The sequence below is a fragment of the Nicotiana tabacum genome, chromosome 18 (genome assembly GCF_000715075.1).
Source record: "Nicotiana tabacum cultivar K326 chromosome 18, ASM71507v2, whole genome shotgun sequence".
In the NCBI taxonomy this organism is placed as follows: Eukaryota; Viridiplantae; Streptophyta; class Magnoliopsida; order Solanales; family Solanaceae; genus Nicotiana; species Nicotiana tabacum.
Window position 1 is genome coordinate 122,905,565 of NC_134097.1, and position 72,089 is coordinate 122,977,653.

Below are 72,089 nucleotides of genomic sequence, written 5' to 3' on the forward strand. Positions count from 1 at the left end.
TGTCTCAATTTAACAACACCAAGATGCAAAAAGTTCAAACAACAACTCCCCGAATTTGGTAGTTCAAAGTTATGAGCTTATAAGTAAAATACAATTGAGTCATAATACAGAGATACTGTTTAGAATAAGATAAAAGTATGATAATGAAATGAAGGTGACCTCAAGGGTCTGCGGTCGATCAAGCACCATTAACTTTAGTCTCCTGAGTTAGCTACTGGGCCTTCCTAAAGTCCACTAGCTCCAATATCAAAATCTACACAAAATATATAGATGTATACAAAATATATAGAAGTATAGTATGAGTACAAAAATAAAGTGTACTCCGTATTATCAAGTCTAATCTCAAAGAAGTAGCTGCAAAATTTTTAAAAAAAAAACAGGATACTCACTTCTCAACGAGGACATTTCATAATAGCATGAAATATCCAAATATGAACTAGGTGTAGACACATAAACTGAAATATCCAAAGAATCACGGGATATACCCAAATATAATGCAAAATAAGATGATACATGCGAATAATTAGAACCAGATTAAACAATGCCAAAACATCTTTATGAAAGACTGAGACAATACCTGTAATGACTACATCAGATGCCTCTGCCTCAAGGCTACCAGGGAAAGCATAACAACAAGCATGTCATCTACCGGTTTGTCCTCCTCATCTAGGATGACCTCTACCTAGCTAATCTCCACCTCTTGTTGGCTGGCTTTCATCCCTAACTGGTTGGGTGGGCAGTGTGGCAACTGAGGTTGGAATCATATCCGAAGTACCCTGAGACATACCACCTTGAAGCCTTAGGGAATTTTCTCCTAAGATGTTTCAAATTTCCACACTTAAAGCAACCACTCTACTGGTATGGGTGTTGGGGCTGAGTCTGGCCCTAACGACCAGAATGCCACCATAAGAACTATAAGCTGGAGACGTACTGTAGGATGCCTGCCTTGAACGGGCACCATGAAAATCATGAATGACTGGAGTACCATTAAAAGTCTGAAGCTCTGAGTGAACTGGCATGTGAGAGTAGCCTCTACCAAATTGACTCATGCCTCCAGACAACGCACCACTTAATCATCCTAAATGAGGAGGCCTCTTATCCTTCACTGCTTCTCTTCCCTGACCACGAATACGCTTAATCCTTTGTGCTAACTCCACTACCTGCTGGAAAGTAGTCTCGATATCAGTATCTCTATCTATGTTGAGCTTAATTTCAAAATTAATCCCCTCATTGAACCTTATTGCCTTCTTAATCTCGATGGGAATCAAGAAAACTGCATAACAAGACAACTTCACAAACCTTATCTCATAGTGAGTGACTGACATACTATCATACTGCAAGTGCTCAAATTGACTATGCAACTCATCCCTCCTAGTGAGAGGAATAAACTTATCTAGAAATAAAGTAGAAAACGGGGTCCAAGTGAGATAAAATAACCCTCTAGGCTTGCTCTGCCCATAACTCTGCCACCACCTCTTGGCGGGCTCTCTGAATTAGAAAGTAGTGAAATCAACTCCATTGGACTTCACAAGACCCAAGTTGCGCAAAATATCATGATACCTATCCAAGAAATCCTTAGTATAAACTGTGGAATCACCATCAACACGTGGAGGATCTAACTTCTAGATCTGATCCATCATCTTTTGCTCATTAACAAATATAACAGGCTTAACCTCTGCCTAATCACAATAATAAAATGAACTTCCCTAACTGGTGGAATAACTGGAACTCCTGAAATTTGAAACATAGAAGCGGCATGCACTAGAATATAAGTAGTTAGGGTGTGTTCTCCCTCTCCAATCTGAAAAGTAGTTGGAACCATAGGAATCATCCCCGCTTGTGCCAAACCGTCTAAATAACTCATAATTTGGACTATGGTATTTTGAAGCATTGGAGTAGCAATGAAAATCTCAGGAACCTGAGTGGGTCCCAGTGGAACAACTTGATCTGGAACTTGGCCCCCCTCTGGAGCTATGGTGGCTCCTCAGAAGTTGATCTAGCATGAGCATGAATAGTTGTGAGTGCTCCATTTCTAGGTGTTGTTGCACGTGCCCTTGTTTGGGCTCTAGCTCTACCTCTTTCCTAGCCTCTACCTCGAACACCGGCTGCAACCTAGGGTGCTAGCTCCTGCCACTGTTGACGCACGTATTCTCACCATTTCTTAGAGAATAGAAGAGTAAAGATTTAAACTTTAGGATAAAATAAAGTCGCAAGATAGAGAAAGAAGAAAGTGACATTTCCTAAATGTCTATATGCTACTTGATTGGGGGGTGACGTATATGCGAGGTGAAGAGTGTATATGCATACACTAAGGCTATACCATATTTGGGAATTCTAGGTTTTTTTATGCCTTGCTTGGTTATATGTTCTTTTTTACTTATGTTTTATTTGTATGACTACGTGAGCCTATTTGTTCATGTTATAAATTATTTTAGTTTATTTACATCTTATTTGGGCATGATGGGCTATTTTGAGATATTAATATACTTGTTTTAGCCTTAGTCATACTTTAGACCTTGATCACACATTCACATCTTTATTTATTATGTCATTGTGTATTTTATTGCTTACTTCTTGAGCATATGCATATATTCTTAGAGATAGAGATGTTAATATGGATTGATATCATTATGACACATTTGGACATTTGAGTGGAGTGATATTGTTATAGCTGATGGTTTATACCATGCAGTAATTGTGATATTAATATGTTATGGTACAATAGATTTTTGTACGGTACTTGGATATAGATCCGTCCATCCGTAGTTAGGTGATTACTGATAACTGTGATTTCTACATGTTTTATACTCATTCTTACCTGAGCTTTTTGCATTAATTGTCATATATTAGTCCCAAAATGCTTACAAATTACACTTGATTGCAGGTTCGAGCGACAAGATGATAAATATCAAAGATCGGCTCAAAAAGGAGTGAAATCTGCCAAGTGTCAAAATACAACTGAAGTGGGAAACAAGATGACCTGCGCGGACCGCACTGATTTGGTGCGCGGCCGCGCAGGAGAGTTCAGAGACCTTGCAAGTTTGAAGTCAAGCCACGCGGTCCGCAATCAATTATGACGCGGTCCGCACTAATGGAAGTTCAGAGACCCAGAAAATCAGTGCGGTCCGTGTGGGTAAAAGTTCAGAGAGTTGAGTTTTGGGCAAAATCTACTACGTGGCCGCATCCCATTTCTACGCGGTCCGCGCGTCTTAGCCTATGCGGCCGCGTGACATATCTGTGCGGTCCGCATCCCTCAGTTCCAGAAGCAAGACTTGAAGACTTATTGCCCTCCGCGGCCGCGTGACATTTGTACGCGGTTCGTGCCAGACCCTCAGGGGTATTTTTGTCCAGTTTTTCCTGTGTAGTATAAATAGAACATTTTACTTTTTAGCAGTGGGCAGATCTGTTTTAGAGAGCATAGAGTAGCTGAACTTGAGATTTCATGAATTTAGCCTATTTTGGGCAATCTCTTCTAGTATTAACGTGGATTTGAGTAGATTAACATTGTAGCTAATTGTTATGTCAATTTCATCTATTATTTCTTCAATTTTTGTTCCTGTTATGGCTAGATGAACCCATTAGCTAGGGTTGTGGCTCAACCCTAGTATGGGTAATTAATGGGTGTGATTGTTTAGTGCATGAATGATGTTGGGTATTTGTTATTTGAATTAATCTTATGTTTTCATTAAGATTTGGTGGTTGCAAACACTAAGTCTAGCTTAGTGAGTCTTGACTCTTCTTGAAAAAGAGAGTCTATGACCCCAAGATTAATTCTAACAAGGAATTGGGATGGACCCATGAGAATGGTAGTCCCAATTAACGGGTTAAACCTCGAGAGAGTAATTACCCAACTTGAACCATAAGTTGCTTGGGCAAATTGGCCTACCCAATTGGTCTCGAGAGAGTCAATTGGGCAAAATCACTCTCTCTACCGAGAGGTGTGAGAGTGAGTGCAAAAGTGCAATGGTTATAGCATAAGTCCCATAGTCATCATTCTTGCATTAGGAATCTCTACCCGTTAGTTGACCACCTAGGTACATGCCACGGCCCTAGTGCCTTTCTCTATATTGCATACAACTTAGAATCATAATTTTAGCATAACTTAGCTTTACAATTGTAGTTGATAAATTGTAGCTATTAATCAAAAGAAAACCAAAAATGTTAGAAGATCAATTAGGAGCTAAAACATAGTCCTAGACTATACAAACACGCAACTCCAAATTGAAGTTCCCTGTGGAAAATTGACCCCGATTCCACTATTGGGTAAAAGTATTAGCGCCCACTCTTCCTCAGGTCGAGTCCGCTGCGATCACTTTTTGGCGCCGTTGCCGGGGAACTTTACGGTGTTGACTATTTGTGCAGCTAGTATTGTGTTTTGCTTCTCTTTCCTTCTTATTTACTAACTTGGTGTGTGCCGATCAATCAGATACAATGGCTCTTAATGCAAATGACCCTCTCGGCAATGTGATAGCGCGGGAGGAGGTAGAAGATCTAGAACAAGATGAGGTCTTACCTCAACTTCCACGGAGAGGCTGACATGTCAATATAAATGCAAATGAGAACATCAACATTCCAGACCCTCCTCCGCAACCGCCGAGAGTGGCTCCCAGAGTTCTACCAAATCATTATACACCAGTGCTATTGTTCCTCCCCGAATCCGGGCGGGGAACTTTCAAATCACAAATGTTATGCTGACCTTGCTCAAGCAAAGAGGTTATTTCACGGGTGCCTCCGATCAAAACGCCTACAAGCACTTGAAGGGGTTCGTGGATACATGTTGGGGTAGCAAGCAGACAAACGTGTCCGAGGATGCATTGAGATTGAGGCTTTTCCCGTTTTCTCTTCAGGGTAAAGCATTGGATTGGTTAGAAAGGCTCCCCAATCATTCTATTACAACATGGGATGAATTGGCGGACAAATTTATTGCCAAGTTCTTCTCTCCAAGTCATATGGCAGCTCTTCGGGATGAAATTCTAGCTTTCAAGCAAGAGCCAACGGAACCTTTGCATGAGATATGGGAAAGATATAGAACAATGGTGAAAGAGTGCCCTAATAATGACATGACCGAGGCTATGATGCAACAAACCTTTTATCGGGGCATCAAAACCACAAATCAATGCATTGTGAACCAATTGGCCCGAGGGAATTTTATGAAACTTTCTTACCAAGAGGCATGTGATGTACTGGATGAAATGGCCGACACCTCTTCGGCATGGCAAAGCCGAGCAAACGTGCCCCAAAGTGACCCCACAGTCATCCATTTGCAAAAGGAATTGCACGATCATGGTCAAGTTATAGCCGAGCTTACAACAACTATGAATCAATTGGCAAAGGCGCAATTGCAACAAGTCCAAAACCCGCGCCAAGTCAATGCAATGGAAGGGGTTGCTATGTTGAAAAGGAGGCAAAGAGAACAACAACCTCAAAGTAATTGTGAACAATATGACAACAACAATGATGGTGGTGGATATTCGAACGAAGGTTTTGATGACCAAAGTGAGGAAGTCCAATATGTCAACAACTACCAAGGGAATAGAGGTAATCAAGGGAATCAACAATGGAGAGCCCAAGGAAATTGGGGCAATCAACAAGGTGGCAATTCGAATTACAACAACAATCAAGGAGGCAATTGGGGGAACAATAATTCGGGGAATCAAGGTAATTGGAACGGGAACAACAATTGGAACAACAATAGTGGACAAGGTAATAGAGGGCAACCCGCCTCCGTTTCAATCTCAAGGGTCGAGTTCGTCGGGCAATGACATGGGTCGAATAGAGAGCATGTTCGAGCAAATGATGAAAAAGAGTCAAGATTCCGAGGCCCAATTAGCTTCGCATAACACATCTATCCGGAACTTGGAAGTGTAATTAGGCCAAATCTCTCAATCGTTAAATACTCGCCCAAAGGGTGCTCTACCAAGTGATACGGTAGTAAACCCCAAGGGTGGGCACAATAATTATGTGATGGCAGTGACAACGCGAAGTGGAAGAGGCAGTAATGTGCATGCCTCAAGAGGAAACCAAGTTACGATGGATGAAGATGAGTTGCAAAATGATGAGATCCCGTTGGTAGTTGAGGATGTTGTTGAACCAAGTGCAAATGATGATGTGAGAATTGAAATTAAAGAAGGTGGGGAGGAGACTCAAGAGGCTGTGAACCCGTCTAGGGAACACGTCATTGATATACCCAAAGCCAAGGCACCCTTACCTAGACCTCCTCCGCCCTATCCTCAACGGTTGGCCAAGCAAAAGGGTGACAACCAATTTAAGAAATTCATTGAAATGATGAAGAGTTTGACTATCAACGTGCCTTTGGTGGAGGCACTTGAGCAAATGCCGGGATACGCAAAGTTCATGAAAGATTTGGTTACAAAAAAGAGATCAATGGAGTGTGAGACAATCAAGATGACCCATCAAGTGAGCGCAATTGTGCATTCTATGGCTCCAAAACTTGAGGATCCCGGCGCATTCACTATCCCATGTACCATTGGAAGTGCCAACTTTGCAAAATCCCTCTGTGACTTGGGGGCAAGTATCAATTTAATGCCATATTCGGTCTTCAAGACCTTGGGAATCGGACAACCTCGTCCAACTTCTATGAGGCTTCAAATGGCGGACTGGTCAATGAAGCGGCCTTTGGGAATTATTGATGATCTCCTTGTTCGTGTTGATAAGTTCATATTGCCGGCTGAGTTTGTAATTTTGGATTGCGAAGTGGATTTCGAGGTGCCTATTATTCTTGGGAGGCCCTTCCTAGCTATGAGGAAGGCCTTGGTTGATGTGGAAGCAGGAGAATTGACCTTCCGTGTTGGTGATGAAAAGGTGGTGTTCCATGTATGCAAATCAATGAGGCAACCAAATAGCACTAAGGTGTGCTCGTTTGTTGACATTGTCACGGCGGTGATAGTGGATGACACAAGCGCAATGGCAAATGTTGAGGACCCACTTGAGGCCGTGCTATTGAACATTGATGTTGATGATAATGCTAGAAGGGTGGAGTGTGTGAACGCATTACATGGCATGGGCTCGTATTCTTATGAACCGAGGAAGTTATCTCTTGATCTTGAAAATCGCAAAACTCCTCCCACCAAGCCATCTATTGAGGAGCCACCGGTGTTGGAGTTGAAACCACTTCCTCCTCACCTCAGGTATGAATTTCTTGGTCCTAATTTTACTTTGCCGAACGTGCAGGTTGATGCCACTTTGGCGGTTCTTCAAAAGCGCAAGCGGGCGATTGAATGGACCTTGGCGGATATTCGGGGTATTAGCCCCGCGTTTTGCATGCACAAGATAATATTGGAGGAGGATGCTCGGCCGTGTCTCTTGAACATCAAAGGAAACTCAATGAGCCCATGCAAGAGGTGGTTAAAAAGGAAGTCATCAAGTGGCTTGACGCCGGTGTGGTGTATCCAATTTCTGACAGTTCGTGGACTTCTCCGGTACAATGTGTGCCAAAGAAGGGAGGAATGACGGTGGTGACCAATGACAACAATGAACTTATTCCGACTCGTACGGTGACGGGTTGGAGGGTATGCATGGACTACCGGAAGTTGAACAAGGTGACTAGAAAGGATCATTTCCCATTGCCGTTCTTGGACCAAATGCTTGATCGTCTTGTGGGCCGGGCTTTCTATTGTTTTCTGGATGGGTATTCAGGCTATAACCAAATTCTCATTGCCCCGGAAGACCAAGAAAAGACAACCTTCACATGTCCTTATGGCACATTCGCCTTCTCTCGAATGCCATTTGGATTATGCAATGCACCGACGACCTTCCAACGATGTATGATGGCAATCTTCATCGACATGGTGGAGGACATTTTGGAGGTCTTCATGGATGATTTTAGTGTGGTTGGGGACTCATTTGGTGATTGCTTGCAAAACTTGGATTGTGTGTTGGCCCGATGCGAAGACACAAACTTGGTTCTCAATTGGGAGAAATGTCATTTTATGGTAGAAGAAGGAATTGTGTTGGGTCACAAAATTTCAAAAAGAGGGATTGAGGTTGATAGGTGAAAATTGAGGTTATCTCAAGGCTCCCTCCCCCTACTTCTGTCAAAGGGGTGAGGAGCTTTCTTGGTCACGCGGGTTTCTACCGAAGATTTATCAAAAACTTCTCTAAGGTAAGTTAACCCGTTGTGTAAATTGCTCGAGAAAGATGCTAAATTTGTGTTTGATGAGAAATGTATGGAGGCTTTCGAGCTTCTAAAGCAAAAGTTGACGACTACCGCTATCATTACTGCACCAAATTGGAGCTTGCCCTTTGAGCTCATGTGTGACGCTAGTGATGTTGCGGTGGGGGCGGTCTTTGACCAAAGGATCAACAAAATGTTCCATCCGGTGTACTACGCAAGTAAGACAATGAATGAAGCTCAAAGTAACTACACGGTCACCGAGAAGGAATTGCTTGCCATTGTTTTTGCCATGGAAAAGTTTCGCCCATACCTTATGGGGGCCAAAGTGATTATTCATACCGATCACACCGCCCTTAGGTATTTGATGACGAAGAAAGATTCTAAAGCAAGGTTAATGAGATGGGTGCTTCTTCTTCAAGAATTTGATTTGGAGATTGTTGATAGAAAGGGTAGTGAAAATCAAGTGGCGGACCACTTGTCTCGATTGGAGGAAGAAGGGAGGCCTTTGGACGGCCTTGAGATAAATGATGCTTTTCCGGATGAACAACTCCTCTCGGTTTCAATGCTAGACATGCCATGGTTTGCCGACATTACCAATTATCTTGTTACCGGTGTGGTTCCGTATGAGCTCTCTTCTAACCAAAGGAAGAAGCTCAAGCGGGATTGCTTGGACTACTATTGGGATGAGCCGTATCTTTTCAAAATTTGCACCGATGGTGTAATTCGCCAGTGTGTTTCCGAAGAAGAGCAATTGAGTATTGTGGAAGCTTGTCACTCTTCGCCCTATGGTGGCCATCATGGCGGGGCGAGGACGGCGTCTAAAGTGTTGAGCTGTGGTTTCTATTGGCCTTCGTTGTTCAAGGATGTCGGTGACTTTGTGAAAAGATGTGATGAATGCCAACGTGCCAGAGGGATTTCGAAGAGAGATGAGATGCCCCTTAACACGATTATAGAGGTTGACATTTTTGATATTTGGGGGATAGACTTTATGGGACCATTCGTAAGTTCTTGTGGCAACACTTACATCTTGGTAGCGGTTGATTATGTGTCGAAATGGGTTGAGGCCATAGCTTTGCCAAATAATGAAGCTCGAAGTGTGGTGGCGTTCTTGAAAAAGAGTATCTTCACAAGGTTTGGCACTCCACGTGCTATCATCAGTGACGGGGGTTCTCATTTTTGCAACCGGGCTTTTGACTCTTTGCTAGCCAAGTATGGGGTAAATCACAAGGTGACCACTCCTTATCATCCTCAAGCGAGTGGCCAAGTCGAAGTGTCCAACCGTGAGATCAAGAGTATTTTGTCCAAGACTGTCAATGCAAATAGGACCGACTGGTCGAAGAAATTGGATGATGCTCTTTGGGCTTATCGTAGAGCTTTCAAAACTCCGATTGGTATGTCATCGTATCGTTTGGTATTTGGGAAGGCTTGTCATCTTCCAATAGGATTGGAACATAAGGCTATGTGGGCTCTGAAAAAGTTGAACTTAGAATGGGATGTAGCTGCAAATCTCCGGGTTGAGCAATTGAATGAACTTGATATGTTTAGGTTTCATGCTTACTCTAGCTCGTCCTTGTATAAGGACAAAATGAAGTACCTTCATGACAAGTATGCCCGAGGGAAGGAATTCAAAGTTTGTGACATGGTTCTTCTTTTCAATTCCCGGTTGAGGTTATTTTCGGGCAAGCTGAAGTCTAAGTGGAGCGGCCCTTTTGAAGTGGTTGGTATAACTCCCTTTGGTGCCATTGATCCCAAAAATAAAAATGGTGAAGTTTTCCGAGTCAATGGGCATCGTGTCAAGCACTATTTGGGAAAGATTGATGACAGCCACGTGGTGGCACGCATTCATTTGAAATGATTGTGATAGTAACATGCGTCGTGCCGCTACGTTAAATCAGACGCTTCTTGGGAGGCAACCCATGTCTTTTCCTTTTCTTTGTTTTTCTGTTGTAGAATAAGATTTTGTTGAGCTGATAATTTGTGAAGTGTTGCAGGGAATAATGTTGCACCAGTGTAGGGCAAAAGTGCAAAAAAAATATCAGTCCCGGAAAATGGCCTACGCAGCCGCGCACCAAAGCAGTGCGGTCCGCATGGGCTTGAGCAGCTGAAAGTTCATTCTCAGAAGATTCAACGCGGTCTGTGTCCCTTGCTGTGCGGTCCGCGTGTGGAAACTTAAAATGGCATGCTCTCTGATAAAATTCATACGCGACCGCGGTCCAAAGCAGTGCGGTCCGCGTGGGTAAAGCTGGAATCACCACGTCTCTGATAACTTCCACGCGGTCGCGCACCAAAACAGTGCGGTCTGCATGGGCTGAGTAGTCAAATGTGAAGGAATGAAAACCAGCGCGGACCGCAGCCATTTTCGCGCGCCCGCGCTGGTAGGTAAGTTGTGAGTTCCCAGGGTTTTTCTATAAATAGAAGCCTTGGGCCTCATTTGAACCTTTTCGCAAATTTTCATCTGGAGCTTTAATTTTCACTATACATTCGCATCTCCTGCTCAGTTAGTTGATTTCTCATTACTCCCTGATAACAACTCTTGTTTATTTCATTCATAGCCTAATTTTTGTTTCTTTTAATCACTCCCTACTAGTATAACTTCTTATTTTCATCCTTTTTCTTCTTAGTTAACTGTTAGTTTAGATTTTTATTGTTTTGGTTGAATCATGGGGCATAAATGCATGTTAATTAATTGAGTAGGGACACTTAGGACTCAAATTGTGAAAAAAAATGGGACGTAATGGAAGAATATCCCGGCTCAGTTATATTTGCCCTACGCGGCCGCGTAGCATTCTTGCGCGGTCCGCCTGGCCCCTTGTGTGCAAGGACGAACCTTCTTAGCGCGATCCGCGTGCCAGTTCTATGCGGTCCGCGTTAAAGCCACGCGGCCGCGGTCCAAAACAGTGCGGACCGCGTCGTCTTATTCAGAGAAACATGTGTGGGTATCAGTATACTGCGCGGACCGCGTGCCTTTTGTTGCGGTCCGCGCCCTTCTGTCTGTGTAACTGTGTTTGCAACTGTGCATTCAACTGAAATATTTATTTCATATTATGTGCTTCTACTAACAATGTTAGACACGTATTCCTTGCAGACAATGGTTCAAAAGCAAGTGGCTAAAAAACGAGCGGGCAAACAAATACCACCAGGGAGAGGTGGTTCCTCCCGTGGGGGAAAAGGAAAAAGAATTGTAAAGTTGAATCCTCAAACCCGGGAAGCTGATAGAGCTGCAGCTCACTCCACGGGGAGTGAGTATGCACCTTCGAGGAGTGTCACTTCAGAGTCTGCCCCCATACACATGTCCATATCTTTTCAGCTACGAGATTCCCTATCTCCTGGTCGTGCTGATGTAGCCACTTCCAAAAAGCTGGTAAATGTCATCTCGGACTCGTATGAGGAGTTCGGAGCAGAAAAATCAAATGAGAACACCTATTCCACCTCTCCCACAGCTTCACTATCAGGGGAAAGTGGAGGATATGCCGAAGGAGGTGCACCACAGGTTGGGGCACATGGAAAGGCGTTGGAAAAGTTGGCTCGGGAGTACAAGAATCTAAGGAAGCAGAAAGCTTCCAAGGAGTCAGTTGCACAGTTGAGAGTGGATGTGGACAAGCTGCTAGCGGATCAGATGCCACTCGACTTACTATTTGGAGATCCAGCTGGAGAGCCAGTAGCAATGCAGCCACAGGCAGAGGAGGATAGGCCAAGGAAGAAGAGAAAGCTCCTTAGCACAGAGGGAATAGTGATCGAGGTGGCTCCAACTCAGGTGGGCCCGTCTAGTAATGCAGATGTTGAGCTCTCTTCAGTTCCACCAGTTGATGAGCCGGATCAGGAGCAGACACCTGTCCCAGCAGCACAGCAGCAGCAGGCTGGGGACCAGTTTGATGAGGCTTGAGGGGCCGCTCTATATCCTTTGCTGATTTTTGTTGTTTTATCTGGTAGTTAGCATTGGGGACAATGCTAGCTTTTATTCGTGGGGGTGTGGCCCTACTATTTTGATTAACTGCTCGATTACTGTACATATTATCTTTACATTTAGCTTGTTGACATTAGTAATTGGTAGATGGTTTGTATATAACTGTTCATTCCAGATGCTCTTTAGATTCAATGTATATATTCATTCCCCCCTGGTTGTATATTCTACTGCCCTTTTATACATATTCATTCGGTTTTCATTTTGTTTTTCTATTTCTCATTAAAACTCTTCGTCTTAGTTGCAAATTTAGGCTCGGAGCCTTTTTGTCTTGTTTTGGCGTTTGCAATAAGCCCTTGGTTTTCTCAATGCCACGGTTCTTTCCAAGGGTAGAGGTTGTGCGAACCGGGTGGCTCTTCCCAATGATAGATGGTGTGATAACCTTCTTAAGGGTTTGAGTCCGTTTTTTATTTTTCTTTTTGATTTTCAAGTTTTTGTAGTTAAGGGTACCTCAGGCAAAGCTTCACTTGGACCTAGCACATTTGCCTTTGATCCTATGGTCAAAGACATTATGTTGTGTGTAGGATGGTGAAAGTTGTGGCCTTGAGACTCTTGTGTTGACCAAACAATCATCATGTGGTCATTTTGGGCCATTATGCGCTTGAATCATATCTAAGATCGTTGTGGGCCCTCGACTCCGTCTTAGGCAATCCTTGAGTGTGTATAGTGAAAATTCGAATCGTGAGCCCAAGTACCGAGCCGATGGTCTAGAATTTGCCCTAAATGTTTGTTGAGGCGAAATCATAGGTGGAACTTGCCTTGAGACGTGATTATAGGCTCTCATTGATCCAAAATGCAAAATTTGAACAATTTCCATGACCTACCAATGAAATAATCCCTAGTTCAACCCTTTTGAGCCTTAAACCTTTTTCGTTCATGAACCAAGCTACAAGCCTATATCCGTTCTTAACGAAACCCTCTCTTGGCACCCAAATCTTCCCTTGAGTAAATGGCAAATGTCTAAGTTTGGGGGGGGGAGACAAGAAAGGCACCAATATGGTAAAAAGGCGCAAAAGCAAAAAGAAAAGGAAGGCAATGAAAAAAAAAGAGGGAGAAAAAGAAAAAAAGAAAGACAAAAATGAATAAGAACCAAAAAGGGAATCCAAGGACAACAAAAAAAGTGAAAAAGGTGTGGAAAAGTGATAAAAAGGAGAAAGGGTTTGAATTGCAAAAGAAAGAGTGACAATGTATCTCTCTAACCCCTTGAAGGAAGTGAATTACTCAATTGAGTCAAGAAAGTGTGCCAAAATAAATCAAAAGAAGTGTTTGAGGGAAGATTGAACCCATTTGAACAAAAACACGTCCTACCTTTACCCAAAGCCTTCACAATAACTCCTCAAAAGCCCTATATGATCTTGAGTTGAGGGAAGCCTATATTAGTGGATACTTACATAAGGGGCAAGCATATGGTGCTTAGAGCCGGACTTAGGGCCTTTTCTTTGTGAAAGATGAGAGAGAAGTCCATTCACCTCGATTTGTGTGCAAATACTCTAAAACGTGAGGTTCACTCAGGGAAAGTCGAGGATGTGTGAGTTTGGGTTCCACAATGACCAAAGAAATTGAGAAAGGTTCCTTGATGAAATGTGTCAACTCTTGATGCTCTTGTGTCGCACTTGATCCACAAGTTTTCAAAGTTTGAATGTGTTAATGATGCATTCGCATTGAGGGCAATTGTTAGTCCGAATTGATGCTTGTTGAGGTTACTTTAGGATAAACAGGAATTACTTGGGTGTTTTCCATTGAGGGATAGGTCTCATTTTATTTGCTTGAGGACAAGCAAAGGTTTAAGTTTGGGGGAGTTGATAACTGTGATTTCTACATGTTTTATACTCATTCTTACCTGAGCTTTTTGCATTAATTGCCATATATTAGTCCCAAAATGCTTACAAATTACACTTGATTGCAGGTTTGAGCGACAAGATGATAAATATCAAAGATCGGCTCAAAAAGGAGTGAAATCTGCCAAGTGTCAAAAGACAACTGAAGTGGGGAACAAGATGACCTGCGCGGACCGCACTGATTTGGTGCGCGGCCGCGCAGGAGAGTTCAAAGACCTTGCAAGTTTGAAGTCAAGCCACGCGGTCCGCAATCAATTCCACGCGGTCCGCACTGATGGAAGTTCAGAGACCCAGAAAATCAGTGCGGTCTGCGTGGGTAAAAGTTCAGAGAGTTGAGTTTTGGGCAAAATCTACTATGTGGTCACATCCCATTTCTATGCGGTCCGCGCGTCTTAGCCTATGCGGCCGCGTGACATATCTGTGCGGTCCGCATCCCTCAGTTCCAGAAGCAAGACTTGAAGACTTATTGCCCTCCGCGGCCGCATGACATTTGTACGCGGTCCGCGTCAGACCCTCAGGGGTATTTTCGTCCAGTTTTCCTGTGTAGTATAAATAGAACATTTTACTTTTTAGCAGTGGGCAGATCTGTTTTAGAGAGCATAGAGCAGCTGAACTTGGGATTTCATGAATTTAGCCTATTTTGGACAATCTCTTCTAGTATTAACGTGGATTTGAGTAGATTAACATTGTAGTTAATTGTTATGTCAATTTCATCTATTATTTCTTCAATTTCTGTTCCTGTTATGGCTAGCTGAACCCATTAGCTAGGGTTGTGGCTCAACCCTAGTGTGAGTAATTAATGGGTGTGATTGTTTAGTGCATGAATGATGTTGGGTATTTGTTATTTGAATTAATCTTATGTTTTCATTAAGATTTGGTGGTTGCAAACACTAAGTCTAGCTTAGTGAGTCTTGACTCTTCTTGAGAAAGAGAGTCTATGACCCTAAGATTAATTCTAACAAGGAATTGGAATGGACCCATGAGAATGGTAGTCCCAATTAACGGGTTAAACCTCGAGAGAGTAATTACCCAATTTGAACCATAAGTTGCTTGGGCAAATTGGCCTACCCAATTGGTCTCGAGAGAGTCAATTGGGCAAAATCACTCTCTCTACCGAGAGGTGTGAGAGTGAGTGCAAAAGTGCAATGGTTATAGCATAAGTCCCATAGTCATCATTCTTGCATTAGGAATCTCTACCCGTTAGTTGACCACCTAGGTACATGCCACGACCCTAGTGCCTTTCTCTATATTGCATACAACTTAGAATCATAATTTTAGCATAACTTAGCTTTACAATTGTAGTTGATAAATTGTAGCTATTAATCAAAAGAAAACCAAAAATATTAGAAGATCAATTAGGAGCTAAAATATAGTCCTAGACTATACAAACACGCAACTCCAAATTGAAGTTCCCTGTGGAAAATTGACCCCGATACCGCTATTGGATAAAAGTATTAGCGTCCACTCTTCCTCAGGTCGAGTCCGCTGCGATCAATTACCCATATTACTTTGGGCCTTATGAGCGCAGGTGATACGTGTATCGTATTGAGCACGTGGGGTGTGTTGGATCATGTTTGAGCACATGGAATGTGCTGGCTATTGGTTATGATTGAGTCTTGAACATGCATGATCATCCTAGATTTATGTAGAAGCATTTATATAGGTGCTATTTAGTGCATATCATCTTTATATGCTGACTTAGCAATTGAACTATGTTATGGTTATTTTGTTTGAGGAGCATGCTTATCTTACCTCTGATTTTTGCACCTTATTATTATCTTTGTTGTTTCTTGATTATTTTTCTGTGATTTCATGCTATTAGGACTGTCCAGATTGAGAAGTGACTATCATGTTTTTTAAATTTCGTCATTTCTTCTTCGAGATTAGACTCGATAATTACTAAGTACATGTTATTTTTATACTCATACTATTCTTCTATATACTTTGTGCAGATTCTGACATTGGCACTAGTGAACTTTATGAGGGTGCTCAGTAGCTGACCCAGGAGACTCAAAGTAGTACTGCTTGATCGACCGCAGACCCTTGAAGTCAACTTCTTTTTATTATCATATTATTATCTTATTTCAGATAATATCTCTCTATTCTGAATCAGTTGTATTTTATCTTAGAAGCCCATGACATTGTATTATCGAGTTTTGGGAATTGATGTTAAATTTTCGGTATCTTAGTATCGTTGAATTAGAACTTATTTATGTTTTATCTTAGTTATGTCAACATATTGTTCTTTATTGTCTTGCTTTGGTCGGTTATTACTGTTGGCTTACATAGTCATTTTGGGTTAGATGTCTCACAACTATTAGTGAGATTTTTGGTCCGTGACAAAGTTGGTATCAGAGCTCTATTAAATGCATATTTTAGCTTAATATGTATTTTCAGCTATTATTTTTAGAGCGATTATACAATATCATTTTTCCTCTATTTGGACAATGTGAAGTCATCAATCAATAGCTTGATTTTACCAAAATTCTATGTTATTTAAATTTTGATGAATCTATTATGCTCTTTTAATGATTATAGACATGTTACAAAGATAAAATAGTCATCAGTACCCCGTCTATTCTATTAAGGAGGATTTCGGTTTGGAAAAAAAATCAGAAATAATCAAATTTACAACTGGTAATTGAAAAATAGCCACGGTTTCAAAAGTAATCGAAATTTAGCCATTTTTCATGTAAAGATAAAATTTGAACAAAAACAACCTTAAATTCGGAAAAATTTCAGCATAATATGCTATAGTTTGAATTTTTACATGTGAGATTCCAGCATAATGTGCTGGAATTTCATAATGTGATGGAGTTCCAACATATATGCTGGAAGTTTATACGCAGAAGCTTCATAATTCAGCATATTATGCTAGAATTTTTCGTGTGCTAGAATTCCAACATAATATGCTGGAAGTTTATACGCAGTAGCTCCATAATCTAGCATAAACACGAGCGATCTACGAAGAGACACTTATACAGAGTTTATTGGGAAACAAAAATAAACCAAACAACGTATTAACTAATGCAGAGTTTCATACATGTATTATACATCTTATGCTACAAACCAAACGGGCCTTTACAGTATTATTCCTTCGGTCCAATTTATGTAGCATCGTTCAGATTTGAAAGTCAAACAAAAAATGGACTCTATTTGATTTGCTCGGGTTTGATTTGTATATTTTATAAACAAATATAGTGAGTTTGGTTTCAATTTAGATGAAAACCCAACCAAATCAAATCGTGAACATCCTAGCCGCAAGGTTGTTAGTTGTCTACCTGCAACATGAGGTATAGATAGATATCCTTTACAACCACTGCCAAAACTTATCTGAAGCAATTGATTACAACGAAATACAATGATGATCCCCAAAAAGTTACAACCTTTTTTATGATCTTGAAACTGCATATTAATTGAAACATGCAAAGGAGTAACATTCAACTGCATTATTCTATTCATATTATTTGGGAGCTCCAATTACAATGAAACAGCCCTAACAACAACATCAATCATTTGGGCATGGCGAAGAATTCAGCGAACAGAGAGCTCTGATCTAGAGATTGAAATGAAATGTTCGTGTTGACTACTTTGAAAGACAGAACAAGTCCAAGTACACTATACAGTTCATGTCCACGTGTGACTCACGTGTGTTTTCTATATTTTTTAAAAACTCACGTGTGCCTCAAATCCTAATATATGTGGGATCAGAATTCCCCAACCAAATAGTATTTTGCTCGCCAATAGAATCGAACTGACAACCCAAAAAAAAGGAAATTGAAGAAGTAGAAGTTTGTTCATATACATGAAATGCCCAAAATTCTGTAGAATCCGAGTAGGAACAACCAGCAGCTACCATATTCTTAGAAATGGTTTCACAGCTTCATAGATTTATGATCTCTACATTAGTAAATGGAGTTTATTGCTTAAAGGGTCAATCAATTGGGGAATTACATATAAATACAACTCACACACATACATTGCAAGTGGCCTATATTTAACTTTTTAAAACTGTAATCCAAAAATACTAGGCTAAGATTCAACATTCAACTCCAAATAGGTTCTCGAAATTACTATTCATTTTTTTTAAATGCTCAAGTTTTTAATCTAATTTTTGAATCTATAATTGTAACTCAAATATTAGTTCAACAAACTAAATATATTTAGGTGGTGAAAATTAGATTTTTAAGATAATCCATCATTGCTGAACACACTTAAATAAGTGGGTTTAAATTTAGGATATGATTTTTTAGAAATTTGGAGTGTATGTTGTTTAGACTTGTTAAAAATAGTATAAGGAGGTTGTATACAAAATTTAAAGTCATTTAATAAAGATTTAGATTGTCCATCATTGTTGAACAAACTTAAATAAATTTATTTAAATTTTGAATATGATTTTGTGAGAAATTTGAAGTGGGTGTCCTTTAAACTTATTAGAAATAGTATAAGGAGATCGTATACAAAATTTAAAGTAATTTAATGGAGATTTAGAATGGTTTTGAATAAAAATTACAACTGAAAATCGTGGAAGAAGTTCGTTTACAGACGTTTGTATAAAGGTGTATAAGAGGTATCTATACACACATATACAATGTTATATAATATTATACATCATTATATAAAAACTGACTTCGTCTTCTTCCTTGCATTTTTTTTGAAATTTAACTCAAATCTACTCCAAATCACTTCAAATTTTAATTTGAGCTTCTTTTGATATTTTTAATTAATTAGAACAGCACCCAATTCAAATAACTAGCAAACTCAATAAATTCTATTTTCGAAAGCGAAGCTTTGCATGGCCTTCAATGATGGACTTCTACCCTTCAATTTTCTTACATCCACACGTATGCATTGCAACTAGGTGATACAGTTATAACTTTGCAAATCTGTAGTCCAAAAGATAATAGGCCAAGGTTTTTAAAAAATTAATTTTTTCACACAATCAACTACTATTTTCACTCAAAGGTAGCAGAAAATGTAAAGCAGAAGCTCCAAACAACTAAATCGAGTAGCTTCCAATAATTTCTTTCAAATCATGTATACTTTGGGCTAAGCCGGGTAAAGATTTGTAATATGGTCAATTTGCGTTATGTAGTCCAGCAAAGTGTTTTTAAGTGTAATTATTCCTTAAATTACATAGTAAAGTCATATTTATTTTTAACAGAAAAGTCATTATTTTATACCTATACTGCACCAATCACTTGGCCGGATTTGTCCAAGTTTTGGCTACCAAAAGCTGACGTGACATTTTATAACAGTTCACATGTAAAGGCAGACCCAGAATTTGAGTGCGACAGATGCACCACTATTTTAATATGCCAATAATTAGCGATAAAGTTATATAACTCGTTAAAAATTTAATTATGGTACTTCATTAGCAAAGTACGAACTCTCATGTCGTCAAGTTGAAGTCTATAAATGACGCGACTTTGTCAAAATGATTGTTGAAAGGAGGGAGAAAAGTTTGTATTTTTTTCGTGGAGCGAGATAAGCTACAGTTTGGGGTTTTTAATTTTATAGAGGGATTTGAAAAAAAATAAAATTAATTAAGTTGACTATTATGTATAAGTGCTAAACTATAATTGAATTAAAAAACTAAAAAAATCAAAGGACTAAGTATAAATTATCGTTGAATATAATAAAGGAAAAAAAGAATAAAAAATGCTAAGATGCAAGCGTAGGGATGCGAGCACTACGTCAACAAGTGCAAAAAGGGAGTTGAGTATCCTTCTGGGACTATACAGGCACCAATAATTTTTTTGAGGGGTCCATAAGGTGTGTATAACACAAATATATATATATATATATATATATATATATATAAATTTTGCCGAAGCTAACTAATTCTGATAACCCTTTTACCATCAACGTTGGTCAACCTCTTTTCACATAAACCCTAACCTACAACATAATGATGGTGGTCATGGCCTTAACCCTTACAACATAATGGTGGCTATTTTAATATTAAAAAATGTGTGAATAGAATTGTTTGTAACAAATTTTTGACATACGAAAAATAAGTTAGCAATCACGAAAAAGGTAAGTTAATTAATTAATTGTGAGTACAATTTCATTTGTGTCCTTGATTTTTTTATATATTATATTTTGAATCCCCTTGACACAGTTAAAAAGTATAGCGTAGTGGTCAGGAGGTTTCAAAACCTTTGTAAGGTCACTAGTTTGATTCTCATTGGCCATTTTTTTTTTAATTTTTTTAAACTTTTTCCTTTTTTGGATCCCCTTAGCAGAAATTCTGCATCTTCCACTGGCTGGAGTAGCGTGTTTCTCAGACATAGGATGATGCTGACCTTCATGAGATATATTTGATCTCTATAATAGGATGTTTGTGGATCTTCTTGAAATATTTACTTATCAAGAAGTGTAACGATCCGATCGGTCGTTTTGAGTTATTGCACTTCGCTTGCCACTTTTTGGGCATGACTAGCCCCATGTGATGTATTAGGACTTATGTAAATTGTTGGTTTTGATTTTCAGGGTAATCGGAATGAATTTGGAAGAACAGTTCTCAGTTTGAAGCTTAAAATTTGAAAGGTTTGACTTGTTAGTAGATGACCTCGGATTGGAATTTTTATAATTTGGTTAGCTCCATTAGGTGATTTGGGACTTAGGAGCATGATCGAAATGTGTTTTGGAGGTCCGCGGAAGGTTTAGGCTTGAATTGGCGAAATTGAGATTTTGGCGTCTTGCAATTATAAGTGAGATTTTGATATAGGGGTTGGAATAGAATTTCGGAAGTTGAAGTAGGTCTGTTATGTCATTTGTGACGTGTGTGCAAAATTTCAGGTCATTCAGACAAGGTTTGATAGACTTTTTGATCGAAAACGTAATTTAGAAGATTTTTGAATTCTTAGGCTTGAATCCGATGTGAATTTGGTGTTTTGATGTTGTTTTGAGCGTTCCGAAGATCGGAACAAGTTTGAATGATGTTATAGGATATGTTGGCATGTTTGGTTTAGGTCCCGAGGGCCTCGGGTGTGTTTCGGGTGGTTAACGGATCAATTTTTGGACTTTGGGCTTGGCAGATTTTCTGGTATTGTGTTGCAGACAATTGGCCTTCGCGTTCGAGAGTGGAGCCTCGCGTTCGCGAAGGGTTAGCAGGTGAGGCTGAAGGTTTGTCCTTCGCGTTCGCGAGGGAGGTCCCGTGTTCACGAAGGGCTGGGCCATTGAGCATCGCGTTCGTGATAAGGGGAGCCGCGTTCGCGAAGGTTGGAGTCAAGAGGCATCGCGTTCGCGAGAGGTCATACGCGTTCACGAAGGAGGAAAATTTGGTCAACTTAAGTTTGTGCTTCGCGAGCGCAAGGCTTTGACCGCGTTCGCGAAGAAGGATTTGAATGTCTGGGCAGAATGTTTAAATAGTCATTTGTCCGCAATTTTGGGGTTAACTTCCACCATTTTTGAGCGATTTTGGAGCTTTTTGAAGAGGATTGAAGAGGGATTCAAGGGGGAACACTTGGAGGTAAGATTTCTGGACTTAATACTCGATTCTAATGTGAATTCTACCTAATTAATCATAGAATTTAAGCCTTATATTGAAGAACTAGGGCTTGTAATTGGAGACCTAGAATTTGGGATTTGAGGGGTCGTTTGTGGTTGGATTTTGATGCTTTTGAGATGAATGAACTCGGGGAGTGATAAGGAGTCTATTGATGTAATTTTATCGGAATCCGAGACGTGGGCCCGGGGGTCGAGTTTGGCCAATTTCGGGATTTGTGTTGTAATTTGATTTCTTTCAAGTGGGATTTGTTCCCTTAGCATATTTTGATGGTTTTGCACTGATTTTGGTTAGATTTGGAGCATCCGGAGGTCGATTCGAGAGGCAAAGGCATCACGGGCTAGAGATTGGACCGGATAAAGGTGAGTAACGATTGTAAATGTTATCCTGAGGGTATGAAAACCCGGATTACACACCGTTGTGCTATATTGAGGTGACGCACACGCTAGAGGACGAGCGTGGGGTCGTGTACCATTGGGGATTGTGACTTAGTCCGCCCCGAATGACTATTTTACCGCGTATTTGACTGAAAACTATTTGCTATCATCATGTTTTGGGCTGAATGTCATATTTGGACCTCGTGCCGACTATTTCGACCCTTAGGGGATTTTTACTACTATTTCCTCACTATTTTGACGTTATACTTGTACTCAGTCATGCTTTATTTTACTGTTTCCATATCTCAGCCATGTTTACTCTATTTTAACACATTAAATGATATTTTGGGCTGAGCATCATGTTTTACTGTTGCCCGAGTGGCTTATAAGATTCTGACTGAGTAAGGCCGATGACATGTGTTGTGAGGATACTTTGGGCCGGGCTGCATGCCGCAGCAGTGATACACTGATTATGATTATGAGGATGAGAGCCTAAGATTGTACGCCACGAGGTGGCTTGTTATGAGGCCGAGAGCCTACTGATTATGCCACGAGATGGCTTGATATTGCGCTTGGGCCGTAAGGGGCCCATCCCGGAGTCTGTACACCCCTAGTGAGCACGGGTACCTAGTGTGTTATGTGATATAGCCCGAGGGCTGATGTTGTTCCATGTTATTGCCCGAGGGGTGGTTCTTGATTTATGTTATGCCCGAGAAGCTGATTACGAGTGATTGTAAGGTAGTCCGAGGGGCTGGTTCTGTTGATATTATGCTCGAAGGGCGGTTTATGGTACATGTTTTGTCGAAGGGTTGTTTATGTTTCTATTAGTTTACTCACTATTTTATCACTCGTTTGAAACTGTTGAAAAATTATTTTAAAAGGTTTTCACTGAAACTAAGCATGATTTACGAAGAAAATGATTCCCGTACTGTGTTGAAAATATTCTGTATTTGTTGTAGCGTATTGACGTGATTTACGTGTTTTCTTACTGCTCAACTTTCATTTACCTTTATTACTCACTGATTCGGAGTACTCACATTACTCCCTGCAAGGTGTAGATTCAGGTATTTCTGAATCCGGTAGCGGGTGTTGGTTGCTCAGAGGCAGAGTCATCAGAGATTAGCAAGGTAGTTGCCCGATGTTCGCAGCACTGCTTTCTCCCTCTTGATTTCATTAGACTGTATTTAGTACATTTTTAGACTTTTTATTGTATTTAGACCTTAGTAGATGCTCGTGACTTGTGACACCCCGATGTCGGGCTGTATCTATTTCTGTACTTGTTCTATTTCGCTTAAATTTTGGGATTTATTTCTTATCAATGACTTAAATTGACTTATTAAAATTGTTAAAAATAAATATGGGAATTTTGTCGGTTGGTCTTATCTTCACGAAAGGCATCATTATGACCGGGTCTAGTTTGGGGTCGTGACAAGAAGTGTCTGATCACACCTTGTTTTCTTTATGAATATTTCATGAGTTTACAATATTTTCGAGATGTCTACTTAAGCAAATATGTATGCCTTTTTATATACATGAGCTAGAATTTAGGGTAGATTAGCCTTTAAACAATCCTGGTGGGCTCTAGGTTAGCGTAGCCTCCATATAACCTTAATGGACTCTTCTTGTAGTGTTTTGAATTTTGGATTTAATCCAAATTTCCTACAAGTTTGATCCGTTAAAATTTTGATGTCTACAAATGCTTCCTAATTCAAGACTTGTCATGGCGTAGACTTACAAGATAGTTGTAGACGAGGCTTGAAGTACAAGAAAATAAGACGTCATATTCTTTTCATCGTGAGAGAAGAGATGAAGGGTAGATTTGATCCCAATTGGCATGCCAATTTGGTTACAACAAATTGTAGCATACAAATAGTAAATTATAATCACACAACAAAGTAAATTTAAGTAATAAATTCTGAGTATAATTCTGTTTGTTCCCTTGATATGCAGATCTTCTTAAGATATATTTGATCTTTACAGGAGAATTTTTGGATCTTCTTGAAGTATTTGATTATCAAGACGTATCCCATCACATCTTCATCTCTTTATGAATATTCTACGAATTAATTAAAATGTCTTCTCAAGTAAATATGTACCCTTTTTTTTAAAATAAATATGAGCTAGGATTTAGAATAGCCTCCAAGCAATTCTAATGGGCCTTAGGGTAGCGCAACTTCTAAGTAACCCTAATTGACTGTTCTTGTATTGTCTTGAATTTGGGATTTAATCCAAATTTCATACGGGCTTGATTCGAAAATTTTTTAATGTTTACAAATGAATTAAAGTGAAATAACATTTAGTTGTAGTTCGGATAATGTATAATTTAGATAAATTAAATAAAAAATGATATAATATTCATATAAAATGTCATTTAATTGTAGTGTTCGGATGTAATTTCTCTCTTTGTGTGTCTATGTTGACATAGGTCTCCTCAACCAGATAGAGCTCATCCTAGATGAGGAGCACAGACTAGTAGGGGACATGCTCGTTGTTACGCTTTCCCAGGTATACCTGAGGCAGAGACATTTGATCCAGTCATTACAGGTATTGTCTCAATCTTTCATAAAGATGTTTTGGCATTGTTTATTCTGGTTCTAACTATGCGTATGTGTCATTTTACTTTGCATTATATTTGGGTATATCCCTTGATTCTTTGAATATTTCAGTTTATGTGTCTACACATGTTAGAGATTGTAAATGTTTAAAAAGTATTTTGCACTTTTTTTATTTTTAATAAAATTTATTTGTTCTATCGGTAAGTCCATAATATAGATTAAAAAGGAAAAAAAATCATAATATCTTTTAAAAAACACAGATTGAAACTTTAGAGGGTAAAATTAGATATTTGGCCATAAAAAATTTGAGAAATTTGGTTGAGTGACTTTCTGAGTACGATAAACATGGTTAAGTGACTTTTCTGTTACAAAATAAAAGAAAAATGACTTTGATAGATAATTTGGAATAATTGAGTGACCATATAAGTAATGAACTCTGTATTGTTTGAAGAGGATCCTTTCTTTTCTTAGGCCTCAGCTAACTGATCTAATAATGGCACTCGAGAGTTTATAATTACTAAATTCTCCAAACATCTTGGCACTCAAAAAATAAGTTTCCGCAAAATGTCTCACCAAGAAATGCCTTTTATTTTGATTTTTTCTTCTTCTTCAAGTTTTGAATAAAAAGTCAAGGTAGACTAGTTGAGATTAATTACAACCCTGTTCTCCAACAAGTAGCTGTCAAAGGGTTCCTTAGGACCCACTCATAATAAGCTAAAATCATCTTTCACCTATTGGATAAGCAAGGGACATGATAAATCGAGAAATGGTCTAATATTTTTAAAATAAAAAAGGATAAAACTACTTATAAGCTAGAGAATAACCTGAATCTACATAAATTTTTAAGTATTTAAATAACTTATTCCCCGTGGCCAAGTTAACTCAAGAAAATAAAAATACAGGGAAGAACAGCCGTCACAATACATTAAAAACTGTCCAATCAGATAGACACAACAAAGTTTTAATATAAAAATAAAAACTCATAGGAAGTAAATACAAAAGCAAGAAATTTAGATTTTGATTTCCTTAATACTCAGCACTAGGCACTTGCTCATGAGAGTGGTTGATGAAAAAAAGTTCATAGACAACACCAGCAAGCCCAGCACCAATTATGGGCCCAGCCCAGTAAACCCACTGATGAGTCCAAGTCCAGCTAACCAAAGCAGGCCCAAAAGAAACAGCAGGGTTCATTGAGGCTCCATCAAAGGCCCCACCAACAAGAATGTTGGCCCCGACAATGAAACCAATGGCAATTGGAGCAATCACACCCAAATCTCCCTTTTTTGGGTCAATAGCAGTGGCATAAACAGTGTAAACAAGCCCAAAAGTCATCACAATCTCAAATACTAAGGCATTCCATACTGATAATCCAGAACACAATGTAAATGCCCCTGTGCTCTGCATTCATTTTCAACCATGGTAATATTTTAGTAGAAGAATTAATTTAAATATCCGCCTGCCCAACTGTTTTAATTTACAGATAGCTGGTAAATACATAATATATTAAAATTCATATATAATATGTGTATACTCTATGTATACAGTCTAGGAAAAGTAAATCCGGCTGGCTGTTTGCGTAAAAGTCACTTATAGTTTCTTTTCTTTTTCCAAATTCATAGAAGTCTGTATGCCAAAATTGAAGGGTTTTTTTTCAAGAGAATTAAAAGACAAAATTAGAAAGCCCAACCAGAGTACTATATTCCAACTCATGTGGCTGTCATTCAAATTGTGACTATTTGACTATTAGATCTCACTTGGATACATATTACACACCTTCCGTCCAAAAATATGGTCAGTGCGTCTAACTTTCAGTAAAATTTATATTTTAGTAATTATATATAAAGTATTATAAGCCACCATTTTATAGTTACAAATAGTTTTAAAATGTTTAATAATATTATTACTTGTCAAATAATAATAATGCCGAAAATGTGAAGGTAGAAAAAGTAGTTATAGTTTCAATGTCTTATCCAAGCTCAACTTAGTACTCCCTCCATTTACTTTTACTTGGCACGTTTTAACTTTACATGCCCTTAAGAAATAATAAATGAAGTGCATAATTTATCATGATACACATATTAATTGATGCATATTTTATTAGATTTGAAAAAATAATATGAAATGAGTAATAAATATTGCAGGTGTAATAGAAAAAATAAAAGTTGTCTTTATCTTGATATGTATAAAGTGACAAGTAAAAATAAAAGGGATTTTTACCTATCTATACCATATATCAAAACTTATTACTCTCAATGTTTAAGGTTTGTGTTTATTACATTTAAGCATACCAAATTACCATTTCTATACCATAATTCAAATTAGGGATATAATTAAGGGTTCATTTTTATTAGGCATAATTATAGGACTGTATCTTCACGTTATTTGGTTTACCCGCCCCTCTCTCCTCCCACCCCCCCACACCCCCTACGATTTACCTTCAGTTCCCCACCCCCACGATTTACCTTCAGTTTTTCCTCCATTCTCGTACAATCTCTTCTCACCCACAATTACCATCACTTTCTTCTCCACTTAATTACCTTCAGTTGATAGTATCCCCCACGATTTGAATTCACTTCCATCTTTGTCTTCAACTCCTAAATCATGAAAAAAACCAACACTCCCCAAAAAAATCATCAAAAGCTATATTAGCTGATATTCCAACCTTTGATTTGGGTGTTTTAACACCAAAATCACCACCAAAAAACCCACAAACGACGCATGCAAGTGAACAAACTACTGGTATTTCATCTCCTAAACAAATTCGTGCGGAAATGAGAAGCAAGCATTTGCACGATGTTGATGTTGGTGGAGTTGATAAACTAGTCGACAATCAACTGAAACGCAAGGGGAAAGAGTTGAGTGTAGATGACGATTTTGTAGATGATTCTCCCAAAGTTCAATCTGTGAAAAAACACAAGGTCTCTCCTTCTTCATCAAAACCAAAGAAGAAGAAACCCTCAAAAAAAGTACCAAAATTGGTTAAGGAAAAAATTTCAATAAAAGTAAACACTATTTATGTTTCCTCACTGTTTTGTAGTTTGATTTTGGTTGTAAAAATCTGTTGTTCAAAAGTGTTAATTTAGTGTTCAAGTGTTTTTTGGCCAAATGTGGTATTGTCCTAATTTTGTAGATTATTTTTCACAATTTTGTAGGTTTAATGGAACTGTGATTATTAGACAGTGTATACTGTAGTTAGTTTGTAGTTGATTTGTAGTCTGATCGTTAAATTGTAGAGATGGTATTTTTCATTGCAACCTGTATTGCTGCTACATTTAACTTTATTCTAAATACAATTTATTTACATGTTGTGAGTTAATTGAAGTAACTGTTACATTCTGTAGATAATGTTTACAAGTGCATTGTTCTTCTTTGATTGTTCAAGTGTATTTTGGTAAAATGTGGTGTTGTCCTAATTTTGTAGATTCTTTGTCTCAATTTTGTAGTTTAATTGGAACTGTGACTCTTAGACAGTGTATAAATGTAGTTAGTTTGTAGTTGATGTGTAGTCTGATGGTTAAATTGTAGATATGTTATTTTTTATTGTAGCCTGTATAGCTCATATATTTAACTTCATTCTAACTACAGTTAATCTACATTTATGTGACATACTTGAAGTAACTGTTACATTCTGTAGATAATGTTTACACGTGCATTGTTCTTCTGTTATTGTTTTGTAGTTATAGGTGTGGGTAGGCTATTCTTCTTCTAGTTATATTTTGTATTTGTCATGTAGTTATATGTAGATTACTGTTTCCTTTTTATGCAAACTACTAATGTTCATTAATTTTATATTTTCTACAGAATGGACCTTACTTTGCACAACAAAATGTTGATTATGGTGTGCTTAGATTCCACAGTTTGTGTGATCCTAGCATACCTAGCCAGATACAAGCTTTACTCTCTCCGAATGCTTTAAGGGTTTTCAGAAAAACTTGTTTTGGTTACTTATTAGGTCTCCCCAAAATCTGTATGCAAAACCAAACACTTCATCTTCTGATGAAGTATGAATTGACAAAGTCTACTGACTCATATTTTTCAGTACTATTTAAGGGTGAAAAATTGAATTTTTCCTTGAGAGAATTTGGGTTGATAACTGGTCTTAATTGTGTGAATAAGTTTTCAGACTATGGCTACACTTCCACCTATGTTAGCGCTTTAATGAATACATATTTTCCGAACAAAGAAAGGGTTGAGAAATGGCATTTGAAAAAAGTAGTGACTAATAAAGCATGGGCAAACGATGTGGATGCGGTGAAGTTATGCATTCTTTATATGTTGGAATTTTTTGTTTGTCCTTCTGATAAAGACAATGTGACTTTCATAGACAAGTTTATGTTCTTTCTAATAGAGTCTGGTAATTTTGAGTCATACCCATGGGGTATCAAATCCTTCAAGCAGGTTATTGAATCTGTCCGACATCGTCTTAATCCCCATGTACATTCTTATCTGATACGGGGATGCTCATTAGCCTTGCAAGTGTGGCTATATGAGTGTTGCTCGTCCGTCAGCACCGAGCTTGCTACGAGATGTTCTGAATCTATACCTCGCATTTTAAGATGGTCAGCTACAAAGGGGCAGATTTGGTTAACTGCAATTGAAGAGAAGATGATCAAGCCTGAGTGGATCAAGGTATTTTTTTTCCACTTTTGTATGATGCTACAATTACATTCATAATAACCACATTGAATCTACATTTTTTTTGTCACTTGAATTAACTGTTATTTTCATCATTCAGTTCACAAACATGATTGAATCTGGAGAAGAGCTTGGAGTGCTTAATCTGCCAGACAAGATTCAATATGAAGATGAACATGGTGCTCAACCATCACATGTTCCAACTGCTGCTTCTCCATCATTTGAACCCAAATATACAGATTGTCAAGAGGACATTGAATCTGTCAGTAGCAAGCTCATGAAGTTGAAAAAGGGGATTGTGCAGGTATTATGAATAACTACAATATATTGACATAATTTGCTACATTTTGACTTCATTACATAACAATTATAGTATGTTATACATTGTAGTTAATTTGTGGTATAAATCTATAACAATTATAGTTTGTTGAATTGTAGTGTAACTGTAGCAGTTAGAATAAGATTACCAACTAATTATATATTTAATTTTTAGGTTGATGTAAAGTTAGATGCCTATAAATAGGATGTTTTTGAGGAACTCTCAAGCCTTCGAGAGTTCATAGATCAATCTTTGAAGGGTGTTATGAATGTGATAATCAAGAGGTTTGATTTGGATGAGTCAAAGGTAAGAATTTACATATAATTTTGTACTAAGACTAATTAAGACATATGAATAAAGTAGTCTCAAATATTCCCCAAAATTGTAGTTTGCTGGTAGTTCAACAAAAAATAATGCTGGTGATCAACTGCAATTCCAGTTCAATGCTGGTGATCAACTGCATGGAAGCACAAGCAATACATGTATCTACAAAATTCCTGCATACATATCTACAAATTTCAAGATAGCATTATTAAATTATACTAATCATTTTTTTACTATGTGTTGCAGCTACAATTTCTCCAGAACATTTTCAACCACATGTTGACTTATATCTTGACTTCCAAGAAGCAGCTGAGGCATATAAAGCAGGTACAGAACCATTCCTTCATTACAATAAGGTTTTTATGCAAAATTTTAATAATTTACACCTTAACTACATATTCCTACATATATCTACAATTCTCATTCCCAATTATTCATTCAAGCTGATGTTTCACTAGAACATCTACAAGGAAATATTGAGGAAGAACCATTAATTGATGAAGTGGCTGAGCCACAACAAGCAGGTAATATATTCTCTATATTCTCTATAACTCTATAATACTGTTCATATCTACATTGATTTACACTTATCTACAGAAGGTGAAGTTCCACAGTCGCCAATTCACGGTGTGACTGTGACTGAAGTTGTTCCTGAAGGCATTGATAAAAAAGTTGTTCCTGAAGGCATTGAAAACAAAGGTTTGACATTGGATGACTTTGAGCTGCCAGAAAACTTATCACAGTTGGTCATGTATGGCGAGCCCATACGAGATGAATCAACCCCTGTTCATCCCGGTAGAACAAGGCAACCGGGAAAACATGCATGATCACCTTTCACATCTTTGTATAGTTCTGGAGGCAGCACATCTGTTGGACCTAAATTTTTTTACCTCAAGCACCCCTTCACAAGTGTCATAGGTGAAAATGTAGATCCTGAATTGACAGAAAGGTTCACCAACTGGTTATACATTCGTAGTGATAAAGTATCTAGGAGGTATGAATGCTTCGTTTTACACTGTCTGTTCACCATTTTTATACTTTAAAATTGTAATTCATTTTGTAAATTTTTTGTATTTGATCATCTTTTTTTTGTTATTACAGGAGGAAATATTACTTTTCCAAGAAGGATAACCAAATCAAGCCTTGGTTGGATTTTGGTTGTGAAAAGATTGATAAGAAAGACTGGTTTTATGACCTTGCTCACCCCGGACAAGTCATCAATAACACAGTAAGTATAAAGAACATAATCATTCACAATATCTGTTTTGTCTTCAGCTGTGTAGTGTAATTGTAGTTTATTTTTCAGCTATGATGTGTAATTGTAGTAATATTGTAGACAACATATATATGTTACTATATTTATGTCTCAGCTGTGAAATTTTGCTTTTTATGGACCTTATGTATGTGATGATGATTGTATGTACAAACTGGAATTTTGGTACTTTTGACTGACTTGGAATCTCCGTGTACCACAACTGTAGTTACCTTGTAGTAATATTGTAGAGCTTGTGATTGTGCCTATTAATATTAACTGTAGGTTGAACTTGCTGATTTTTGGGAGCTTAAGTTAGGTGGTATGTTTCATTTGTTCCTCTGTATAGTGAATAAATGTAGACAGTGCATAAATATAGTTAATGTGTAGTTGTTTTGTAGTCTGATGGGTCAATTGTACATATAGTACTTGTTCACTATGGTTCATACAAACTACAATTAAATTACATTTTGTGAGGAACTTGGACTAAATGTTATATTTCTGTAGTTATAGTGTAGCTAATTTGCAGCAATCTATTAGAGTTTTTAATAAATTCAAATTGTAGTTAATCTGTAGCTGTCTTGTAGACAAGTGTGGTTACACCGTACCTTATTGTATATGTTTATTCTATTTTGGCAGCACATTGATGTTATTATGTATTATCTGCGAAAAAGAGGCAAATATGGCCCCAACAATAATACTAGGTTCACAACCACGGATTGCTTGTTCAAGACAAAGATTGAAAGAATCTATGACAAGTTCATAAGTTCTCCACCGGAACAAAGGTATTCGGTTGTTAAACCCGAGATGATGTTGGAGAATATATTCTTGGGTACAGAATTCTTGTTAATGTTGCCTGGGATCTTGTTGACTATGTGCTCATGCCTGTGAACCTTGTAGAGAACTTCCATTGGTTGTTGCTAGTTTTTGACATAAAGGACAGACAACTTTTGTTTATGATTCCATGGTGAGAGCAAACCGTCATAAAACAGTAGAGACATTGGTTGACAAGTTTTCAATCATTATCCCTCTGTATTTATCATGCACTGGTTTCTATGGTAAACGTAAAGACATTAACTTCAAGAGCACAAAGGCATACATCGAAAAACTAGTTACGGACCCTCTCGACATACAATGGATGGTTGCTGAGATTCCACAACAAAAGGAAGGCTCAGTGTAAAAAAATAATCTCCCTTTCTATATGTTTAATTTTTTTATTTTAATCATTTGTTATATAATGAAAAATTCTCATCTTATGCAGCGATTGTGGTGTATTTGTGGCTGCATTTGCGGAGTATGTTAGCCTTGGAGATTTGGCAATCCCAAAGGAAGATCTTTCTGATATTGACCAACACCGTAGACACTATGGAGCTCTACTGTGGGACTATGCAACAAAGAAGCAAGAAGATGGGTCAATCAGTGAGAGTGAGGTTACTGGCAGGCTAGCAAGGAGGAAGGGTGCTCCGGCAAAAAACGAGAAGACTAGAGTGCAACGAAAGAAGAAATAGACTATTGTGTTCCTAGTTTGGTCTGTGAAATTTGGTAGTTGAATTGGAAAACAATGTTGGAAATATGTCGTTTTGATTTTCTACAACACTTTTTTGTTGATTACATTATACTCTAGTACTCTGATTACATTTTTACAGCTACAACTTTGTCTTACAATTTGACTTTAATCTTCAAGTTATTTTTATAAATACCTTCAAGTGCCAAGTAATATCTGTATATAACTGTCATTTGTTACACAGCAGAAAGATAAAATAAATACAGGAATCATATAAATAATTTAGCCATTTTTTAACAACAAGGTTTATCAAAAAAATTCAATTTATCTACATTTAAACTACGTCAAACTACATTTTAACTACAACTCCTCTACATATGAATAACATGACTACAGTTCTAACACAATTAAACTACATATTCACTACAATCTGGATACAATTTACGTTGAATGCATTCTTTATTAATATCAGTTTTTTGTATACAGTAAATATTAAAGTTTAACTATTCTATAAAAAAAAGACAACTTTAGATGCTTGACAGAATACATAAAAACATAAATAGTGCAGATACACAAATTGATGTTTATACTTCTTATTCATCTTCAAAAACTTAAACAATTAGACAAGAAAATCCGATAATTTGAGCTCACTAACATTTATTTTGAATAACTATTCTAACTACATGATATTCATTTCTTTTTCGGTGCATTCTTGCAAGTTCTTTTGTTATGCCCTTCACCTCCACAATTACCACATGACACCTTGTATTTCTTTGACTTTATTTCATCAAATGTTTTATATCTTTCCTTGTGAGGTCTCCCTGGCTGCCTTTTATCTCCCGCCGGTGGCTTTACTACCTCATCCAAAATATGTTGTGGCACTTCCCATTTGCCTTCATCAGGAAGAGGATTTACTGGCATTTCATAGGTAAGCATAAGGCTCTTCCTTGTGTAATACGGAGAGCAATAGTTTTCGTATGTTTCATTCCTATGCCTTAATGCTGCCAAAGCATGCGCACATGGAAGTTCATCAAGTTGGAATTGTCCACAGCTACATTTCTTGTTTTCTAGACATACAATGTACCGCTTCACACCATCTAACATATTATGTATATGATCTGTTGAAGCCCTCACCTACAATTGAAGACCAAACAGAAATAATAATACATCAATCATTAAAATGGATTATCAACAATTTACCTACAAATCAACAACAAATATATTACAGCTCATCTACAAACTATTATTACCGACAATTTGACTACAGTTTAACTACAATCTGGAAAAACTGCAGCTAGTACTTTTTTGATTCTACTGCACCAAAAAAATATCTTACCCTTAGTTTCTGAGATAATGTACTGTTGTCTTCCAATTCTTTGTTGTATTTGTGACCAAGGTATGTGAAAGTACCCTTTGCCTTCGATAACTTTTCTTTTGTCCAACGTTCAAGAAGAGTCCTCATATACTCAAATAGATCAAATATTGGAAGCTCTCTTGCATCTTTTGTTACAGCATTCAATGACTCGGCAATGTTTGACGTCATAGTAAAAGTTCTATTTACCGTTGCATGTACTCTTGACCATCTATGATAGCCAATATCATATAGGTAAGACTTTACACGCAGGTCTACCTCTTCAATCTTCAACATCCTTTCATTAAATTCATCCATAGTGTATGACCGTGCTGTAGCAAAGTACAATTCATGTAATTGTAGATGTCCCTTCTTGAATTTTGACCTTATATTTGTCCATATATGCCACATGCAAGAGTAGTGTGCCAATCCCGGATAGACAACTGATGTTGCCTTCAGTATACTCTCATGCCTATCTGAAACAACACACATTGAAGGTCTTTCACCATATGCCTCCTTGAATTGCTCAAAGAACCACTTCCAAGACGCGTCGTTTTCAGAATCAACCACAGCATATGCCAAGGGAAAAATAGTACCTACATTTTTAAGACATAAAATATGATTAAATAACAACTACAATATATATTGAGAAATATAGACATGCTAACTACATTCTTTTATATAACTACAAATAACTACAACATAACTACAATTTAACTGCATTTTAAAGACTGTCTACAAATAAGTACAAAATTATTCCATTATTTACCTGCTGCATCCATGGTGCTTGCTGTCAGCATAATCCCCCTGTAGGCTGACTTTAAGAATGTCCCATCAACCACTACTACCGGCCTACAATGTTGCCAACCATTTATTGATGTACAAAGAGCAACAAATGCGTATAAGAAGCAATCATCTGCTGCCTTCTTCAATTTAACAACAGAACCAGGATAATTCTTCTCAAGAATATAAAAATATTTGGGTAATTTGTTGTAGGAGTCACACGAATTCCCTCTCAAAAACTGTAAAACTTTTTCCTTTGCTCTCCATGCTTGCATGTAGCTTAGGTTCAGTCCATGTTCGGATAACATGTCAGTTTGTATGTCCTTTGGTGTGTAAACAGTCTTAGGATCACAATACTTTGGAACGACCATGCTACCAAGTACTGCTGCAGTACGTTTGCGCTGTATGAATGTTTCGTCCATTAGGCAGCATGTGTGTTGACGGCTGAAACTTCTTATCTTGAACATTGCCGAATCATTAATTGACGTTGCCTTGAAATGCCATTTACAGCTTTCAGCAACACATATAAGCCAGTAGCTACAAAAGAAATACAATATTTACACAAATTTATGAAAAAACTACAATTAACTACAAATTGACTACAATTTAACTACAATTTATAAAACCCACCTATCTTCAATCATACACTGATTTTGCTGATATATTATCCACAAATAACTACATACCTTCTATGACTGGATCTTTTTACTCTGAACTGGAACTTGTGCATCACTGAATAATTCTTCATTGCAGCGGCTACTGTTTGCTTGTCCTGATAAACTTGTCCTTCTTCAATATATGTTTGCGTAGATTCAGTTATTATTTCACTTTGATATTCCTCTATAGCTGGTGAGGATGGAAATTCAAGTAAGTTTAGGGATCCAGACGAACCTGCAAACAATAAATTCATAAATGTAGTTTCTATGTAGATAATTTTGAAAGCAACATTGCTTTATCCTTTTCAGTACTATGTGAGCTTTGTAGTTTAATTGTAGGTAATTGTAGTAATATTGTAGATAACATAGTAACACCATAACTCTCTGCAATGTCGAATCAAACATACCTGCACTGGTGCTTTCATTGTTGATTGCCAATTCCATATTGAAATCTCTTACGCTTATACATAAAGGATACGAACCTAAGTTTTTATTCTCCTTTTTGGTTTCCATGTAAGCACGAACCCCCATATCATTCCTAATCTCCATTGGAGGACAATTCTCGTTCACAATGTATTTGATTTCTATAATTTTATCCGATGTATCAATCGATAATTGTTCTGCAATTGTAGAACTGAGAATTCCGTAGTTTGCATTATCATCTACCACAATGGCATCAACTTCAAAATCTCTAAATCTGCCATAGTTATCCCAATTACCATTCGATTTCAGCATTATTGGGATTTTTGACATGATTTCGTGTAGTTGATAGGAAAAAAGACGAAGAAGAGATATAATTTCTACAATTTGAATATTGATATCGACGAAGAGCAATTTTGTACAATTTGAGACGAAGAACAGATATAGTCTCTCTTCAGTAATTGTACAATTTGATTGCGTTTTTTGTGAAATCTCTTTCTGTTGAGGAAGGAGAGAATTACGCAACTGGTGCCTTCATCAGGAATGAAAATCGCCTTCATTTCAAAATTGGAATAAAATCCTTGACAGAATCACATCAGATTTGGTGCCTTCATTTTAGGGCTTTTTAGTGGCAAAATCTACCTATTTTTGGATTGGTATATAATTTGTAGTAAAAATGTGGACTATATGGGTAAATAACAAATTATGAACATTTTTGGTAATAATGTTTGATATATGGTATAGATAGGTAAAAATCCCAAAATAAAAATCTATTTTTAGTATACATGTCAAGTAAAAGTGAACAGATGAAGTAATAATGTGGGAACAAGTTAAAGTCACTTTCCCATGAGATATAAAAAGATTTGTTTAGTTTCTTGTGAAATCCCAAATATCGACATCATTAAATAACTACAAACTCGTGATGTGAGACCATTGTCCTAACTCCTAAATAAGCATATTGTTACATTCTAAACCAGAGATCTGTCGCATTAAACAATAACACGAATCTTCTACATGATAATTACCATAAAATGGCCCGATGAGAGCTGCTGAACAGATATTCCAACAAAACCGTAACAAGTCTAGCTCTTATCGTGATGAATCAAAACTAATGATCGGCAGTCCGGTGTACTAAGCTTCAGCTATGTGCGGGGTCTGGGGAAGAACCGAACCACAAGGGTATTATACGCAGTCTTACTCTGTATTTCTGCAAGAGGCTGTTTCCACGGTTCAAACCCGTGACCTCCTGGTCAAAACTATACTTAATATTGTTTTAGTTAGCTAAATGGCCATTTCTACTTTATTAGTGAACTAACTCTATTTTCGCTCTAGCAAAATGACCATTTCGACTTTAATACTACTTCCATTTTATGTGATAATTTTTCTTTAGACTGACCAAAAAAATAAATACTTTTTATATCTGAGAACAATTAATTTTATATATCTTATTTTACATATGACATGATCTTTTTAGCACAAAAGTGTTATGATATGTTTAAGCATATGACCAATTACATATACAGTGGCGGATCCAGGATTTATAGGTCGTGGGTGCTTCATTGATTTTAATTTAAATTCTAAATGGCCAAACATGGTCATAGTGGGTGCTCATGATCAATTAGTGAAGTTTTTAGATATTATTTATGAATATATTATATAATTTGGCCAAAGCCAATAGGTGCTTCAGCACCCATATGTCCAAAGGTGTATCCGCCACTGCATATACATAAAGTGAAACTAACGGAGTATAATATTTTCCTAATGAATGCAAATATTAAGAATTTAGACTAACCTACAATTTATACATGTGTTTTAACAGTAGCAGATGATGCCTTAAAAAGAAAGAAAGGATATAACTACCTTTTTCAGTTGTACACTATGCGGCAGCCTTTGAATTTCGAGATAAAAGAGTTTTTTTTTTTTAATTATCATGACCTTTTTGAATTTTGAATTGTTAATTTTTATCACTAGTGCTTTTATCATATTTTTTAAATATGTAAAATTTCTTTTAAAAAATGTAGAGATTCTACGTCTGCATTCATGATCAGAATTAAGAAGTTTAACTTCCAAATCTGAATTGTATCACAGAATTTGGGTGGGTGGTGGGGTGGGGGGGTTGAGTAACCAAATTATATATAAGTGCACATTTTAATGCTTACCATGCCAGCAGTGGCGAACTTAAGGAGCAAGCAAGCAACAGTGGATCCAAGTAACTGTGCAATAACATAGAGAATACCACGGAAGAAAGTGATATTTCCTCCAATAAATGCACCGAAAGTAACGGCGGGGTTAACGTGGCCGCCGGAGATGTTAGCGCTGACGGAGACCGCCACAAAAAGCGCAAAAGCATGGGCTACAGCGGCGGCGATGAGGCCGGCGGGAGTGGTAGCACTGTCGGATGTCAGCTTGTTGAATGCCATGCCAGAACCCTGGCCGGCGAATACGAATATTAGGGTACTTATTAGCTCGGTCAACGCCGCCTTGAGGGCGCCCGGCTGGCGGAGTTCTTCGTGAGTTCCGATGGTGATTTGGTGGATCGGCATGGCCGGAAAATCAAGATTCAGAGAGAGAAAATTAAGAAAGTATTATCTACTCTGTAGTAGTGTAATAAAGGACTGAAAGGAGAATGATGCAAGAAAAGGGAATATTGCATGGATTTATATTGCGAAAATTTGCTTGGGTTGTTGGGAAAAGGTAGCAGGTTGCCGGTAAATATACATTCTTATTTGGATAATCACTAATCCTTTTCTCTCAATCTTATTTAGTTATTTAGAGTATTCATTTTCTGTGTTTGTCAATTAAAAGCTTGGTATCTTTCTACATCTAAAAAGCACCTAGGGGCTAGGTGACTCTACAGAAAGAGTTTGACCTTTTCTGTCATTGAATTTTACGAAAAATTGTTCGTTTATTGTTGTTTTTTTAATAAAAACAAACAAACTAAAATATTTCTGAAATTGGATTTTGTAAAGTCTGAAAAAATGAGATAGAAAAATTTTCCACAAAAATAAAATTACTCCTACAAAAAATCGAGACAAACGTCACCGTATTGTTTACAATTCTATTTTTACTTAAATAAGATGCTCTAATAGAAGTTGACACGTCGTGCATTTCATTTAAAAGAAAACTTTTTTTAGGGGTCATTTTGGTTCCCATGATAATGATTAAAAGATCCCGCGATAGAACTCATGATTTTTTTTAATCCCATGTTCAATTAAAGGTATTAGCTAATTTCAAAATAAATTTATACTAAAATAGTGAGATATCCTCATTTATCCTGCCATTATACTAAATGACCCCTAAATATCGAATAAATTTACACGTAGTAGTCTGTCCTTACTAGGCTTATCGAATATAGTATTAGTAAATAATGCCAGTAAGCGAATTAGATTTAAATTAGAATAGTGCAAGTGGCAGATCCAAAGAACTTACCGGGTTACTATCAAAGCTTACAATGTTAGTCTGATTTTCACATTTCTTTGTCAGTCCCTTTCTTTTACCACATTTAATTAAATACGAAATTTTCATAAAACACTATCTTTTAGTAGTAATTAGCCATTTATAGATACTATTTGCTATATTACGGATTATAGATACATTTTATGTGGTTATAAGATATATTTGATGTATTTAAGTTATTGTATTCATGAATATAATAGCAAAAATAGGCGTGAATCAGGGAAGTCCAGCTAATCAGTTGTTGTATTCGAGTGTATTTGACTGTATTCATGGAGTAAAATATGGTATTACAGCTGGACAGATTATTGTATTCGACTGTATTCACGGCGTGAAATAGGGGATAAACTATTTTTAAAATGAAAAGTGAATCGATTAACATAATAGACTCCTAATATAACTCAACAAACTCAATTATAACACACAAATTTTATATTTTCAGTTATAAAAAAGATTCTCAACCGAAAAATGCCCCAAAAACATAGCAATCTTCAGAGAAATTATATAATACATCTGAATACATAAATTATATTAATTAAAAAAAACTTATGAATACATTCATGGCATATAGCGAGACAGTGAATACAATGAAATACATAGAATACATTGAAATATAGTGAGAAAAAAAGATAGTGAATACAATGAAATACATGGAATACAACGAGACACATTGAATTACAATGAATACAATGAAATACATGAAAATACATTGAAATATATTAACAGAAAATCAAGTTGCTTAGCCCCAAACTCCATCGTCTTTGTTCAAGAACAAACCAACCGGATTATATGTCGTCGGCTGCTGTTCAAGAATCAGCTTAATGTCGCCGGCTACTGTTATTGGTGAGAATCTTGAACATAGCAATCTTCGAGAATCAATTTTTTTTGAATATTCGAAGATTAACAAAACAAAGTTCTGAATGCTGAAAGTGCTCAGATTGCAAACAGTTTTGCTTTTTCCGTGTTGGTTTGTTTATGGAAAATATGTACAACTGGTGTTTAGTTTTATGAAAGACGAAACAATTGTTCTCTGGCAAACAAACTACAATTGTTCTCTGAGAAAGGTTCGTGGGTTTGCTGGGAAATTTTAGTGGGATGGGGGAAGATAATGGGATGTATCAAATTAGAGAGAGAAAGAAAATAGTGTAACTGATTAGCATATTTAGTGGCTTAGAACTAGGAGGTAACCAAAATTAAATATTTTGCTATAAACCTTAAAAGGTATCTATAGAATATAATTTTTTTAAATGATATTTATTTAAAATATATAATGTGTTAACCTTTGCTATAGTAGGTAAAAATTCCTAATTAAAAACTCTCTCCAGAAATATAATTACCAGCCCGACCAATATTGACAGCTAAGAATCACTTCCACTTTTGATGTGAATTATTATTAGTGACATGTGAACGATTAGACACGGAACACACTAAACTGGTCCATTTCTTCTTCTTCTTCTTAAAATTTTTCTTATTTGATGTTTAGTATCTCTATTGGAGTTCGTATTAAATTTAAATTTGTATTGCATAAAATCTATTAAAGGAGAATGCGTTTCTTACCCAAAAAAATTTTCTATCCTCAAAACTGGAACCTGAAATATCCTATAAAAAATCTAGAAATTACTATTCATCACACTATTGTTAGGTGTTTGCCATAATTTTTTTGTCATATTTGATTTTTCTATCTGTTGAAGGAAAGTGAAACATATTTACCTTAATTGGGTTTTCCTTCTTGTAGAAGGAAATTACAAATCTCTCATATTTGGCTAGTCATTTTTCTTGTAGGAAAAAGTTTAGATTTCTATAAATTGAAGATCCATCATTCTCATTCAGCACCATCCACAATGTAGCCATGTGGGGTTTGAGAGTCGTGTTTAAGGGGAGAACTTTACGGGACTTATAAGTCCCATAAAAACTTATAAGTGTGGTGCACAACACACCCATAAACAAGACTCTGCTAGACACGACTTGTAGATTCCCTAGGACAGAACTGCTCTGATATCACTTTTGTCACGACCCAAACCGATGGGCCGCGACGGGCGCCCGGTACCTTACTCAACCGAGTACCAACATAACGTATCTTTTCGTGTCATACTATCATAGGTAAATGAGCCAGAGTGGCTATCGTGAGATAAGTAGAATAAAACATGGAGAAATACTTGACATTGGATGATCCAACATTTAATCCAAACTTATACATATGACGTACGAGCCTATAAGGCCGGCATGATCCTTTATATACTCAAAACATAGGCTGACAAGGCCATACAAGAATCCGTATACATGACATCTGTCTATAAGCCTCTAAGAATAAATAATATCATAAAGGTTGGGACGGAGCCCCGCCATACCAAACAATACACATCTAAATCATATTAACCAAACGTGCAACTCCGGAGCAAATGGAGTGCACCAATATCTTCCGCTGAACTAATCGCCTACTTGGAGGACTCTCGACCTATCTATCGGGGCCTGCAGTCATGAAACGTAGCGTCCCCAGGCAAAAGGGACGTCAGTACAAATAATGTACCGAGTATGTAAGGAATGAAAATCAGCAGACAATAGACATGAGAGAAACATGGAGTAAAAGACTCGACATGTAAATCTGAATAGCTCTGTGAAATCCTTTAATATTTAAATGTCATGCATATACGTGTAAATGTCATGCATAGGTACATGTGTTCATAACATCATCAAGCCTCTAAGGGCATCCCATCATATCATCTCGGCCACTATAGGCAAAATCATCAACGTATACCAGCTGATCAGGTGGTGGTGCATATATAACGCCATAACCTTTCACATATCCCATATACATATATATACGTACATATATATGCGTATATAAATAATGTACCGAGTATGTAAGGAATGAAAATCAGCAGACAATAGACATGAGAGAAACATGGAGTAAAAGACTCGACATGTAAATCTGAATAGCTCTGTGAAATCCTTTAATATTTAAATGTCATGCATATACGTGTAAATGTCATGCATAGGTACATGTGTTCATAACATCATCAAGCCTCTAAGGGCATCCCATCATATCATCTCGGCCACTATAGGCAAAATCATCAACGTATACCAGCTGATCAGGTGGTGGTGCATATATAACGCCATAACCTTTCACATATCCCATATACATATATATACGTACATATATATGCGTATATAACGCCGTTTGATAACGCCATCTGATCATGAGTCAATGTACATGTATAAATGCATGAAATACATGTGAAAATATGTTAATAAAATCTCTCGGTACGTCATAAAACCATTATGCCTCTGATTAATATCATGAAATAAATTTTACTAACTTACGTATTTTTGAGACCCATGAACAGATGATAGAATAATATGACACATAGGGAATCAAGAACATTGACATCACTAGTATTTCTATGAATAGAGTCATTTATGGAATTTGTGCATTTTCTCGTTTCGTTCGTGCCGTATAGATCATGCAAAAAAGAAAGAAAGGATAGCCTTAACATACCTGAGCCGATTCTCTTGACAATCCCTTTAATATACGTCAATTGCAGCAAATCACGTAACGACGAGATCGGAGTAGGGAAAAATTCATATGATATTCTTGCGAAAGATTGCACCGTACTTCCTTAAAATTGCAACATCTCACGTTTCTAAGATGCTAAGAGATTTTATTTGCATAAACATACTAAAGATTAAAATGCAAACTTGTGGTCTCAAGCGGTTTTTTTATATAATTGGTTGTGGGGTCCACTTCTTTGATGAATTAGAAACCAAAATCTTCTAAAGTTTCCACCAAGCTACGTGATTATGAGTCATTAATTGGGTTTTGAGTAAGGCCTCACTTGCTGCCACGATGGGAGCTTATTAAGCTTATCCAAAGCTCCTAATCAATTAATTAATTTCCCACTAAAAATTAATAAATAACCACTTACCCACATAATTAAGAATTATCTCAAATTACTTAAAATACTATTCATTTTAACACACTTTATACATCTTACTATCATGGTCATAAATCTTGTATGGTACTGTCCATAAATATCGGGTATTATAACTCAGACCGTATTTTATCTCAAAATGACATACTTCAACGAAACTCATTTCTTCGATTTGCTTACCCTCTCACCTTCATGAATTGGTTTGAAAGAGCATAGTACTTAAAATCTCAAAATAATCTTATTCCCGCACTTACGTAGATTAACTTACGACGAAACTTTAACGTACGAAATTGCAGAATGTAACAGTAAAGCAGAATTGACAAATAAAACCATACTCCAAAACCTGAAGAAGAGATTGACCGACTCAAAAGGAAAGTGGAAAGAAATCTTGCCCGTGGTCTTGTGGGCATACCAAATGATTTCAAAGTCAAGCACATGTGCAACACTGTTCTCTTTAGTCTACAGCGTGGAAACTCTGATTCTGGTAGAAGTAGGAGAACCACGCCTAAGGTTCCAATACGCTACAGAGACGTCAAATGATGAGGCCATGTCCACGAGCTTAGACTTATCGGACGAAAGGTGAGAAGCCGCCCTAGTCCGGTTAGCTGCCAAAAAGCAACGAATTGGGAGATACTATAATTGAAGGGCAAACCTTCGACACTTCCAAGTCGGGGACTTGGTATTAAGGAAAGTTACGTTGCATACCAAGAACCCAAACGATGGGAAACTAGGCCCGAACTGGGAAGGGCCATATAGAGTCATCGGTATAATTGGGAAAGGCTCGTATAAGCTCGAGTCAAGGAACGGTGTACAACTACCCAACAACTAGAATGTGGCACACTTAAAGCGGTACTACTGCTAAGATTCGAACACAATTTTCCTTGTAGTTTATTACGCTTTGAACTAACTCGTGCAGGTATTCGGTCGAGATCAAATATGAGGATTAGGTCTAAAAACACGTGTTGCACTCTTTTTTCCTTGGACCGATTTTTTTCCGAAGTGGGTTTTACGATAAGGTTTTTAACGAGGCAATAGTAAAACGTGCTACCCTAGTTTTGAAGACCGTCCAGAGGCCAGGATTGCGGATCACCCGTATTGGACCGAGCCCTCACAAGTTTAGTCTCGAATACTAGGGGGGCCATCACACCCTAAGTCAAGATCCTGAGTTCAGAAAACTTAGAAGGCATTTTATTTGATATTGAAAGCCAAGGCTTGAATTATTAGAATGAATTGTAAGGGTCAAATGGTCAAACGAACCGTGCCCGTGTAGCTCATTCTTGCCATGGCATAAAGCTTTTATACCTTCGATTATGTACTCTACATTCAAAGTGATGAAAGAAGTTTTGCTTTCTATATTTCATCAGTTCATATTTTCACCAGTGATATTATCGTTAAGTTACTTAGAATAAATAACGGGTTCAAAACTCTTAAGCCTACGGGCCTCCCCGAACTGGGGACTACTACCCGACAATAAGATCGGACAATTCGGGCTACCTAATCTCGAAGGCACCGAGCCTACTAGGCAGGGCCCAAACATGTCTACATCCAACTTAAATGGCTCGGAGACGTCCAAGTCTGTACATCAAAAGTAAGGTCCTTACACATGATTAAAACCTATGAAAGAATACTTCAGACCCGATGTTACACCCCTTTTTCTCGCGAAATCGGGTTTCAACGTGTGACAACTTTTTTAAGGAAGGGTTTTAAAAGAGAGAGTCGTCACCTAACAGATTAAGATTCGTTAGGGCACCTATTTGCAGATAACTCTGTCTAACTAGTTTGCGTCACCAAAGATCGGGTAAGGGATCGAAATTACCTCAAAGAGAAGGTGTTAGGCACTCTTCGAGGTCCACAATTGTGGGTCCCAGCCGAACTCAATTATATGAATTAGTCTATGTGATCAAAGATAAGAAAACAAAGGGATTATGGGAGTTCATTATTAAACACAAATAATCGATTGAAAGGCTATATAAAGAGGAGGGGGGTCCTAAGTTTTTGAGCCTAAAGGATCACCCTGTACAACATAAATAATACTTCGTAACTCCCTCAAGATGGGGTGTTACTCATATTATTCAGCGGGCACAGACTATCATCTCCTGCTACCCAATTACTATCTTTAAAGCGCACTAGTCAATTCTAAGTCGTATCATGCGCATGCACTACCCGTCCCATACCTATGGTCCAGGAGGCATTTGGACCTCTATCGCATGGTGGTTCTAGACTTCAACTTAAGCTGCTCAAAAATGAAAAATACTAGGCGACATATAAAACATTTTGGACTTTCACTTATAAGCAAATAAGGGCTCAAGTTAGCCTCCACATTTAGACAACGAATGCACGCAAGTCAGATTAACAAAGATAGTTGTTGCTTTTAACAAGTTAAGGTGCAGAAACCTATAGGCAGGATCTCTATATGAATCTGAATTTAATGAGCTGGCAGTTTTACAATCTCTGAGACCTACATAGTTGCCTACTGATTATAGGTATAAGCGATTAAAACTATAGGCATGATATCTAGGCATTTTATACAGTAACTAATAATAGTGATCATTCGATTATGTTCAGAATTGGTTAATTGAGTCCTATAGGCATGGTTTCTAGTGACAATATAACACACAGCATTGAGGATTATTAAAAAAATGAGTGGGATAATTAATTAACTGATTCAGATCTTATAGGCATGAGTTCTATACTTAAAACTGATTTTAGCTCCTATAGGCATGATTTCTATAAATAAAACTGATTTTTTGGATCCTATAGGCATGATTCCTAACAAGCAGGCATAGAGCACATTTGAACCAAAAGGAAGAACCTATAGGCAGTATCTCTACAATGATTGGAATATAACACTATGACGACCCAACCAGTCTTCTCATGAGTTACCGCTCCGTTTCCCCCATTTCAGCTTCTTTATGCTTCGTTATCCGTGTTTTTGTGATATCGGGTTGGGCGGATTGAGTCCTGAATGAGTTTGGTAAAGTTTGAGACACTTAGTCTCTTTTAAGAAGGCTTAAGTTGGAAAAGTCAACCGGATGTTGACTTATGTGTTAGAAGGCTCGAAAGTGAGTTCCGATGGTTCGGTTAGCTTCGGGAGGTGATTTGTGACTTAGGAACGCGATCGGAATGGATTTTGGAGTTGTAGAGAAGATTTAGGCTTAAATTGGCGAAGTTGATATTTTGGCGGTTCTGGTTGATAGGCGAGATTTTGATATAGGGGTCGGAATGGAATTCCGAGAGTGACAGTAGCTTCGTTGTGTTATTTGGAATGTGTGTGCAAAATTTTAAGTCATTCGGACGAGATTTGATAGACTTTTTGATCGAAAGCATAATTTAAGAGTTCTTGGAGTTCTTAAGCTTGAATCCTATGTTAAATTGGTGATTGATGTTGTTGTGAGCGTTCTGAAGTTTTGAACAAGTTTGAACGATGTCATGGGATGTGTTGGTACAATTGGTTTGAAGTTCCGAGAGTTCCGGGTAGGTTCCGGGATGATGTGCAGAAAGTAAAAGAAAGTAAAAGAATATATACAATAATCCAACAGTCAATCCAAATAGTAGGGCCACACCCCCACGAATAAAAGCTAGCATTGTCTCCAATGCTGATAGCATCAAGAACAAGGATATAGTTAAGGACAATGATAGAGATGATAGAGTTTTGGAAGCTCCAAGGCCATTTACAAGATCTCAAGCTAAAGAGTTGCAAGCTAAGGTTGCTAGACTTCAATGGCAAATAAAGAAGCTTTTAATTGTAGAGGAAGAGCTCAAGCCCAAAGGAGATGAATTGTCCAAGTTTTACAATTATTTGGTAGTCCAAATTGAAGTTCAAGAGGAGGAACATTGGGTTACCAAATCAGCCCTTGAAGTCCACCAATAAGGCTCAAAATGACCTTAAAAGAATTCCAAAAGGGGGTGTTTCAAAAGGAGCCCAATTGGAGTCCAAACCAATGGCCCAAACTAATAGTTTTAAGGCCCAAATCTGCCCCAAAAGGATTTGGCCGCCCCCCACTTAATTTTGATGACTTTTGTTACCCCTTAGGAGCCACCTACCTAAGTTTGATGGCTATTGTGACCCCTAGCAGCCCCCTACCTAATTTAGATGACTTTTTAGCAACCCCCTACATTATTTTAAGTGCTTTTAACTCCTATAAATAAGGAGTTCTTCTCATTCATAAGACACAACATTTATTGATTAAGTATATCATACTTTGAGAGTTCTTTTGAACCTTTGTTACTTGTGCTTTGAGATTTATCTTTCAACCTTTACTAGTTCTTAGTTCAAGGTAGTAAGATTACTTCTCTTTTATGATATCTTTGATTCCTTTGTGGTATTCTTAGAAGGCGATTAATACTAGTTATTAATTGTTGTCTCAAGTTACTCGTAAAGTAGTCAAGATCCGAATCTATTGTTTTGATTTGCTTTTTAAGTAAAGGCGTTTGATTTCTTCCATAAATCAAGACGTTGTTACTTTGATCTTGTCAAGGCTATAGAACTTGCATTCTTGGAAGTTCTTGGAATTCTTTCCTTGAATTCTTCCCATATCCTTTATTTTCATCTCTTTAATTCTAGTTGTTCAATTCCTTGTTGTTATTGCTTCCGCATTTACTTCTCAAATTCTTACTCTAATTTGGATTCCCGACCTAGTTGTTATCAAGTGGTATCAGAGCGGTTTTATCAATATTTCGTTCTTGGTAAGAAGCTCATATCTATTGATCTACAAGGAATTTTGAGATGATTCAAAAACAAAAGTTGTAGCCCTTCCTGTATAGTTTCCATAAAGGTAAAGATATCGCAATTTGAACATCTGTAGCGAAAGTTATGGCCAAAATACTAAATCCTGTCACTGGAGAGGAAAGCCTGTGTGGTCGCGGTCATTTTTGTGCGGACCGCACTGGTTTTGTGTGGAACGCGGTCGATTTTGTGCGGTTCGCAGAGGTAGAAATCTGTGGGGTACTCTATAAATACGAGGTTTTGGATTTTATTTGATATTTTGACCTAGAGAGCTCGGATTTTGGTGATTTTTCGAAGGTTTTTCAAGAAATTCATCGGGGTAAGTGATTCTAACTCAGATTTGGCTAGAGTACATGAATCTATCATTGAATTCATTATTTAATTCGTGATTTGGGATGAAATTTGGGAAGAAAATTGTGAAATCTTTCAAAAATATAAAATGATGATTTGAAGGACCAAATGGTATCAGATTTGGATAATTTTCGTATGGTTAGACTCGTGAGAGTATAAGGATTCTAGTTTTGTGAATTTTGTCAAATTCCGAGATGTGGGCCCGGGGGTCAGGTTTGACCAATTTCTGGAATTTTTGTGGTAATTCGATTGTTTTCACTTGGGCTTTGTTCCCTTGGCATATTATGACGTATTCGTTCTGAATTTGGATAGATTCAACGCGCGTGGAGGCCGATTCGAGGGGTAAAGGCGTCGCGAGTTAGAGATTTAGCCGGTTCGAGGTGAGTAATGATTGTAAATGATGCTCTAAGGGTTTGAAACCCTGGATCGCACATCGTAGTACTATATTGAGGTGAGGCACACGCTTGATATCGAGCGTGGGGTCGTGCACTATTAAAGATCATGACTTGGTCCATCCCGATTGATGATTTTACCGTGTATTTGACTGAAACTTATTTGCTATCATCATGATTTGGGTTGATTGCCATATTTGGGCTTTGTGCCAACTATTTGAACCCTTCGGGATTTTTATTACTATTTCCTCACTGTGTTGACTTATCACTTGAACTCAGTCATGTTATTTTCCACTATTTTACTACTCAACCATCTTTGCTCAGTTTTGAGACTTAAATGATATTTTTAAATGATGTTTTAGGCTGGGAAATACTGTTTTACTATTGCCCGAGGGGCTTGTGATGATTTTTGGACTGAGTAAGGCCGAGGGCCTAGTTGTGAGGATACATTGATACTGATTTGAGGCCGAGGGCCTGAAATACATAAATATGTCACGAGATGGCTTGATTGATATGAGGCCAAGGGCCTAGATTTGATGCCACGAGATGGTTTGATATTGCGCTTGGGCCGTAAAGGGGCCCCTCCCGGAGTCTGCACACCCCCAGTGAGCGCGGGTACCCATTATGATGTGAGATTGAGCCCGAGGGGCGGAAATTGTTGATGATGTGCCCGAGGGGCGAACTTCTATGTGTTTACTCTATCATAATTGTCTGTAAATTACCTGTTTATTTGTTGTGAAGTACTTTATTTTGCTTTTCATTGGTTTACTGCTTACAAATTACCTATTTAATTGCTTCATTATAGAATACCCTATGTATATGTGTTTTCTTACTTTCAGCTTGTACCGCTGAGTTGGAGTACTCACTGTACTTCCTGCACCCTGTGTGCAGAACAAGGTGTAGCTGGTACCGCTCCTGAGTGCTGATTCCTCCAGTTCCAAGCGGTTTTTCGGAGACTACGAGGTAGTTGTTGACGTCCGCAGCCCCGTGTCTCTACTTCTCTATCATTTCTGTTTCCTTTCAAACACTTGTAGTAGTTTATGACTTTAGCAGACTAGTATTATGGTTTAGAGATGCTCTGACTTGTGACACCCCGGTTAGGGCTGTGTCGGGTTGGACTTTCCGCATTGTTATCGATATTTTCGCTATTTAGTATTATTTAAATCATGTTTAGACTATTTTTATGTTGATTAACTGCTTTAAGAGTTGAGTTGGGTTGAACTGGCTGGCCTTGTCTTCACAAGAGGCGCCATCACGACCGGGTTCGGGGTTAGGGTCGTGACAAGTTGGTATCTAAGCCTAGGTTACATAGGTCTCGTGACTCATGAGCCGGTTTAGTAGAGTCTCGCGGACCGGTACGGAGACGTCTGTATTTATCCTCGAGAGGCTGCAGAACCTTTAGGAAAAACTTCTTATTCTTGAAATTCCTATCGTGTGAACTTGTTGATCCGAGTACTGAATTTTCGTTATTCTATTCTCTCACAGATGGTGAGAACACGAGCTACCGGATGGGGTGGACGACCACCAGTGCCACTAGCGGAGGCCACCAGAGGCCATGGACGCGGTCGTGGTTGTGGCAGAGGCAGAGCAGCAAGGGCAGCACCTGTAGACCCACCAGCCGCTCTAGCTTAGGATCAAGCTCCAACTATGGATGCTCTAGCAGCACCAGTTCAGGCACCAGCTGTGCCCATCGTGATTCCGGGTCTTCAGGAGGCCTTGGCACAGATCTTATCAGTTTGCAATGGCCTGGCTCAGGCAGTTTCAGCCACTACAGCAACAGCTACTTCACTGGCCAGGGGAGGCAATCAAACCCTCACTGCTCGCACACCTGAGCAGGTAGTGTAGGGACTTCAGACGCCGGGGGCACCTCCAACCCAGCCGGTTGCACCAGTTTAGGAGTTTGTAGTACCAGTTATGCCGGATGATGAGCAGCGTCGACTTGAGAGGTTTGGTAGACTCCAGCCTCCGACTTTTAGTAGAGCAGAGGGCGAGGATGCCTAGGGTTTCTTGGATAAGTGCTAGCGGATGCTTCGTACAGCAGGGATTCTTGAGTCTAGTGGTGTGGCATTTACCACCTTTCAGTTCTTGGGGGCTGCCTTTACTTGGTGGGAGGCGTATGAGAGGCGTAGGCCTATTGGTGTAGCGCCCCTTACTTGGCATCAGTTCTCCATTCTCTTCGTGGAGAAGTATGTACCGCAGTCCCGCAGAGAGGAGCTGCGTAGACAGTTTGAGTGGTTGCGACAAGAGGATATGACTGTGTCACAATATGAGTCGAGGTTTCTGAGTTGGCTCGTCATGCTATCTGGATGGTTCCGACAGATCGAGAGAGGATTAGGAGGTTTGTTGATGGTCTTACTTATCAACACCATATTCTTATGACCAAAGAGAGAGTGATGGGTGCTACCTTCGAGGAGGTTGTTGATATCGCCCGAGAGATTGAGGCTGTTTGCCGTCAGGAGCAAGAGGAGAGGGAGGCCAAGAGGCCTCAAGGATTGGGTAGTTATAGTGGTGCTCCTTCGAGGGGCCAGTTTCAGCATGGTAGAGGCCGTTCATTCAGGCTTGTTCAGTCCGCCCGCCCAGGTTATCGTGGGGAATATTCAGGTCATGGTCATCATGGATCTCAGCAGGGCCACTCATCACTCAGCGCCCTCCCAGCTTAGAGTTCATCTCGTGCCCCATCGGCTTAGGGTTCTTCTATGCCGAGCGCATCTGCTAGTCACTCCGGTGCGAGGGGTTCCCTTCAGTCCCCTTCTCCAGCACCTGGGAGTTGTTATAAGTGTGGCGAGATAGGCCACATGTGGAGGCAATGTCCTCATCGTGTTGCTAGTTCGTCCCAACAAAGGGGTCAGTCTTCAGCTTAAGCGCCAGTTTCTTCACCACCACCCGCTCAACCAGCTAGAGGTGGAGGTCAGTTAGTCAGGGGTCGCCCCAGAGGGGGAGGTCGATCAGGGGGCGGTCAGGCCCACTTCTATGCACTCCCAGGCAGACCCGATGCTATTGCTTCAGATGTTGTTATCACGGGTATTGTATCAATCTGCCACAGAGATGCCTCTGTATTATTTGATCCCGATTCCACCTTTTCTTATGTGTCATCATATTTTGCTCGTTATTTGGGTACGCCTCGTATGTTTCTTGCTTTACCTGTTCATGTATCTACCCCGATAGGCGATACTGTTGTTGTAGACCATGTGTACCGGTCATGTGTGGTGACTATTGGGGGTCTGCAGACCTGAGTGGATCTATAACTATTGAGCATGATGGGCATTGATGTCATTTTGGGCATGGATTGGTTATCTCCATGTCGTGCTATTCTAGACTGTCATGCTAAGACAGTCACATTGGCTATGCCGGGTGTACCACGGATCGAGTGGCGATGTGTGACTGATTACGTTCCTAGTAGAGTGATCTCTTTCTTGAGAGCCAAGCGTATGTTTGGAAAGGGTTGTCTTTCATACCTAGTGTTTGTGAGGGATGTTGGAGCTGAGACTCCCAGTATTGATTCTGTTCCAGTTGTGAGGGATTTTCCCGATGTGTTTCCTGCAGACCTATTGGGCATGCCACTGGACAGGGATATTGATTTTGGTATTGACCTGGTGCCGGGCACTCAGCCCATTTCTATTCTGTCGTATCGTATGGCACCAGCCGATTTGAAGGAATTGAAGGAGCAACTTCAGGAGCTCCTAGATAAGGGGTTCATTCGACCTAGTGTGTCACCTTGGGGTGTGCCGATTTTGTTTGTGAAGAAGAAGGATGGCACAATAAGAATGTGCATTGATTATAAGCAATTGAACAAGGTAACAATTAAGAACAAGTATCCTTTGCCTCGCACTGATGATTTATTTGACCAGCTTCAGGGAGCGAGGGTGTTCTCCAAGATTGATCTCCGTTCAGGTTATCACCAATTGAAGATTAGGGACTCAGATATTCTTAAGACGGCTTTCAAGACCCGATATGGTCATTATGAGTTCTTGGTGATGTCTTTGGGCTGACCAATGCCCCAACAGCATTCATGCATTTGATGAACAACATGTTCCGGCTGTATCTCGATTCATTCGTCATAGTCTTCATTGATGATATTCTGGTATATTCACGTAGTTAGGAGGAGCACGTGGAGCATTTGAGAGTTGTATTGCAGAGATTGAGGGAGGAGAAGTTTTATGCAAAATTCTCCAAGTGTGAGTTTTGGCTCAGTTTAGTGGCTTTCTTGGGGCACGTGGTGTCCAGCGAGGGTATTCAGGTTGATTCAAAGAAGATAGAGGCGGTTCAGAGTTGGCCCAGACCATCCTCAGCCACAGATATTCGTAGTTTTCTTGGTTTGGCAGGCTATTATTGCTGGTTTGTTCAGGGATTCTCATCTATCACATCGCCCTTGACCAAGTTCACTTAGAAGGGTGCTACATTTGTATGGTCGGACGAGTGTGAGGAGAGCTTTCAGAAGCTCAAGACAGCTTTGACCACAGCTTCAGTGTTGGTTTTGCCATTGATGCAGGAGGGTAGAGTTATTGCTTATGCTTCTCATCAGTTGAAGCCCCATGAGAAGAACTACCCCGTTCATGATTTGGAGTTGGCTGCCATAGTTCACGCATTGAAGATTTGGAGGCATTACCTGTATGGCGTATCTTGTGAGGTGTTCACTGATCATCGCAGTCTTCAGCATTTGTTCAAGCAAAAGGATCTTAATTTGAGGCAGTGGAGATGGTTGGAGTTGCTTAAGGATTATAATATCACTATATTGTACCATCCGGGAAAGGCCAATGAGGTGGCTGATGCTTTGAGCCGAAAGGTAGTGAGTATGGGGAGTTTGGCATGTATTCTAGTTGGGGAGAGACCTCTTGCAGTTGATGTTCAGGCCTTGGCCAATCGGTTTGTGAGATTAGACATTTCGGAGCCCAGTCGGGTATTGCGTGTGTGGTTTCTTGGTCTTCATTTTATGATCGCATCAGAGAGCGCCAGTATGATGATCCGCATTTGCTTGTCCTGAAGGACAGAGTTCAGCATGATGATGCTAGAGATGTGACAATCGGTGATGATGGGGTGTTGAGGATGCTGAGCCGAATTTGCGTGCCCAATGTGGATGGGCTTCGAGAGTTGATTCTGGAGGAGACCCATAGCTCGCAGTATTCCATTCATTCGGGTGCCGCGAAGATGTATCAGGATTTGAAGCAGCACTATTGGTGGAGAAGAATGAAGAAAGATGTTGTGGGATTTATAGCTCGGTGTCTCAATTGTCAGCATGTGAAATATGAGCATCAGAAACTGGGTGGCTTGCTACAACAAATGAATATTTCTAAGTGGAAGTGGGAGAGAATCACTATGGACCTTGTTGTTGGACTTCCACGGACTTTGAGGAAGTTCGATGCTATTTGGGTAATTGTGGATCGGCTGACCAAGTTCGCGCATTTCATTCCTGTGTGTCTACCTATTCTTCAGAGCGGTTGGCAGGGATTTATATCCGGGAGATTGTTTGTTTGCATGGCGTTCCTGTTTCCATCATTTCAGATAGAGGTACTCAGTTTACTTCGCAGTTTTGGAGAGCCGTGTAGAGAGAGTTGGGTACTCAAGTTGAGTTGAGCACATCTTTTCATCCTCAGACGGACGGGCAGTCCGAGCGTACTATTCAGATATTGGAGGACATGTTGCATGCTTGTGTTATTGATTTCGGAGGGTCATGGGATGAGTTCCTACCACTTGTAGAGTTTGCTTATAACAACAGCTATCAGTCGAGTATTCAGAGGCTCCATATGAGGCTTTGTATGGGAGGCGGTATAGATCTCCAGTAGGTTGGTTCGAGCCTGGTAAGGTCAAGCTATTGGGGACTGATTTGGTACAGGATGCTTTGGAGAAGGTGAAGGTGAAGGTGATTCAGGAGAGGCTTTGTACAGTGCAGTCGAGGCAAAAGAGTTATGCTGGTAGGAAGGTTCGAGATGTGTGTCCTACATGGTTGGCGAGAAGGTTCTGTTGAAGGTTTCACCCATGAAGGGTGTTATGAGATTTGGGAAGAAAGGGAAATTGAGTCCTCGGTTCATTGGGCCTTTTAAGGTGCTTTGGAGGATTGGGGAGGTGTCTTATGAGCTTGCTTTGCCACCCAGCTTGTCGAATATGCATCCGGTATTTCATGTTTCTATGCTCTGGAAGTATATCGGGGATCTGTCTCATGTTTTGGACTTCAGCACGGTTCAGTTGGATGATGATTTGACCTTTGATGTAGAGCCAGTAGCTATTTTGGGTCATCAGGTTCGGAAGTTGAGGTCAAAGGATATAGCTTTAGTGAAAGTGCAGTGGAGAGGTCGGCCCATGGAGGAGGCTACCTGGGAAACCGAGCGGGAGATGCGGAGTAGATATCCGACCTATTCGAGACTTCAGGTATGTTTCTTGACTCATTCGAGGACGAACGTTTTTTTAAGTTGGGGAGGATGTGACGACCCGACCAGTCGTCCCATGAGTTACCGCTCCGTTTCCCCCATTTCAGCTTCTTTATGCTTCGTTATCCGTATTTTTGTGGTATCGGGTTGGGCGGATCGAGTCCGAAATGAGTTTGGTGAAGTTTGAGACACTTAGTCTCTTTTAAGAAGGCTTAAGTTGGAAAAGTCAATCGGATGTTGACTTATGTGTTAGAAGGCTCAGAAGTGAGTTTTGATGGTTCGGTTAACTTCGGGAGGTGATTTGTGACTTAGGAGCGCGATTGGAATGGGTTTTGGAGTTGTAGAGAAGATTTAGGCTTAAATTGGCGAAGTTGATATTTTAGCGGTTCCGATTGATAGGCGAGATTTTGATATAGGGGTCAGAATGGAATTCCGAGAGTGACAGTAGCTTTGTTGTGTCATTTGGGATGTGTGTGCAAAATTTTAGGTCATTCGGACGAGATTTGATAGACTTTTTGATCGAAAGCATAATTTAAGAGTTCTTGGAGTTCTTAGGCTTGAATCCTATGTTAAATTGGTGATTGATGTTGTTGTGAGCGTTCCGAAGTTTTGAACAAGTTTGAACGATGTCATGGGATGTGTTGGTACAATTGGTTTGAAGTTCCGGGAGTTCCGGGTAGGTTCCGGGATGTTTTAGGCCAAAAATCATAGCTGTAGCAGGTCCAGAAGGGTTGCAGGCCTCGGACCCACCCGCGCAGACCGCACAAAAGAAGTGCTGATGCAGTATGTGTTGTGCGGACCGCACAAAATGAAGTACGGCCGCGGTAGGTGTTGTGCGGACCGCACAAAATGCAGTGCGGCCGCGGTGGGGGAACATTTCACTCGTTCTACTTAGGAAGCTCATATCTTTTGATCTACAAGGAATTTTGAGATGATTCAAAAACGAAAAGTGTAGCCCTTCGTGTCTAGTATCCAGAAAGGTAAAGATATCGCAATTTGAACATCTTTAGAGAAGGCTATGGCCAAAATACTAAATCCTATCACTGCGAAGGAAAGCCTATGCGACCGCGGTCGTTTTTTTGCGGACCACACTGGTTTTATGCGGACCGCGGTCAATTTTGTGCGGTCCGCGGAGGTGGAAATCTGTGGGGTACTCTATAAATATGAGGTTTTGGGTTTTATTTGATATTTTGACCTAGAGAGCTCGGATTTTGGTGATTTTTCGAAGTTTTTTCAAGAAATTCATCGGGGTAAGTGATTCTAACTCAGATTTGGCTAGAGTACATGAATTCATCATTTAATTCGTTATTTGGGATGGAATTTGGGAAGAAAATTGTGAAATCTTTTAAAAATATAAAATGATGATTTGAAGGACTAAATGGTATCAGAATTGGATAATTTTCATATGGTTAGACTCGTGAGAGTATAAGGATTCTAGTTTTGTGAATTTTGTCATATTCCGAGATGTGGGTCCTGTGGTCGGGTTTGACCAATTTTTGGAATTTTTGTGGTAATTCGATTGTTTTCGCTTGGGCTTTGTTCCCTTAGCATATTGTGATGTATTCGTTCTGATTTTGGATATATTCGACGTGCGTGGAGGCCGATTCATGGGGCAAAGGCGTCGCGAGTTAGAGATTTAGCCGGTTTGAGGTGAGTAATGATTGTAAATGATGCTCTGAGGGTTTGAAACCCCGGATCGCACATCGTAGTGCTATACTGAGGTGAGACACACGTTTGATGACGAGCGTGGGGTCGTGCACTGTTAGGGATCGTGACTTGATCCGTCCCGATTGATGATTTTACCGTGTATTTGACTGAAACTTATTTGCTATTATGATGATTTGGGCTGATTGCCATATTTGGGCTTTGTGCCAACTATTTGAACCCTTCGGAGATTTTTGTTACTATTTCCTCACTGTGTTGACTTATCACTTGAACTCAGTCATGTTATTTTCCACTGTTTTACTACTCAGCCATCTTTGCTCAGTTTTAAGACTTAAATGATATTTTGGGCTAGGAAATACTGTTTTACTATTGCCCGAGGGGCTTGTAATTATTTTTGGACTGAGTAAGGCCTAGGGCCTAGTTGTGAGGATACATTGATACTGATATGAGGCAGAGGGCCTGAGATACATAAATATGCCACGAGGTGGATTGATTGATATGAGGCAGAGGGCCTAGATTTGATTCCACAAGATGGCTTGATATTGCGCTTGGGCCGTAAGGGGCCCCTCCCGGAGTCTGCACACTCCCAGTGAGCGCGAGTACCCATTGTGGTGTGAGATTTAGCCCGAGGGGCAAAAATTGTTGATGTTGTGCCCGAGGGGCGAACTTCTATGTGTTTACTCTATCATAACTTTCTGTCAATTACCTGTTTTATTATTGTAGAAGTGCTTTATTTTTCTTTTCATTGGTTTACTGCTTATAAATTACCTATTTAATTACTTCATTATAGAATACCCTATGTATACGTGTTTTCTTACTTTCAGCCATTATTTATATTTATTATTCACTGAGTTGGAGTACTCACTTTACTCCCTGTACCCTGTGTGCAGATTCAGGCGTAGCTGGTACCTCTCCTGAGTGCTGATTCCTCCAGTTCGAGGCGGTTTTTTGGAGACTACGAGGTAGTTGTTGACGTCCGCAGCCCCGTGTCTCTACTTCTCTATCATTTATGTTTCCTTTCAAACACTTGTAGTAGTTTATGACTTTAGCAGACTAGTATTATGGTTTAGAGATGCTCGTGACTTGTGACACCCCTGTTAGGGCTGTGTCGGGTTGGACTTTCCGCATTATTATCGATATTTCCGCTATTTATTATTGTTTAAATCATATTTAGACTATCTTTATGTTGATTAACTGCTTTAAAAGTTGAGTCGGGTTGAACTGGCTGACCTTGTCTTCACGAGAGGCGCCATCACGACCGAGTTCGGGGTTAAGGTCGTGACAAACACGTTTTGAGCAAAGATAAAATACCTATAGGCATGATTTCAAACACATGATAGCCGAACATGTTTGAACATAATAGCATATTTTAACCAAGTAATGAACCTATAGGCAGGATCTCTACCCATTTTTGTGCAAGTATAAGATAAATGTCCCTTCATCTATACCCCAAAATGTTATTGCAATAATTATTATAGACCCAGAATGAATAGCATAAATTACAGAGTAGAGTAGTTATAGGGAGCCTACAGCAGGCCTAAAAAGTACACCTGGCTAGGCCAGGCCTTCTTTCTCACAGTTCACAACAACCATAAAATTACATATTCATGGGCATAAGGCAGTCAGGACTTGAGGGATTCTCCCAGTAGTCTTAAAACAGAATTGAGCATGTAGAACCAAGACCCCAGTATGTCAGAGTTCCCAAGGGCTTCAAGAACCCAGGGTAGTGCTCACATTATGGAGGTTAACAGAGATAATTCAGAGGAGGAACTAGGGACCAAGTCCTAGTGTGTCAGAGTTCACAAGGGCCTCAATTGGACCCTAGGCAGTGCTCACACTAGGGAGGTCAAAAGGACAGAACCTAAGTAGCCTTGGCTTTCAGCCGGCTAAGAACGAGATTCAAAGAACTTAGGTGAGAGGTGAAAGAAAATATCAAAATTGAGAAACACGAACAGAAATATTTTAGCAAACATAACCAAACTGAGCAAATCAGGCAGACAGTTGATTCAATCACAAAACTAAAAGAACAAGCTTAATGCAAACTAAGAAAAATAGGTTCAACATTTAGCATAGAAGTAGTCACATGCTAAAGAAAATTAAGGAAAGAACATGCTTGCAGGATTGACAAGGATTATTGTACACAGATGCACATTACTAGACAGGTTGAAACATGGTTGGAAACTATGCTAAGTATATGAGAAACAAGGAAACATTGTGATAAACCAAGTAATCACAGAAAGAACAGGGCTTCATGTTAGCAAAGGGGGCAGGATCACAGATACATAACATATGCCAAAACATCTCTATAGAGATTCTGGACAGAATGGAAGGTAAACTCATGTTAAGTAACAGATACGGGCATTCAAGCATTGTTATAGAGGTCTAACTAACAGAAGATAAGCCAGTTTGTACCAAAGGTTTAGCCTAACGCCTCAAAGTAACAATTCAAAACATGCTGAGATAACTATTCTAAATCACAAGCAAATACTAAAGGGGTATAGGTCAAGTGAGCAAGCTGAGTGACATAATGATAGAGAGACAAATTATTACTCGCATTGAAAGTCTACAGGGGTTCAGGTAAGTGAATAAACATGTTCATAGGCATTCAAGAGTCAATACACTAACTGAATAGGCCCTAAAGAAGATTCAGATTACCTAATTAGGCATAGATAATCTCATAACTAGTAGCATTAAGAGTAAAAAATGCAGAAATTATCAGAGTGATGCTTAAAAGTAAACCAGGAACGTATTAAGACATGGATTCAGAGGTGAGAACACATACAGATTATGGCATATAAGGACGAAATCGCAACAGTCAAGTAATTTACCAGTTGAACGATAATGCAAGAAAGAACAAAAACCGCAATGTTCTGAACGTCAATGAGAAGCAAGAAAAACCCAGAATTTAATGGCCTTGGCTTTCAGCCGGCCAAAACCAAAGTATAGAATGAAATAACAGAGTAAATCCTTTAGATCTAGTGAAGTTATAGAGATTCCAAAGTCTCTCTAAAGGGAATGGGGGGAAGGGGTTTATCTAGTGGTAGAGATTAACACATAAACATGTAAAATCATCAGCCAAACACTAGAAAGGAAAGCAATCGAAATCAGTAAGGAAAAGAGGCAATTTCAAACCCTAATTTTAGGCAAAGTACACAAAATCGACAGAAATAAAAAGTAAAAATCACATGTTGCATAAAATAAGATGAACATAGACATAAATACTATTCAAAACCAAAGACGAGCCAAATTTGGTTTGATTTAAAAGGATCTGAAACCCTAATTTAGGGTAAATAAAAATCGACAAAAAAATAACAAAACTACCCATAATAGGGCGAATATAGACGAGATAATACTTAAAATCAAAGGCTTGAACCAACTTTGGTTCGAATCAAAGAAAATCCGAAAATCCTAGTTTTAGGGTAACTAAGAATCTCAAAGTGACACAGAGATTAATACCATAAAAGAACAAGAATGAACACAGACGAAAAAGGTCAAGGAATTGAACCAGATTTGGTTCGATTTCTAAGATATATGCTTTCCATGTTTAGGCAAGCAAACTAGGTAACACTATAGACAAACCAGTAGTGAGGGGAGGTAAATAAGGCAAGAGAATCCATGGTGGATTCCATTTTGGGGCCGGATTTGGAGGTGTTAAGAGAGACGGCAGCTAGGGTTAGTGAGAGATGAGAGAAAAGAGGGTTTCAGGGCATCGGAGTGGTGAAGAATGATTAGGGTTGGGGCTTGGGTGTAGTTAAAGAGGGGGGTGTAACGTGGATCGTTGATCTCAGAGATCAACGACCACGATTTAAAAGAGTTCTAGGTCGGGTGGTTTAAATGGGTATGGGATTGGGCTAATTGGTCTTGGGCCAGGGGTAATTTGGTTAGTGTAAGGGTGCTGGGCTAGGGTATTGGGTAGTTTTAGGTCCGAAATTGGGGTAAAATTTGGGCTATTATTTAAACACTGAATATTTAATAAATAAACAATTTATAAAAACAATTAATAAATGATAAAAATATAATTTGTGCACTAAAATAATTTAAATAATTACTTAGCATTATAAAAATATAAAAAGTCATTTTCTGCATGAATAGCGTAATTATACATGCATATGGGCTATTATTGCAAAAATATGCAAATAGCCTTAAAAATGCAAAAAAAAGTAACTAAAAATGCACTGAAAATATTTAAAATATTATGCTGGTATAAATGATAAGTTTAGATGATTAACTCATCATAAAAATAATTTGAAGGGTAATTATTGGATATTTACATAATAAAATGCATAAACAAATTGATTTAAAGCCTTTAAAAATTATGAAAAATACTTGTGTGTGCTCATAAATCAAAATGATGATGTATATGCAATATTTTGAAAGCAGCATATATATATATATATATATATATATATATATATATATATATATATATATATATAGTATCAGCAGCTGCTCCTCTTTACCCAGGAATGATGATATGCAATATTTTGAATATATATATAAGGGAAAAATTGGGTATCAACAGCTTCCCCTCTTTACCCGGGAATGATGAAAGAATTATCGAGTAAAGAAATGATGACTGGTTTTGACCGAATGGGATGATTTAAAAAATAGCGCCCGAACTCCGGTTTCTGAGTTGCCTACATATCCCTGGTTTTACAGGAATCAGACGATGTATAGTTCTGGAACCAACGGTGAACGAAACTGATGGCATTGTTATAGGAATGATCATGTGTTTCGGAAATGGTTCTTTTGGGAAGGATAGTATCGGGTGGATTTATGCGGGATTATGAGCGTGAATCTGAAACGTAATTGGAGGAAGTAACCATAGAGAAAAGTGAGTAATTGACGGGAATCGGTTAAGTTTGAAATAATTGGAGGGTTTGAATGTTATGAACGGAAACTGGAGCGAAGGTTGCTTCCGTTTGAAGAACGGTTACCTCCGGGATTACCTGCAAAACTTAAAATACGATGCATGCAAATTATATATGGGTTCTTGCGATAATTTAAAGATGATGCAAATTCTCTTTGGACTGTGAAGATTGTCTTCAGACGGTGAGGATGATGTCCTTAGACTATGACATCCCAGGCCATGAATCATGTGATAAGGGATTCGCAGGCCGTGAAATGATGTTCTCAGGGCATGAGAATAGTGCCTCTGAACTATGACGCCTTTGAATAATGATGTGCAATATTGAGAGATCCTCAAGCCATGACATAGTGTCCTTCATGCTATGAGGATGACGCCTTCGAACTATGGCGCCTTTGGATAAGATGGCGATGTTTCAGCCCATGAAGTACAGATACATGATGATGGATCATATGAGAAGCGAAACAAGGTAGAGCTTAGTCTTGCATAAGATTGAGGCAGAGCTTAGCCCCTGGAAGGCAAAACAGTGCTAGATTTCAAGTAGCATAGCATTAGGGAGGCAATGCTTAGCCTCATGCAAAAAAGGGGAGACAGGGCTTAGTCTCATACAATTGAAGGCAATGCTTAACCTTATGCAATTTGGGGAGGCAGTGCTTAGCCTCATGTAGGAAGAGGAGACAGGGGTAGGTTTCATGCAACTGAAGGCAGTGCTTAGCCTTATGCAATTCAGGGAGGCAGTGCTTAGCCTCATGTAGGAAGAAGAGACAGGGCTTAGTCTCATGCAGGAGAAGGCAGTGCTTAGCCTTATGCAAATAGGGAGGCAAGGCTTAGCCTCATGCAATAAACGGAGACAGGGCTTAGTCTCATGCAAGGGAAGGCAGTGCTTAGCCTTATGCAAATAGGGAGGCAATGCTTAGCCTCATGCAAGAAAGAGAGACTGGTCTTAGTCTCATGCAGGGAAAGGCAGTGCTTAGCCTTATGCAAATAAGGAAGCAGGGCTTAGCCTCATGTAAAAAAGGGAGACAGCGCTTAGTCTCATGCAGGGGAAGGCAGTGCTTAACCTTATGCAAATAAGGGAGACAAGGCTTAGTCTCATGCAGGGGAAGGCAGTGCTTAGCCTTATGCAAATAGGGAGGCAATGCTTAGCCTCATGCAAAATGGAGACAATGCTTAGTCTCATGCAAGAAAAAGAGACAGGGCTTAGTCTCATGTAGGAGAAGGCAACGCTTAGCCTTATGCAAATAAGGAGGCAGAGCTTAGCCTCATGCAAATAGGAGACAAATGGAAAAGTAAAGTATTTCTTAGCTGAAGATGTTCATGCTAGATAATTTGTTGTCTTGACGGCCATGTTTTGATGTATCTCGAGTATCGTTGTCTTATTGTACCTGCATTCAAAGAAAGATTTGTGAGTTCTGTGAGGGAAGGTTGGTTCGTGCTTTCGTCTTCTGCCTTGCCTCTGCTCCTATCTTGAGATCCTGCTTGAGTTATCCTGGGTAACATCTGGCTACCATAGAAATAAAGTTTTCAAAAAATGTGCTTGCATTTGATAAATATAGTTGTTTAAGAACATAGTAGTTTACGATATTAAGTAAATTAAATGAACCAATGACTGCGACACTTTAGAGACATTGTGACTTCTTTGCACTAGAATTTTGAGGGTCCTCCTCAAAATTCTGCCCCAGTTTGATAAGCGATTTTCTAACCATTCCGCATATGATGAAATTGGCTGCACTTGCTTTGGGATTTTGAGGGTCCTCAAAATTCTGCCCCAGTTTCTGATCATGGGAAAAATGACGATTTTATTAAGATGTGACCAAACCCATAGGGCTACCTACGTATCCCCTCTTAAACGGGAATCAGGTCAAGCGTAGTTCAGTTATATCAGATGAAGGAATGTAAACAATCTAAATATAGTATCTCTTGACTACGTTTGAATTGATAGGCTTTGGCCAAATTTCTCTGTCCATTTCTGCAAGTATAAGTGCTCCTCCTGCTAGTACTCGATGAACCATGTAGGGCCCTTGCCAATTGGGTGAAAATGTTCCTGTGGCTTCATCCTGATGCGGGAAGATTCATTTCAACACCAGCTGCACCAGTGTGAACTGTCTGGGTTTGATCCATTTGTTGAAAGCTCTAGACATTCTGTTTTGATAAAGCTGACCATCACATATCGCATTCATTCTTTTTCCATCGATAAGAGCTAGTTGTTCATAACGACTTCCTATCCATTCTGCACCACTTAGTTCAGCTTCTTGTATAATTCTTAAGGAAGGAATTTCGACCTCGACGGGAATGACATTTTCTGTACTGTATACTAACATGTAGGGAGTTGCTCCGGTTGATGTGCGAACTATGGTATGATACCACAATAAGGCAAATGGTAATTTCTCGTGCCATTGATTGTGGTTATCTACCATTTTTCTCAATATTTTCTTGATATTCTTGTTTGCGGCCTCCACGGCTCCATTCATTTGATGCTATGGAATTTTTATATTTGATTTTGAATGCTTCACACATAGCTTTCATTAAATCGATGCTAAGGTTGGTGGCATTGTCAGTGATGATGGATTCGGGCACCCCAAATCGGCAAACAATATGATCCCTAACAAAATCTGTGATGACTTTCTTAGTTACAGCCTTGTAAGATGCAGCCTCAACCCATTTTATGGCCACTAAAATAAACATGCAACTGCTCGAAGTGGCAGGCTCGATCGGATTGATGACATTCATTCCCTAAGTGGCAAAAGGCCAAGGTGCACTTGTTGCATTGAGTTCATTTGGTAGCACGCGTATCATATCTGCATGTATTTGGCATTGATGACACTTTTGGACATACCTGATGCAGACCATTTCTATAGTCATCCAAAACTATCCTACTCTCAATATCTTGTTGGCTAAAACGAAAACATTCATGTGTGGTCCGCAAGTTCCAGCATGTATCTCTTCAAGTAGTTTGGAAGCTTCCTTGGCGTCAACGCACTGGAGTCCTTCTGTACAGAATTCCTCCACTTTGGAAGAAATGGTTGGATAATCTTCGGAGTGTGCATTTTTTAGTATGATTTGCATGCTCCGGGTATTCTCCTTTTGCCAAGTATTCCTTGATATCACGAAACCACGGGTTCCCATCCGTTTCTTCTTCAACATGAGCACAATAAGCTAGTTGATTATGTATTCTTACTGGAATAGGGTCGATGAAATTCTTGTCTGGATGTTGTATCATGGAAGACAAAGTAGTCAGTGCATCCGCGAACTCGTTTTGGATCCTCGGAACATGTTTGAATTCTATGTTTGTGAACCTCTTCATCTACTCTTGTACGTGATACAGATATGGCAATATTTTGGTATTCTTGGTAGCCCACTCTCCTAGAACCTGATGTACCAAAAGGTCTGAATCACTAATTACCAGTAATTCCTTAATATTCATGTCGATGGCCAAATTGAGCCCCACATATCTTCTCCTACAAATGACACCTCTTCATCAGGAAAATACATTTTTAGTGGTTCGAATTCTCCTCCTACAGGATTTTTCGCGAGATGATCCGCTAATGCTGCATGTCCCTTGACCGCCTTCTGAGTCATTTAAATAATGTCAAATTCACTCAACAATATCTGCAATTTTGCTAGCTTCCCTGTAGATATTGGTTTCTGAAAAATGTATTTCAGGCGATCCATCCTTGATATGAGATATGTAATGTAGGCACAGAAGTAGTGCCTCAACTTCTGAGCTATCCACGTCAAGGCACAGCAGGTGCGTTCCAGCAAAGAATATCGTGCCTCATTGGGTGTAAACTTCTTACTCAGATAGTATGTAGCATGTTCCTTTCTTCCCGTCTCGTCGTGTTGTCCTAAGACACAATCAAAAGCTCCATCTAGTACGGATAAATAAAGTAGCAGAGGTCTACTGGGTTCCAGTGGGACCAAGACCGGTGGTGTGGATATGTACTCCTTGATTCTGTCAAAGACTTTTTGATGTTCTTCGGTCCATCTTGTTGCAGCATCTTTCTTCAGCATTTTGAAAGTTGGCTCACAAATCACGGTCGATTGTGCTATGAATCAGCTGATGTAATTGAGACGCCCCAAGAAACTCATCACATCTTTCTTGCTCTTCGGAGGTGGCTAATCTTGGATAGCTTTGACCTTTGAAGGGTCCAACTCAATCCCCCGGTGACTGATGATGAAACCTGGCAATTTTCCGGTAGGGACTCCGTAGGCACACTTTGCAGGATTTAGTTTTAGATTGTACTTTCGAAGCCGATTAAAGAATTTCCTTAAATCTGCTATATGATATGCGCTTCTTCTGGATTTGATGATGATGTCATCCACGTCTACCTCTGCTTCTTTGTGAATCATGTCAAAAAAAATAGTCATCATGGCTCTCATGTAAGTGGCTTCAGCATTCTTCAGGCCAACCGGCATCATTTTATAACAATACATCCCCCACATAGTGATAAAGGCTGTTTTCTCGGCATCTTCCTCATCCATCCAGATCTGATGGTATCCCGCGAAGCAATCCACAAAGGATTGGAGTTCATGCTTGGTACAATTGTCGATCAGTTTGTGTATATTGGGTAACAGGAAGTCATCTTTGGGACTTGCTCTATTTAAATCTCTATAGTCGACACATACTCTAACCTTCCCATCCTTCTTCGGAACTGGCACAATGTTGGCCAACCAAGTCGGATATTCAACCACTCTGAGAACCTTAGCTTTGATCTGCTTGGTGGCTTCCTCTTTGACTTTCAAACTCATATCTGGCTTGAACTTTCTGAGCTTTTGCTTTACTGGCGGACACATCGGATTGGTGGTAGCTTGTGAGCCACTATGGGTGTGCTCAACCCGGTCATATCATCATACGACCCTGCAAAAATGTCTTCATATTCTTTCAGGAAACGGGTGTATTCTTCTTTTTCTGATGGTGACAAGTGAATGCTTATGCGGGTTGGTTTGACTGTTTCAGAATCTCCCAAGTTGACTATCTCAGTTTCATCTAGATTGGACTTAGGCTTATTCTCAAAATTCTCAACTTCTTTGACAATTTCCTCAGGTATCGCATCCTCTTCATCTATCTCTTCAGAGTCACTATCCTTATGTTGCGTTGTCTCATTACATGTCATAGTCGTGGGTTCATCAGGATAAGTAATAATAACACTATAGAGAAATGTAAAGGATAATAATGAATACTAAAATAGCAATGCATTAAATAAACCTTGAAAACATCAAACAAATACGGCTTGATAATTCGAGCATTTATTTCAAAACAAAATACGTTCAAAACAAAATAATGAAAATGTCTTAAATGCTTAAAACTACTTTTAAAAGATAGATCATGCTAATTGCCAAGCTACCCAGGAACTCGATGGGCTCGGGAGGGTGCAGCAGTCCAGTTCTAAAGAACAGCTCCCTTTCCCACGATCTAAATTGTAAGGTCTTCCTCCTCCTCCTCCTCAACTATTGCACTGTCATCCATGTTTTCATTGTCCAGAAATAGGTTCCTTAGGCCAGCTAAAGCTTCATCTTCTTTAGACCCCCATATCACGTCAGTCTGTTGAAACGTCTGGTGCAAATGTGGTATTGGTTGTTCAAGGGGGTAATAAGGACCATGCCATGGTGGCGACAATTCTGATACTATTTCCAGGTGTATTCATACCCAAGCCCAAAGGTTGTGTCGTGGCGCTTTAGCTATATCAGTTTGGTGATCCCTTGGAGATTTTTGCTGAGACCCTTGCCGGGTTCATACCCTGTCCATGCCAATATACTTTCTATCTTGTTAATCCACCATTTGTCTTTTCGATTGCATTGGTGCGCTCGATGCGATGGTAACGTTTCTCCACCCAACTTTCTTTTATTCTCGTCAACCGGAATCGTTTGATTGGTGTAAATGGGATTACTTCCGTCTCCATGAATGATCACTTCTTGATGATTCCATTCGAATTTCACGGCCTGGTGTAGCGTAGAAGCTACGGCTCTAGCAGCATATATCCAAGGTTGTCCCAACAACAGATTGTATGCGGCGGATATGTCCAATATTTGAAACTCAACATCAAACCAGGTCGAGCCCATCTGCAAATGTAGATTGATTTCCCCAATCGTGGCCCTTTGGGACCCATTGAATGCTTTTACGTTCATAGTTCCTGCTCGTATTTCATGCAAATCTTTACCCAATCTTTTCAAAGTAGTCAATGGACAAATGTTGAGGCTTGAACCCACATCTATCAAGACCATGCCAATGAATTTATCCTCAAACTGCACTGTGATGTGTAGTGCCCTGTTGTGACTTAGTCCTTTCGGTGGTAACTCGTCTTCGTGAAAAGTGATCTTGTGGATTTCCAACACTTGTCCCACCATATTGGCCATTTCTCCACTAGTGATGTTATTGGGTACATAAGCTTCGTTCAACACTTTCATCAATGCATTCCTATGCGCCTCAGAATTCTCTAGTAGTGATAGAATAGATATCTGAGCAGGGGTTTTGTTCAGATGATCAACCACATAATACTCTCTTGCTTGCACCTCTCTCCAAAGATTGTTCGGGCATGTTTCAATGATAGGCTGCTTAGGAGCGGCTTATTTACTTGTTCCTCCCAAATGCTCGGGTGTGTAAACTTTGCTGGTCCTGGTCATGCCTTGTGCGGCACCTATTTCTTCCATTTTCCCTTTTACTTTCCTTCTTGCCTCTGCAGCATAGTCCCATGGTATAACATTAGAAGTAAAGGACGGTGTGGGTACTACCGTCATAGTGAAGGGTGTGGTTACTTCCACCTTGAACGGAGCTGGTGCAGCTGAGGGTGTTGTTGCTTTAACCTCAAACGAAGTTGGCGTGGCTATTTCAACTTCAATTGGTGATTGAATCTGTACTACAATAGATGTGAGAGTGACTGGAGGTACTTTGGGTTCATCCCCTTCACGAATGAGTCCAATTGATCCTTCTGGATCCCATTCTTTATCAGTTTCGATCACATTTACCCCCTCGCCCCTGTGATCCGGGAGGGGGTTGTTGCGGACATTTGGTGCAACCTCTTTTGCTTGTATAACCTTGGTGTCAATCAACGTCTGGATCTTATCCATTAGAGTGCAACATTCATCAATAGTATGTCCATTCATGTTCGAGTGATAGGCACATGTCTTGTTTGGATTAACCCACTGGGAAGAGTTTTCCATAGCAACGGCGGAATGGGGGGGACATAACCGACAACCTTCAATCTCTCATACAACTGATCGATGGGTTCAGCAATGGGAGTGTATTGTCTGGGTGGCATGTGGTCGAAATTTGGTCTGGGTTTTTGGTAGTTTTGGCGGGCTGGTGATGGTGAGTGGTAATATGCAGGTTGTGTGTTATAAGTATGGTAGGTGACGGCGGGTTGTTGGTATCTAGGAGGTGAAGGTTGATATGTGGGTGGTGGTTTTTGGTATGTGCGGGGAGATTTCGGACCTTGAGCTACCATTACTGCACCAACTTCTTTCTTCTTGGATATGCCTCATGACTGCAAGGCCTTGTTTGTAGCTTGGAGTTCCTCAAAGTTTGTTACCATTCCGCTTTTAATTCCATCTTCTATTCTTTCTCCTAATTTGATGATGTCAGAAAATTTATGGTTTTCAATAACCATCAACCTCTCATAGTATTGCAGATCTTGGGCCCGAACAAAGAATTTGTTCATTTGCTCTTCCTCTAATGCCGGCCTTACTTTCGCAACTTCTGATCTCCATCGAGTAACATACTCGCGGAAAGTCTCTGTTGGCTTTTCTTGAGATTGTGAATATAGAAGACGTCTGGAGCATTTTCTGTGTTGAACCTAAACCGATCCATAAAATTTGACGCCATGCTTACCCAGTTAACCCACTTCTTTGGATTTTGGCTAATATACCAAGACAAGGCATCTCCAATGAGGCTCCTCATGAATAACTTCATGCAGATTCTTTCATCCTTACTAACTCCTACGAGCTTGTCACAGTATGTGTAAGCACGTGATTTTTGCCCTATATGAGAATTACTCCCAAAAAATTCAATAATAAAATGATTTTTCTTTGGTGTACAATTTTGTGATATTTTGAAGAATTATTTGTATTTGTCTGTGCGTGTTTATTCGCTAAATTAATAAAAAATACAAAAATATGTCGCATTTTGCATGTAGGATTTAATTCTACAATTGTTAGTAATTAAAATTGTTTTACAAAAATTAAAAATTACAAAAATAGGCATCGTTTGCATTTTTAGCATTTAATGTCCAAATATACAATTTTATACTTAATTAATACTTAATTGCGCGTTAATTGTTATTGGGAGTTAATTTGCGCCTTTATAACTTAATTTAGTTCTTAATAATAGTTTAAGTATTTTTATAATTTAGTTTTAGAAAAATAAAAGAAGAAAAGAGAGCGAAAATATAAAGAAAGTCGGAATTGGGCCTCTTCTTCAATTTCAAGCTATAGGCCCAAAAAATGGCCCAATCTTCCCTATGACCCAGTCCATTTCGAACTGGGTCGACCCAGTCCATTAACCCAACACCCCTTCTTCATTTTTGTCCACCACAAAACAAAACCAAAAAAAAAAAAAAAGTGAATTATCACTATTAATAGTTTTATTTTTTGTTTTTTTATATATATAAAAAAAATCCGAAAATATTTTATTTTATTTATTATTTTTATTTTTTTTAAAAAAAATATATATATATATATATATATAGTAATTTCGGAAATGATTTTAAAAAAATAAAAAAATAAAAAAATAAAAAAATGTAAAAGAATGTAGAAAATTTTTAAAAAAAAGTAAAAAGTTTTAAAAAATTTAAAAGTAAAAGAAGGTTGGAATTAAAAAATAAATATAAAGATATCTGAAAATTTAAAAAATTTAAAGTAATTGAAAGTAGCATTTTTAAAAGAAAAAGAAAAGATAGTGGTTTATTTTTTAAAGAAAAGTTAAATAAAGTGAGATTCTCTTTTAAAAAAATAAAAAGTGGGATTTTAAATAAGATAAAGTAATTAAAGTTGGAATTTTAAAAATAAAAGTAAATAAAGGTGAGATTTCTTTTTCTAAAAAAATAAAAGCAATTTGTAAGTGGGATTTCTTTTAATTAAAAAAATAATAAAATAATAAAAAACAAATCTGAAAATTTCGAAAATTTTGCTATAAATAGAAGAGAAAATTTAGGAAGAAGGGTGGAAAAAAAGAGAGGAAAAACTAGATAGAGAGAAGAAAAAAAAAGGGGGCGGAGTGAGAAGTATACACCCGATATACATTCTGTATACACTGAATATACAGGGGCAGAATTCATTTTGGAGAGTTTTGAAGTTGAAAAAAAAAATAGTTACTGCTTTATTGCCTCGCTTAAGATCTGAAATAGTCAGAACCTTCCTGCCTTTTACTTCTTCACTATACTTGGAGTCGTTTATAATCTCCTGGGTTTTCTGCTATTCCTACTGTACTGGTTTGCGATGTTGCTGAATCTGCTGTTGCTGTGTTATTACTGCTGCTGACTTCTCCTTCTTTTGTTCTTGTACTGCTGTTTCCAGGTACACATTTGTACAATCTCGGCTTGAAGCAAAAAATGAAATATTAATCAGGCTTTGTTCCTGTTGAATTCCTCCTGTTTAGATTTGTGGTTGAATATAATTTTTCTTTCTTCGTATAAAGATGTAGTTGAATGATTAATGAATAATGAGGTTGCATATGTATACTTTCTTCATCTAATAATGTTATTTTAAATTACGGAGAATAATTAATCTGTTTTTGATATTATGGTCAATCTCATGTTCTAGTATTATTGAATAACAGAATATAAAAATGAAAGCAGTTTTTCTTTGTACAAACTCGATCGCAATTTTCCATTCGCATTAGCCGTAAACTAATAACTAATAAGTTACGTTTTTCAGCATGTAAATAATTAAGAGATTTTCTTTTAGTTTAGAGACGAACTTAATAGAAAATATAGTCATTGTAGGTTTATCCTGTAAAAATAAAAATGAGACGAGCCTCGCCAAATAAAACGTATAGATTGTAGGGCCCTCACAAAATGTATGGTTTAATTAGAATTCGGAAGGACCGTTTAGCGAATTCACGGTCTTCCCCAAAATAATAACGCGATAGTCTCTTTAGGCGCGTGTTTAATATTTTACTTTCTTAAGCCTGGGTGTGCATTTCATGCGACCCGAATCCAAATCCCAAAACATCAAATAAAACGTGTTCCGGATTGTGGGTGCATTTCATGTAACGCAGTCCAAAGACGTGTTTTAAGCGATGTTCATATTTCTTTTAAAAACAATAATAATAAAGCGGTTAAAAGATAAAATTTGCACATAAGTCCATATTTGTATAAAATCAGACAATCAAGCCGAATATAACAGTTGAGCGATCGTGCTAGAACCACGGAACTCGGGAATGCCTAACACCTTCTCCCGGGTTAACAGAATTCCTTATCCGAATTTCTGGTACACAGACTGTAATATGGAGTCATTCTTTTCCTCGATTCGGGATTAAAATTGGTGACTTGGGACACCCTAAATCTCCCAAGTGGCGACTCTGAAATAAATAAACCAATCCCGTCTCGATTGTCCTTTAATTGGAAAAACTCCCTTGCACCCTTGCGGGCGCGGAAAAAGGAGGTGCGACAGCTCTGGCGACTCTGCTGGGGAAGAAACCCAGAACCACTGGTTCAGGGTTCAAGAATTCGAGCTTAAAATAATTGTTATAGTTGGCTTTATTTATTATCTGATTTTTTTTACATGATA

At 38.7% G+C, this 72,089-nt stretch overlaps 2 protein-coding genes across 2 annotated transcripts; both read right to left on the minus strand.

Moving 5' to 3' along the window:
- Positions 1–25,404: 25,404 nt before the first annotated feature.
- On the minus strand, positions 25,405–26,858 carry LOC107819258 (aquaporin TIP1-1-like). Its single transcript, XM_075236348.1, has 2 exons — positions 26,814–26,858; positions 25,405–25,776 (listed from the first exon to the last, which is right to left on the minus strand). Exons 1-2 carry the CDS (start codon positions 26,856–26,858, stop codon positions 25,405–25,407), a joined length of 417 nt encoding a protein of 138 aa, XP_075092449.1.
- Positions 26,859–33,014: 6,156 nt separating this feature from the next.
- Positions 33,015–37,919, minus strand: LOC107779661 (protein FAR1-RELATED SEQUENCE 5-like). The gene is made up of 5 exons (XM_075237225.1): positions 37,782–37,919; positions 35,233–35,437; positions 34,533–35,056; positions 33,749–34,359; positions 33,015–33,546 (listed from the first exon to the last, which is right to left on the minus strand). The coding sequence occupies exons 2-5, from the start codon at positions 35,292–35,294 to the stop codon at positions 33,103–33,105; spliced, it is 1,641 nt and encodes a 546-aa protein (XP_075093326.1). The 5' UTR covers positions 35,295–35,437; positions 37,782–37,919; the 3' UTR covers positions 33,015–33,102.
- Positions 37,920–72,089: the final 34,170 nt, after the last annotated feature.

Coding starts and splice junctions, on each gene's coding strand:
- LOC107779661 (XM_075237225.1), bottom strand. CDS start 35,294: ATGAAGAATTATTCAGTGATGCACAAGTTCCAGTTCAGAGTAAAAAGA. Junction 35,057..35,232: donor AAAAGATCCAGTCATAGAAG/GTATGTAGTTAT, acceptor TGTTGCTGAAAG/CTGTAAATGGCATTTCAAGG. Junction 33,547..33,748: donor CATTATCTCAGAAACTAAGG/GTAAGATATTTT, acceptor CTTCAATTGTAG/GTGAGGGCTTCAACAGATCA.
- LOC107819258 (XM_075236348.1), bottom strand. CDS start 26,858: ATGGAGGAAAAACTGAAGGTAAATCGTGGGGGTGGGGAACTGAAG. Junction 25,777..26,813: donor GTGGGGGTGGGGAACTGAAG/GTAAATCGTAGG, acceptor AAATGAATGCAG/AGCACAGGGGCATTTACATT.